Source organism: Sardina pilchardus, chromosome 2 (genome assembly GCF_963854185.1).
Source record: "Sardina pilchardus chromosome 2, fSarPil1.1, whole genome shotgun sequence".
NCBI lineage: Eukaryota > Metazoa > Chordata > Actinopteri > Clupeiformes > Clupeidae > Sardina > Sardina pilchardus.
The window spans coordinates 27939888-28009509 of record NC_084995.1 but is presented as its reverse complement, the minus strand read 5'-3'; the positions used below and the strand labels follow the sequence as shown (position 1 = coordinate 28009509).

Here is a 69622-nt window from a genome sequence, read left to right as displayed (position 1 = left end):
CGACAGCCTCCTGCTCTGACACACTATCATGCTCCAGTACTGTATGTTCATGCCGTGCCCCGTAGGGCACCAAATCATTGATCGTCGTTGCCACTTCCTCTTCTCCATATTAAACTGAAAGAGGTATTTTCTCTGCCACACAGTGAAAGCAATACAGAAGGAGCCGAGACTGGAGGATGTGTTTTTGAACATGCAACTTACAGGATGTCCTCAGCCTAGAAACGTAATGATGAAAGGAGTCCTGAGATGTTCATGTTTGGATGCAATTTATGTGTTCAATTTGCCCAGTCTTACATTGTTAAGGGTTTGCAGACTCCGTGGATAGCAGATCACTCGCTGTCAGAGGCTTTATTGATGACAAATGTGTTTTGTGTGAACCTTAACAGAGAAATTCAGCCCTACCATGGTCACTCTAAAGAGAGCTGGTCTGTCTGTGGGCACTGATTATTCAGACTGCTGCGCTGAGTGAGAGGGAGCGGAGTGTCCACTCTCAAGGTCAGGGGCACGTTGCCCTCGCACAGCACTGTTGGACAGATGGGGTTGGAAATGTACTGAAGCGAAGCCTTCTCTGGTCAGTGCTCAGGCTCACTCTAAAAAGCCTTGGGCATGCACTCACCTCTACCTCCAACACACACACACACACACACACAGACAATAGGCAGACCGCTCCCCCTCCCCAAGCTGTGACATCTGATCTAACCATAGACCATGTTATGTGCGTGTATGCATATAGGTGATGAAAACTGAGCTGCTGATGCAAGATAAAACAGCCATCTTGTCACTGCTTACTGTTGTTGTTAAGGGAGTTGCTGTTAATTGGTGTTTGTGTGTGTGTGAGTGTGTGTGTGTGTGTGTGTGTGTGTGTGTGTGTGTGTGTCCACCTTAGTGGAATACAATTTCAGTGTTTGTTTATTTAAATGCTCATGTTTGGAATATTGAAGACATTGTTCTGCATTTTGTAGAAACAGATGGTCGCAATCAACACAGTCGGCTGAGTTAGTGAGTGGAGTGACTACAAACAAAAGCACCTTTAATGGCAGCACACTTTAAGCTGATGATGACATCAATGCCTGGGTAGACCAGCAGAAAACACTCCAGATCCAGCCAACATGTTTGGGTTCATCAGCAGTTTGATGATAATCCTCCGTTCACGCGCACACACACACACACACACACACACACACACACACACACACACACACACACACACACACAGAGACAGACACACGCACACACGCACACACAGACACACAGACACACAGACACACACACACACACACACACACACACACACACACACACACACACACACACACACACACACAGAGACAGACACACGCACACACGCACACACAGACACACACACACACACACACACACACACACACACACACACACACACACACACACACACACACGCACACACAGACAATAGGCAGGCAGCAGGATTAGGGTCAGAGGAGAACAGTCTGGGGCTCTCAGGTAAAAGAGTGCTACCGCTGTTGTGCAGGTAAAGGACACCATCCCACTACTATTATGGATCATTATGGATCCTCAGCACAAATGGAGATCTGTTGACATTAATGTCATGCAACAAGTCTCTCAATTCATTCAGTTCAAATTAGGACTGTGTGATCTTACAGTAAAGCTACAACAGGAACCACAGTCTTTGGCGGCAGTTACTTAAAAGTGTTCTGAAGGAATGAGTTTTGAGTCCTCCACTGTTCTAGAATGTTCTCTTCTTCTGCATTCTGTGCTGGCAGAACTGGCACCGGATGCCAAGGGCCTGTACTGTATGTGTGTCTAATGAGCTTGTGCCGCTCACGGCCGTCTCTCCTTCAGTGCCCTTGCCCTTCAGAGCTGGCACTCTGCTCCTCTTTACCCCTGGAGGCTTCCGGGGCGGGCACCGGCCTTAATCTGAGCTCTCCGATTGGCCGGCGGGAGCTTCAGGTCACCATGACACACCTGTTGTCTTGCACAGAGGCTGTGGAGCCAGATTAGAGCCCCTGTCAATCCGATTGAAGGTTTCTCCTTCTCATCCCTGATCTGTCCACAAATAGAAGAGAACCACGCAAACCCTCGGCGACAGGCGACAGGCGACAGGCAACAGGCGCAGTGGTGGGATCCTGGTGACATTTGAGGTTTGTTGTATTTCCTCTGCTTTTTTACGCGGTGGCGACGAGGGGTTGACTGAGTCTGAGAGGGACACAAACAGCCCCCCTGGGTGGATCGCGGGAGGATAGCGAGTGTGCGTGGGTGAGAACTCCAGGCTTCTGCGATTATTGCTGCCTCTGTGGTTCTAGATTGTTCTGCAGTTTAATCTTTTGTAGCTTCTGCAGCTTTCATCTTTATACACACTGGTGCTTTAACACTGGAGATGTGTTGCTAAAACGTCTTATGTAATCCTCATCCCCCCCTCTCCACAGTTTAAGGGTCTTTCATGTCGGCCTTATCTTTTGCGAGAGCCTGCTGGCTGACTGGCACGCTACTGGTGCATTCAGAGGAGTCTGCATCATTTAGATATTTATGAATGCAGTTTAATATCTGATCTGACTGTTGAGTATGAAGGCAAGCTGGGCCGAACGGCTCATTAAAGGGTCTGTCCAAGTGATGGCTGGAGGCACTGATATTGAGTCCATACCTGCCTGGCTGGCCGTGGTAACGGGCAGGGCCTGTTCTTCTGCACCTTCTCAAAGAATGCGTGCAGAGTTGGGGTTCAAGCAGAGTCACAGTGCGTCATATGGCGCTCTCGCAAGACTAGAACACAGTCAAGTGAACTGTAAGATTTCAGTATTGTATGAAGTATGTGAACGGAAGTGTGTTGGCCTTAGATGTGTGTGTTGTTTTGCCTTGTGGTCAACCAATTTCCTCTTAAGCATGCCTGATGCCTGAGCTGGAACATCACGCTCCCAATCATAAACACCGTCATTTTAAAGACACGCTGGTCCTCTTTAGCCCGACGTGAAGCTTTGAGTGGCAGCGGCCCCGGAGAACATGGCCCTGATGGCAGCAGGTCTCTCTGCCAGGCAACAGCCTCTTCCCTAGCATGCATCTGGCTCAGGCTGGTCCACGAGCCCTGCGTGGAGCTGCGATGATCATTGGCCAGAAGCCTGTGTGGTGGAGGTGGAGGTGGAGGTGGAGGTGGTGTTGGAGGTGGTGTTGGTGGTGGAGGTGGTGTTGGTGGTGTTGGGGTGAGCCGAGAGCAGATGGAGGTGAATATTTACAGCTCCTGGGAGGGTGGTGGAGACGGGAACTGAACTGCCGGCTCTGTTTACTGTTTCTCTGGTGGGCGCGGGCACGTTTCCATAGCATGGGGCTGTGCGGGGGAAGACTGCACAAGTCACGGTTCTGAGCGTGTTTGTGTGTTTGTGTGTGCTCGTGACGGGCTGTGTTTGTGTCGGGTGTGAGGCCCATAGGCCAACATGCTCTGTGCTCACGTGTGTGTGTGTGTGTGTGTGTGTGTGTGTGTGTGTGTGTGTGCGCATGAATCCTGGATAATGTGACAGCCCAGTGAGTGGGAGTTGGTGTTTACGCCGTACATGGCCTCCGTCAGCAAGAGCTGGTGCTATGCAGCTTTCATGAGGCTGTTCTGTGTGACTGAGACACTCTCCAGTGTCTGGTCCAGCACTCACAGCAGAGTCATATGTCACCAACGCTAACGCACTCGGACATGGCACTCAGAGACGCCTGCTGCACGTGTCATCTGTGCTGCATTTGTCTTGCCACTGGACATTTAAAACTGGACCATTGGCAGAAATGACTTCTTTAGCTCTGGAGTGTTTATTTTCTTTTTCTGAATGTATCTGAGAGAGGCCCTGTTTACACTTATTTATATGTCTTGAGCAATCTGATCACAAGTGGACAGCAGAGACGGATTGCCGTTTACACTTGTGTGTGTTTCATGTGTCTCCATCCAAGGGGTTCAGCTGACACCCATGTCCAGATTTGGTTACCGCTTACATCACTTCCACTAGAATAGTCAAGAGACTGGGAGTACTATAGGAGATGTTGGTGTTGGGGGGAAAAGTACAACTTCAGAACCAGAGTTTATTCCAGGGCAGTATTTTACTAGTTTCAGAGGGATAGCAGCTATTCTACAGAGAACTGACCCACATAGTTTTGAGGTTAGGCTGGCAGATGACACACATGAGAGGTTTGTGGTTTGTGAAAAAAAAAGTGATCAGAGAATTTACATTTGTAAGTGGCTGTTGAAATATGGAGAGGTGGGAGCTAAGGCATTTAGCTGTGCACCACTAATGCTGCATTTATGCTACAAATATGCCTCGGTGACTGATTATTACTTTGCAAACTGAATGAGCATTATATGATATATTATATTTGCTGTTTACTTATGCTGAGACGGAAAAGAACAGTGTGAAATGCAACAGCTCTGGCTAACCTTGTTAGCACCAGAAGGACTGACTCCTTTGTCATAGTACCTGTCACATTCTGCCTCTCTTCAGCTTTATTTCTTCGTAATTAATGTATATTATGCTCACTCTCTGTAGATATAGTTTGCATGCTGAAATCTATTCATCACCGACTGCAGTCTGAAGCTGGTTCCACGATATGAATTAGCGTTCACCAAAAATTAATCATTTTTACAAAGAAACGAACTGAACTGATGCAATTAGTAAACCCCCCAGGCTCAAGGCTGCTACTCATTGTTCGGCTCGCAGCCCTGACCAGTGGTCAGTCACGTCGCATCTATGGCTGAATTCATGTCGTTCGTCCGCAGTGTGAAAGACACTCACGCTCCCCACTCAGAAGTGCAGGGCCATGGCTGCTGCTCAAGCAGAAAGGGCAGACGATTTAAGGCAGATGAAGAGTGTAGCCTTGTGGATTATTTGAGAGTGTTTCAGATTTACCAGAAGCAACGCACAAACAAACAAAAACATCTCTCTCAAGACAACACAATGAAATCAAAAAAGCACCTTAGGTAGCAATACAATGAATGTAAAAAGGCTGGCAGACATTGGGCTGATCTTACCCAGTAAGACGAGTCATTTGATTTGGCCTTCATTTTGGAAGCCATTAGAACATTTTAATTCTTACACTTGGATTGATAGATAGAGCAATTAATATTTTGATGTTCTCTTGTAGTTGTAGTGTTGCACACAATGTTTTAAATATACTGTATCATGTAGTGAATTTAGAATTGAAGCTTGACTTTCACTACCGGTATCTCAATTGCGATATCTGTCAAAAACATAGCAAATAGATATGCATTCCCAAATTGTTCAGCCCTAGTGTTCATTGCTTATTAGACTGCAGTATTTGTTTGACTAGTCTGTCAGGATTTCTATCTCTCTCTTTCACACACACACTCTTGTTATTGTTTTGTGTTTTGATACTGTATCGGGTCATGTCCAAGCCCCATTTGCTGAGAAATAATTTCTCTACTCTCTCTACTCACACACAAACACATACACACACACACACACACACACACACACACACACACACACACACACACACTTTCTCACCCTCACATAATGAAACACTAAGTGCATGTCACTTACTCTCACAGACAAGCGAGTCCTCAATGCAAATCAATGGCACTGCTCGTGCTTACAGTAGCATTGTTGGCGAGCCACAGCTCCAGTAGTCTGAGCGTCTCATTAGACCAGACTGGGCTGCTGCTGCTGCTGCTGCTGCTGCAGAGCTTTTTTTCTTAGTTTTAATTTGCCGTGGAGTTTCCACCACATACTAAGTGCTGTTCTCAGCATTCATAGCATTCATCCACTGCAAAGTGTGTGTGTGTATGTATGTGTGTGTGTGTGTGTGTGTGTGTGTGTGTGTGTGTGTGTGCATGTGCGTGCGTTTGTGTGTGTGTGCGTGTGTGATGGACCGTTGCACAAAGTGCACAACACAGCATCCTCTGCTCTGCATTGAAATCGCAAGAAAAAAAAATCCGATGCAAACCTCCATTCTTTGTGATAATATGCACACATAACAGTGCTCAGAGACGCAGTATCCGTAATTTGTCATGGAAAGGAGCTGAAGGGCTGTCTCATGCTTTCTCCTTGTGTCTTTCTCTTTCAGAGGCAGCTAAAAAGGCCTATATAACAGAGGTAAGCCCAGCCTGTTCTGTCCTCTCTGGTGTAAAAAACTGTATGGTGGATAGTTACGCAATGTAATGTGCATTGGCCATTTACTTTGCCTTGGCGGTGGTAGTTCCTGAACACAGCACCGAAAACCAAAATGTCCTCTCCTCAACTGACCTGTAAAAAGATCATTTAATCCTGATTTGATGGATGGCCCTCTTAAAAACCTCCCCCTGTTTAAAACCACTTACATTTCTCTCCCCTCTCTCTCTCTCTCTCTCTCTCTCTCTCTCTCTCTCTCTCTCTAGATGCCTTCATCATCCTGCCATCCTGGCTCCGGGCCGGGGGAGAAGAAGATTGGCCACAGAAGAGTGGATGCCTCGGGAGAGACCACCTACAAGAAGGTGCGTTCGCCAGCGTCTGGCATGCCCCCCCCCCCCCCCCCAAAAAAAGAAATAAAAAACAGTTCCGCCTGCTGAACAGCAGGACAGAGAGGGACCCTCCTTCCCATTCTGACCTGATTTCATGTGCATTTATTTAGAGCTCTCACTGGGTGACTGTGTGTGCCACAGCTACACACCCATCAGAGTCACACTCTTGCTGTAAGCAGCCCTGGAGAGTGAGACATAAACGACATGTAAACGTTACCATGTGAACCGTGTAGCCTTTCATCAGTCTTGTTGCATATGCATTTATTGTCACCTCTGTAGATAGTTTGGAGATTGGAAGAGATTGGAACCCCTGAAAATGCATTTGACCCACTGTTTTTATCAGTACATTCCCAAGGGTCAGTCAGTCCTTGTGCTAATGTTTGTTCTCTCTGCAGACCACATCCTCTGCCCTGAAAGGTGCCATCCAGCTTGTGTGCTAATGTTTGTTCTCTCTGCAGACCACGTCCTCTGCCCTGAAAGGTGCCATCCAGCTGGGCATCGGCTACACGGTGGGCCAGCTGAGCTCCAAGCCAGAGAGAGATGTCCTCATGCAGGACTTTTATGTGGTGGAAAGCATCTTCTTCCCAAGGTGTGTGTGTGTGTGTGTGTGTGTGTGTGTGTGTGTGTGTGTGTGTGTGTGTGTGTGTGTGTGTGTGTGTGTGTGTGTGAGTGGATCTATTATTAATAAAACACAAAATAAAATATTCTTAATTATAACATTCCTGTCACACTCTCTCTCTCTCTCTCTCTCTCTCTCTCTCTCTCTCTCTCTCTCTCTCTCTCTCTCCTCTCTCCCTAGTGAGGGCAGCAATCTGACCCCAGCCCATCACTTCCCAGACTTCCGCTTCAAGACCTACGCCCCCTTGGCATTCCGCTACTTCCGTGAACTCTTTGGCATTCGGCCTGACGACTACCTGGTGAGGCAAATCTAAACGTAACCCCCCAACCTGCTCAATAATACCCTCCAGCTCCGCTGCTGCCCCTTCCCCAGACAGGACTGACCGACCGCAAAAACACCACTTTAATCAGAGATGGACTCAGACATGCCCCCGTGTGTTATCACGTGGTGGCAGACAGGAAGGGCAGAGATGCGGTGTTGGCACGCAGGTGATGTTCCTGCGCCACGCTCTAAAGGTTGGCACATTGTGGATGTAGACAGAAAGGTTGGCAAGTAGTGCGGAAATGGAGAGCGGGGCTGATTTTGGAAAAGGTTGACCTTGCGGAGGAGGACACAGAGTGGTTTGGTCTTGTGTCTTGTGGGACAAAGAGGGGAAGGTTGTTTGTCCGCCATGTGCCAGGGCTTGGCTCAGTGGAGGATGGGGAGAGGGTGAGAGTGAGTTGGCATCTGGCGTGGCAGAGAGTGCTAGCATGTCGCCTCTCTGTTGGGTGTTGTGTGGGCGTGTGTGCCTGCGTGTGGGTGTGACTCACTGTATACTGGTGCGATGTCTGCCGTCTGGGAATGACTCAGTGTGTGTGTGTGTGTGTGCTTTGTCTGTGCATCTATAAATGTATGTATGTATATGGGTGTGTGTGTGGCCAGTAAAGATAGGCCGCCTCACTTCTGCTTTCATGTGATCGTGCACGTGACATTTCAGTGTCTGTAGTTTTGGATATGACAAGTTAATCAGGTGAGCAGTGAATGAGGCACATGGTGACATTTAAGGCTTTGAAATGTGATTAAAATTGTGAGGATATTCTTGATACGTCTTGCTCACGCTGATATGGACAGACTATGACTGTTCATAACTGGATAATATAACTGTAATCCTCAAGTTGGGTGTGTGAGTACCTTTCTGGAGTGCCATTGTTTGTGTGGATGTTTGGCTGGCTCACCTCAGACAGTGTGAGCAGCACATGGCCCTCTTATAAGCCCACACACATTCTACCTGCGCCAGATGGAGATTAAGGCACTAATACTTTCCTGTTTAAGCCGTCGGCTGAAAACAGCAGACTCTACTGTTCAATTTAGACATCGTTGTGGCGTGTGTGTGTGTGTATGTGTTGGTGTGTGTGTGTGTGTGTGTGTGTGGGGGGGGGGTTATATGTGTGTAAATGCCATCTGTAGTGATAGTAAAACCTGTTGTAGGAAATCCTAGAACTAGATTAATTTGTGGAAATCGTATCATTAGCTTTATAACTGCAAATTTACAAGATTGATAGAGGTATTAAATTGTGTACACCGAAATGACGTCTCATGAATGGTAATCATTCTCTCTGTATCTGCCTGTCTGTGTGTGTGTTTGTGGTGTCCAACTGGCAGTACTCTCTGTGCAATGAGCCTCTGATCGAGCTGTCCAACCCTGGTGCTAGCGGCTCCATCTTCTACGTAACCAGGGACGACGAGTTCATCATCAAAACAGTCATGCACAAAGAGGCTGAGTTTCTGCAGAAGCTGCTGCCTGGATACTACATGGTGAGTTGCCCCACCCCCACCTCTCTAAGTCCATTTCCTCTCTGATGCCTTTTGCAGCAAGGTCTTCATCATCAGTCACATACTACCATGGGCATTAGTGGTCAAATTATAATTCCTCCCACCACTGTGTGTGTGTGTGTGTGTGTGTGTGTGTGTGTGTGTGTGTGTGTGTGTGTGTGTGTGTGTGTGTGTGTGTGTGTGTGTGTGTGTGTCTGTGTGTCTGTGTGTCTGTCTGTCTGTCTGTCTGTCTGTCTGTCTGCGTGTGTGTGTGTGTGTGTATGTCTGTCTGTGTGTGTGCGTGTGTGCGTGTCTGTGTGTGTGTGTGTGTGTGTGTGTGTGTGTGTGTCTGTCTGTCTGTGTGTGTGTGTGTGTGTGTGTGCGTGTGCGTGCGTGTGCGTGCGCGCGCGTAAGATGGCGCTAGTGTGAGACTCTAAATGTGTCCTGAGTGGTGCCCTGACCCCAGCTCTCCCTAATGTGAGCGAGGCTTAGTGCACAGAGAGAGAATGCAGCACAGAGAGCATTGGCACTGACATGCACAACAGCACACCTGACTGGGAGGCTTAACACACCTGAGGTGACCCCCCCTCCTACCGGGGGCCGGAAGGACACTGATGGCTCAGTCAGTTCGCCAAACAGTTGATGTGAAGACATGAAGCTGTAAAGATATGTCTCCTCACCAATGGTTACAGGGAAGCTACACCTGGCTCGTAACTGAAGTGTGGCGTTCACAACGCGTAACATAACATTGCATTTCAGAAGACTAGTCTTTATTTTCCTGGTGTAGCTTCCCTGTTAGAGGAGTGTTTGGAACTGTGCTTAAAGGCAGACAGCTGTTTGGGTGGTGCTGGTGTGGGAGTCTCTAATGCTGTGAGAGATCTTGCATAAATATGCTCACGTTTACATGAATGGTTTCACTTAATATACTCAGTTTAACATGTTTGTTTTTTCTGGATTTAATTGAAGTGTAATTTTCGGTTTCAATTTCATTCACACCACTGGTTTTAATTAGTCAATGTGTGTGTTTGCTTTGGAAACTCACACTTTGGTGCTCTTTCAAGGCCAAAATAGCAGAAGTGCAGCTAGACCAGCAGAGGTTTATTTCTGCTGTTTAAATGTGTGTGGTTTCAACACCTGCTCACCTGCACCTCAAAGCCTGCTTCTGTCTTCTGTACTCTCTCTTTCTCTCTCTTTCTTCTCTTCCCTCTTTCTCAGGTCTTCTTCTTGTACTCCTCCTTCTATTTTCTTCCTTCTTTCCTCACCTCATCTCTGCTGTTCTTCTCTTGTATTACCGGTGCTGTTTGTTTTCTGTTTCTTATTCCTCTTTGTCATTTTGGGGATCCCGCAGAACCTGAACCAGAACCCTCGTACGCTGCTGCCCAAGTTCTTTGGCTTGTACTGCGTGCAGTCTGGCGGGAAGAACATCCGGATCGTGGTGATGAACAACGTTCTGCCTCGCGTGTTCCGCATGCACCTCAAGTTTGACCTCAAGGGTTCCACGTACAAACGGCGGGCCTCCAAAAAGGAACGTGAGAAAAACAGGCCCACCTTCAAAGATCTGGACTTCATGCAGGACGTCACGGAAGGCCTCATGCTGGACACAGACACGTACAGCGCCCTGACCAAGACTCTGCAGAGAGACTGCTTGGTAAGCAGTGTGTTGGCTTTTAAGAAGCATTAATTCAAACAATTTCACTTGATTTTACATTAAAATTTTCTTAACATGATAAAATAAAGATCTCTCCTGGGCTTTCATGATGATATCTAAAGATAGTTAGACTTTGATAATCAAAACGAGGCCATCCATCCCTATCTGTATAGTTTCCTATAATTGTTTCATGTTTACTATTTTGAGGTGGTGAGGGGGGGCTGGATTCCTACTATGGTTAAGTCTGGTGGGAATGAAAAGCAAATGTAATGTAAATATTTCCTCCAGTGGTCTCGTGTTGGATCTCCCCTGGTGTTGGGAACCCTTCTGGGCTCAACGTACTTTCATCATCAAAAGATTTGCTTGCTGTACTTCTTTATTTCTGTACGCTCAACACCAGTTCACTACTGTAGTTCCTCTCATGGTCTCAAGGGGTGTAATGGACTGTCCTACTTAATGAACGGATGGACGATATTGTCTTGGTGCCTTGTTTGGTATGAAGGACTCCAGTAATAGAGGAGTCAATGCTCTACTACTCCTTCATGTATTGCACTTTCACAGACAACAGTTCACAGACCATGTGTGTGGTTATATTTTGAAATATACTCGTCCCTCTATGTTGACGTTATGTTGCTAATGCTAAGCCTCTCCCCTTAACTGTACAGTACTGTACTGTACTGTCTTCATTAAGCCATAACTGGTTAACAGCCATGTTTAAGTTAGAGTTCTTAACATTAATAATGAAGTGTGGTGATTTAGAGACCACTGAGTCTCCTGAGGCTTGCATCCACCTTAATTGGCAGGGCTGTTATTAGAAGCTCATTAATAGGAAGTCAGAATGTGAGTGCTACATGGACCTCATGCGAGCTTTCGGTACAGACAAGAATACAGGATCTATATGATTTTTTTTAACATTAGATATTTTAATTTGTTCATTAACTGGACAACATTTTGTTCCTCAACTAGGACCTGACAATTTCACTGCGTTCTTTACATTGGTAATCATATGCATGTGACAAATACAAATCCTTGTATCCTTGAAAACTCCATTGCCATGCTTCCATACTAATCAATGAAGTTACCTCTCTACATTCTCTTTGCAATTTGAAATGAGATCATGGAGACAGCATTGGGAACGTATTCTTGACCCAGTCCCTGTGGCAGTGCTCTGATGTCCAGTGTGCTTGCTGTCCGGTCCGCTGTGCGCCAGGTGCTGGAGAGCTTCAAGATCATGGACTACAGCTTGCTGCTGGGCGTGCACAACCTGGACCAGGCGGAGCGGGAGCAGCAGATGGAGGGCTCGCAGGGCAGCGGCGACGAGAAGAGGCCGGCCCCCCAGCGCGCGCTCTACTCCACCGCCATGGAGTCCATCCAGGGGGGCGCGTCCTGCGGAGCAGCCATCGACACAGAGGACACGTGAGTCCGGCAGGGAGGGCTCCTGCGGGGGGGGGGGGGACGCTAGGACCGCTCTATCAGGACGCTGACCGATGCAACAGGACAACATCACATGACTCATCCTATGGCTATACTTTTGCTGTTTTAAGAACATGATGATTAATCCATTTGATTTGGTTATGGTTATGGTAATGGTTATTTAGCAGATGCCTTTGTCCAAAGCGAACATTAAATCATTCAGTGATTTAATGATGAATTCATGATAAAGTCACACCATTGGTATGGTCCTTGTAGATTATCTGTACAAATAATAGACATATACAATCCATATTGACTCTCTCTCTCTCTTTGTCGGTACAAATAACAGACATACTGTATACAATCCATACTGACTCTCTCTGTGTCTTTGCCTGTCTGTAGGATGGGTGGAATCCCTGCAGTGAATGGGAAAGGAGAGAGAATCCTCCTCTTCATTGGCATCATTGATATCCTCCAGTCATATAGGTACAGTACTCTACAAGCACAGATGGAGCACTCCACTTCTCCTCCACTTGTCCATAAAGGAACACTTATGTCTTTACAGAGCTGATGTCCACCAGCCTTGATAGTAGAAGTAGAGTGTAGAAGTAGAGTGTATTGGTAGATACAGTAGTAGAAGTAGAGTGTATTGGTGGTCTGCTGCCATCAAAGAAGCTGTCAATTTAAAGCAGTGTACCACTTTATGTTTTAGATAGAAAAATATGGCAATTAAACTGTCCTGAGGAGCTTTGCTGAACCCTTATATTTAATTTCCTTGACCCCTAAAATCTGCAAGAATGATCCAGTACATGATGGTCCAGTCCGTCTCCTGTAGAGTGGCTATAGATAGGCTTGCTTTGTGCTGGAGGGTGAGATGTGAGATGACTGACTCTGCGCTTGTCTGTCTCGCAGGCTCGTTAAGAAGCTGGAGCACACATGGAAAGCGCTGGTTCATGACGGGGTGAGTGAGTCGACACCGTCCTCCTGCCTCCAGCTCTTCTGAACGCAACCTATCGGCCTGCGCTAATGCATCACCTTACATAAGGAGTGGCAGCAGTCTGATTACTAATGCACAGGCATTCCTGAAGTATGGAAAACACCAAGGAGGGAAATCTGGCACAAATAGCACAGCAAAACTGGAACAGCACAGCAGGCTAAAACCTCCAGCATGTCAGAGCATGTTATAGTGTCAGTGTGATGAAATGAGGGGTTCTATCTCTTATGAGCTAAGTTCTTCTTTTGTGCCGTTTGCAACACCATACTGGCCGTACCGTATTTCCCAACTACAGTATTAGACGCGGCTGATACATTGATTTTGCAAAATGTCTTCAGCTATGAAGTTAATACACAAGGGCAGTTAATATGCTATTAATATGGTCTAGTTTCTTTTAACTTGCATAAAACACTGTCCTGCGGCTTATAAACAATGCGGCTAATACACAGTAAATTACTGTAATGTTAATGTAATGGAGTCAGAGAATCCCATATGGACATCTCTGGCTTCGACAGGAGTAAGCCGCTGTATCTGGCCTGAGCTAATGATTGCTCACCGGTGCCTTGTTGACTGTTAGAGGACACTGAGGCGCAGGTAAGTGGATGCTGGGCGTGTCTGAGGTGAATACTGGGTGTCGTCCTCAGGGAGTGCCTGAGAGAGAGAGAGAACAAGGGGAGTAAATAATTTACAGCTGCAGGCCACCATCTGTCTGGCCCAGCGTATTGCTCTACCGCTCTACTGCGCTGCAGTGCACCCTGTTGGCTAATCCCACTCTCTTGACCTTAAGTCTGCGCTCACGAGGGAGCCTAGCAGCTGCCAGCCGCCGCACCTGCAACTGCACCTGCACCTGCACACGCCACAGAGTCCATGCTCCCCCGGGACTGACCCTGGACAGTGGCCTGAGTGTTGCTTTGTTCAGCCTTTTGACTTCTCTTGCCCTCTCCTTTTTGTCAACACTTGCTCTCTCTCTGTCTCTGTCTCACTGTCTCTCTCCCTCTCTTCACATGTGCTCCTCTCGTTTATCTGTTTTAGGACACCGTGTCGGTTCACAGGCCTGGCTTCTATGCCGAGCGGTTTTTGAAGTTCATGAACAGTAACGTGTTCAAAAAGAGCTCTTGTGAGTATCACCTGCCGTCACATCAGTCTACATAATCTACAAACACGACAGGAGACTTGTATCGTTCAGCTCTCTAACACACTCTGCCCCTGACCCTCCAGCTCTGAAGTCCTCACCCTCCAAAAGGGGCCACCGTGGGTCACTGGGGGTGCCCAAGTACACGGGCCCTGGGGCAGCCTGGTCAGCCAGCCAGCTCCCCTCCGAGCGAGACGAGAACATCTATGACCTGAGAGGGGCTCGTAGTTTCCCCGCCCTGGAAGATGAAGGTGAGTAGTCAAGAGATACAGTAATACAATTGTCTCACTGGTAAACAATTACAAAATTTGAGTACGGGTAGTAAAAAAAGGACGACATGTCGTTATGTTAAGTTATGCTGTTTGTGGTGATGATAGCTGATGAGCTCCTGAGGCAAATGACACTTCTGTCATCTGTGAGCCCCAAGCTTAAAGCAACCATCCTAGCAACGACAGCAGGACTCTGTGATGAACATTACAAAACTGAGATCGAAACGTTATTATTGTATCATCCGGAACGTTTTTGCAGGCTGGAACAAATTGTTCATGACCGGTCCTTATCTTCTTTTTGGCTGTCCGCAATGTGTTTACGAAAACTCTGATATTGACCAGCTCCACTTTAAAAGTCCTGCATCACAGGGAAAAGGTGATTGAAATGTGATTGTCTTTTTTGCTGGTGTTTTCCTCGCAGGGAAAGACTTCCACCCTTGCACCCCTCCTATGTTTGAAGAGGCCACCACAGCCTCCATCGCCACCACCCTCTCCTCCAACAACTCCATCTCCATCCCCGAGCGATCGCCCTCTGACACCACAGAGCACCCGCGTTACAGGTACCACTACCGCACGCACAGCAGCCACCTCCGCAGCCTCCACAGCCTCCACCCTTACTACCCTTTACGCTCCCGCACAGCAGCCTCCACCCTTACTACCCTTTATGCTACCGCACAGCAGCCTCCACCCTCACACCCCTTTATGCTCCCGCACAGCAGCCTCCACCCTCACACCCCTTTACGCCTCCACCCTCACAACCCTTTACCCCTTTATGCTCCTGCACAGCAGCCTCCACCCTCACACCCCTTTACCCCTTTATGCTCCTGCACAGCAGCCTCCACCCTCACAATCCTTTACGCTCCCGCACAGCAGCCTCCACCCTCATAATCCTTTATGCTACCGCACAGCAGCCTCCACCCTCACACCCCTTTATGCTACCGCACAGCAGCCTCCACCCTCACACCCCTTTACGCTCCTGCACAGCAGCTACCACCAGTGCAACCCCACCCTCACACCCCTCCCAGCTGTTGTGTAGGAAGCCTGTAGGGCCTGTACCAAAGCCCTGCGTTCCCCCAGTAGTGCTGAGTCACCAGAGCCCCACTGGAGCCCAGTGCACTGAGCATGCGTGAGTGGCTGAGCTGTGTGAGAGCCCCTGCATGCAGACTGCCAGAGCTCTGCCTACTCCCTACCCCCTACCCCCTGCTTCAGCTCATCACTACACCCTGCTCCCTACCCCCTGCTCCTGCCCACCACTACACCCTGCTCCCAGTCCCTACCCCCTGCTCCTGCTCAGCGCTCTGCCCTGCTCCCTGCTCCCTACACCACTCTGCCCTGCTCCCTGCTCCCTACACCACTCTGCCCTGCTCCCTACACCACTCTGCCCTGCTCCCTGCTCCCTACACCACTCTGCCCTGCTCCCTACACTGCTCCACCCCCCTCCCCTTGTCCACGGCCCCTTTCAGGGCTCCCCTCACTCACCTGCACGCCTCTTGTGTTCTATCTCACAGGAGGCAGGCCCAGTCACTGAGAGACTCAGAGGCCAGGTGAGCAGCAGCGTGCAGCCCCAGAGCCCTCTGTGTGAGAGCGCTTCTCTCCGCATGTCTGGAGGTGTAGCACAGCCATGTGGCGGACTGATACATGTCTTTACGGCACAGCCAATAAGCAGCCGTAAAGTACTTTAGAGTAGTGTCAATCAAATACATTAGACTGTGATCCAATGGGCATGGATCTAATGGTCATAAATGAGAATTCATAGAACGTGTAACATAAATGGTGTGTGTGTGTGTGTGTGTGTGTGTGTGTGTGTGTGTGTGTGTGTGTGTGTGTGTGTGTGTGTGTGTGCGCGTGGCGTGCAGTGTAGATTATGGGTATACAGGGTGTGTACAGACAGGCCTGAGCCGGCTGGCAGAGTTTGCATACTCTGTAATTTCCCCAAGGGCTTACCAGACGAGCAAAGGATCAGCATAAATATAAGCACTCTGTCAAGGAAACATAGTAAACTAGTATGGTCATAGCAAGCACAATTTGCTTACTGTTTCTGTCTATCCAAATACAGACTTTAGAGTAGTGTCAATCAAATACATTAGACTGTGATCCAATGGGCATGGATCTAATGGTCATAATGGTCATAAATGAGAATTCATAGAACGTGTAACATAAATGGTGTGTGTGTGTGTGTGTGTGTGTGTGTGTGTGTGTGTGTGTGTGTGTGTGTGTGTGTGTGTGTGTGTGTGTGTGTTTGTTTGTGCGCATCCTCAGATCGAAAGAGGTGGTGGACGTTCACGAAGAAGATAATCAGACCATCACTGTGCATGTGGAGGTGAAGCCGGACATGGAGGAGGTGCAGGAGAAAGAGAAATGTGCAGAAGAAAAGACAGAAGAAGGAGTGAAAGAAGAAGAGAGAGAGAAGAAAGAAGAGACGGTGAAAGTGGAGAAAAGTGAAGTGGTGGAAAGTGTAGTGGAGGCCGCTGTTGAGCCCACGCAACCCTCCTCAGAGAGCAGGTACACACACACACATCACACACACACACACACACACACGCTCACACAACCCTCCTCAGAGAGCAGGTGCACACACACGCTCACACAACCCTGCTCAGAGAGCAGGTACACACACACACACACACACACACACAACCCTCCTCAGAGAGCAGGTACACACACACACACACACACACACACACACACAACCCTCCTCAGAGAGCAGGTACACACACACACACACACATCACACACACACACACACACGCTCACACAACCCTGCTCAGAGAGCAGGTACACACACACACACACACACACACACAACCCTCCTCAGAGAGCAGGTACACACACACACACACACACACACACACACACACACACACACACACACACAACCCTCCTCAGAGAGCAGGTACACACACACACACACATCACACACACACACACACGCTCACACAACCCTCCTCAGAGAGCAGGTACACACACACACACACACACACACACATCTCTCATCAGGGTGTTCACTAAAGTGGAACTTGCTGACTTTTACACATACTGCTGTGGCTTGTTTGTTATTTCACACCACTAAGGTACAAGACCTGAACTGAAGCAAACTGAGCTAAAATAGTAAAAAACACACACATTTGCACCACCTGAAGAGCCTTTCACACAGTCCTGATGAGTCACCCTTCATTTTAATAACGCTGCTCCATTTCACAGAGCCCCTGAGCAGGTCCAAACTCTCACTGGCCTGCTTTCATTTCTGGGTTATTTGCACACTAGTGTTTCAGTGGCCGGCTAGTGCGGTTGGATCTGGAGCACTCGAGCGCCGCAGTGAAAGCTGTGCTCTCTCTGTGAGGACACCGTGTCCCAGAACGAGCGCGCCGAAAGTGGGACTGCACTGCGAGGCCCATCCCTGTGAGAGGCGCCAGCCGGGGCTCTCCACGCACGCACGCAGGGGTGCTGCTGTTAGAGCCTCATCTCCAAAATGGCCCCCGCAGGGAGCGCCAGTAGCCTCCAGCCGCCTTCCCCACTCGGTTGGGAGCGGTGCGGCAGGCAGAGCCACTAATCCTGATTACTGGGTTTGATCAGCGTAAGCCCTGTCAGAGACACCCCACCCCTAGCCCACCCACTGCTGTTTGCGCTCTCAGAAATAGTGCTGAGATTTTTTGCTTTCGAGTCAATAAGACTCTAATTATCTAATTAGGCACTAATCGCTGTAGTAGGGCAGTACAACAATAGAAATGTTATGTTATGTGGGACTTGTGAGCTTGATCAAATTCAATCAAGCACATGTACTCATGCAAGTGAATCTGTATATACCACAGACTCTGGCCCTTTCGAATGTGAATGTATTGTGTAAAGATCAAAAACATAGAAAAGCAGTTGTTGCTGTTGTCTTGAGCTGAGCTCATGTTCTCTCTTGGTGCATGAAAGATGACCAGCCATTTGCTTCTTAACCTTGTTAGTCAGGCTCTGGGAAAGCCTGCAGGAAATCTGCCTGTCTTGTGTGTAGAGGGCTGGAGGCTGCACAGAATCTGTCAGTGAAAGTCAAAAGCAGTCGAGAGCCGTGGGAGGACTGCAGGCCGTCTCAGAGCCTCAGACATATGGCTCTGTGGGGTTTAGAAGCGGTGGGCCGACCGCACGAGGAATTAGCCATCTGGCTGCAGCATTTCTCCAAAGTCACCTCTCCCGCTGGGGAGGACGGTCCAGCTACCTGGCATAGCTGCACACAGTGAGCTTAACGCTACAAAGGACCCTTTCACACGGTCAAGATCAGACTGTCCCCGACACTCTTGAGTTGAGTAGAGGTTTATGTTGACTGTTGATTTCACCCTCATTCTTTCCTCTGTTTCCCTTATCCTCCTCTCCCATCACCCCTACACACAGTGAGCTGGTCGAGTCTGAGGTTCGAGAAACAGCCATTTTGGAGGATGAGCCCCCACAGCCTGCCGAATGCACTGCATCCTCTGTTGTCCACGAGGCACCATGGATCGCCCGCGAGAAGACGACCGCACAGGCTTCAGCTGCAGCCCCCGTGCAGGAGGAGGCGGTCACTCTGGTCCAGTCACCGCCGGCAGCCCCAGTGCACGAGGAGATGATGGCCACAATGGTTCAGTCACCGCCACCAATCCCAGTGCAGGAGGAGGAGATGGCCACACTGGTCCATCCGGTGGCCGCAGTCCCAGTGCACGCGGTGGCTCCCACCCCCCGGCCCGTGGCTGAGTCGGACGCAGTGAGCCACCTGTCAGAGTCGGCCAGCCGCAACTCGCTGGAGGAAGAAGGCATCACAGATATCTACTTTGTAAGTGTTCATTTAACCCTGACATGAACCTTAACACCCATGGTGATGTACAGTACGCAGGCCCTACCTCTGCTGTGTGCATTCAGTAATTTTAGTTAGTAGTAGACCCCCCCTCCCCAACCCATACATACACATGCACACACACACACACTCACACATGCACACACAGACGCACACGTTTATTGACTATTCCTAATTGCGTTGCCTCTTTATGAATTCACAAATACCTATAACCGTTCGTTCAGTCTGTAGGGGCAGCTCACACCAGGAATGATGACACACTGACCAACGATAAGGAAAGCCTCTCATGTTGATGAATCTGATGGCTAAAATTTGGTAGATATTGATTAGCTGTCAGCTTGTTCATCGTTCTGAAAAAATCGCTCTGAACGTGATCCCTAACAATACCGTTCTTCATGTTATTATCGTTTATGCATGGACATTGTTATTCGGTGGAAATCGTTTTTCATATTAACCAGAACGATGCTTTTGTTCTGTTGTCATTATAGTTATCATCCTTGGTGTGAATGGCCATTAACTGACTTTCTGTTACAGTAAATAGTAAGTGTATAAACTGTATTTGATCAGAATATAAAGTGGATGTAGAGTGCATTGAATGATCCAGATTAATAATGAACATGGGCATTCTGCAGAGATACTATCAAGATGACTTGGTGGAACTTTGAGGGTGCTGAAACAGGTCTGTGTGTGTGTGTGTGTGTGAGAGAGGGTGGGTGGGGGTTGGTACTTTATGTGTGTGTGTGTGTGTGCTGTGCATTTTGCATTAGAGTGGTACTCTGGCATGCTTTCCCTAGCTTCACATCTGCAGAAGAGTGACTCATCACTCTCCCTGTCTTCTCTCGCTCTCTCTCTCTCTCTTTCTCTCTCTCTCTCTCTCTCCCTCTCTCCCTCTCTCTGTCTATCTATCTCTAAATTGTTCTCTCTTTTGCATGCCCACTGAGGAATATTTAGCCATAGAGATGAGTCTCACTAAGCTTCTCCATAAACTTGCATGGGATTGTCATGCATCAAAAGCTACAGTAGGCATCATATGCAGTGTTTTGGTTAGACTAAACTGTCTTTGCTCTTCGGCTGATTAGCAAAAAAGAAAATCTTGTGCTCTGAGCACTTCTTGTGCTCTGAAGGTCAGACACACACACACACACATACACACATTGCTGAAAGACATGGCTGATATATCAGCAGGGTCACTAAGAATGGTGAGAAGACAGTGAGAGTGGAGCGTCCAGATTGAGTGTCCGAGATGCGTAGATGCACTGTTGGCAGCCCAGCCCGAGATACACGTTTGGTCCATTTACACGATAATCCCACCCTATCTCCCCTCTGTCCTACCAGACTAATCCACAAATACATGTACAGTATGTATTTATGCCTAGTTTCAAGCTGAACTTTACATGTGATGTTTTTTATTCACCCATCCACAAGAGTGGCTTTTTCAGCCACTGCTGTATTGTCTTTGATTTATGTCTGTGTCCTATTTTATGTTTTCACTCATATGTTATTTTATAATCTGCATTCCATCTCCTTAACACTTTGTTACATACTGTATGTACTGTACCCATCCCTTTCATTCATCTTTGTGTCCCTCCTCTCTGTTTTCTCTGCTTGCTGTATGTGTGTGTTTGTGTGTGCGTGCATGCTTCCTTGCATGTGTGTGTGTGTGTGTGTGTGTGTTCTGTCAGTTTGCGGATGGGAGGTATTGGGTGTACTCTCCTGTTTTGCGTCGGCGCAAACTCAACTCCAGCTCTAGCAGTTTTGTAAGTACAGCAGGCACTGAGTCCGAGTCCCGCTAGGCCTGTCTCTCCTCTAGCTCCCGTGTCATCACCGTTAGAGACATTAGAAACCCTTTGTAGGTCACTTTGTTTTTGATGTGATTAGGGTCACCGTATCCTGTTTGAGTGTTAAACGCAGTCCTCTAAAAAAGGCAGCAGCAGCTGGCTTGATGCTTTAACTGACAGTAGCATGTCAGAAGTCACCAAATAATCATACATGATGCTAATGTACTCAGATCAACATGGCCAGAGTTTTGGTTCTTGATGAGTATTTATTGATAGCATATGAATTTCTTATGGGTTTGTCTCTTATCTGGTTGGTTGGAAGGTCTGGCCATGTATGAGTGTCTTATGCTGAACTATAATAAGGCTTATAGATCGTAGATCAGTGATGTGTCTCGTGTAACATTAGCAGTTGACCTTGGCCATCGCCCCTGCCTATATTGATATTACAAGGAACTCCATTTGTCTTTGCAGCATCATCTTATACTAAGATCTTTTCAAGTAATATCAAGAGCTTAATGAATTTGGGTGACCTTAGATCCGCAAAACTATCGTTTCATTTGTTTCCTCTTTAACCTATTTTTGTTACCTCTTTCTCTTTTCTCTCTCTCTCTCTCTCTCTCTCTCTCTCTCTGCTTCTCCCCCTCTCCCTTTCTCTCCTCTCTCGGCTGCGACGTGCCCTATGCCTGTGCGTCTGTCTGTGCGCCTGTGCCTGTGTGTCTGTCTCTGTGGCGCCCCCTGGTGGCTCAGCAGCAGCCTCCAGAGGAGAGGAACTGGCAGTACTCCCCTCTGCACTACGGCTCAGAGTCTCAGCCTGTCTCAGACGGCGAGATTGAGACAGTAAGTGCCTGAGTACTGCCTAGAATGCCCACCCACACACACACACCTCCGATATATGAGACCCCCTTAAAACACACACTAGAGGCACCCTTCTAGGAGAGCATCTAGCCGCAGATCCAGCCATTTCTCTTTTTCGTTTCCCTGTTTTTATGTCTTGTTTTGTCTTTTATTTGTTAGTGTTTACAGTATTCACTCTTCCTATAATGGGACAGCGTTTCCCACAAACCCATTTCTCCATTTTTCAGTTGCTTTTTAGTTCCCCTGTTTTTATTTCCCGATGCTGTTCCTGTTTGTGTGTGTTTACATATGCAGTCACAACACCAGTTTCCACATACCCTCCATGCTATTGGCTGAACAAAATTTCCTCTGAAAAAACATGATACCTCAAAAAAGGTGTGTGTGTGTGTGTGTGTGTGTGTGTGTGTGTGTGCTTACGAGAGGTAATTGGACAATCACAAACTCTTATGGCCACTCTTATTGCCTGGCTTTTACATGAAATGGGTAAGAAAATACTCCAGTTACCGGCCCATCTACATACTGTACAAGTAGCCACTGTGATTCAACCCTAGTCACAGTCCGCTGTGGAAAACATCACACTCTTCGCCCAGTGTAATGTCAGAGCAATCTGAGTGTTTACAGGACCGTTTATTTGAGGAATAGCCAGACCAGTCCTCTTGCTTGGATAAGTTCTCTTGGTCGGATGATTGCCAGGCTATTGGTGTGCATGTAATTGCAGTCAGTGCAACTCATCTGTGTGGAAGCCTGGCGTACCGTGTGGGCCAACACCACCTCATTATCTCTCCCAGAGTGCTCTCAGCAGGTGATGGGTTGTCACGGCGAGGGGGGACCGAGAGGAGTGGGAAGCACAGGCTCCGCAATTCAGTCATTCCATCATTGCACAGCTTTTGCACGGCAACGCCACCGTTTTTTTGGGGACCACATGGGACGCTGCCATGTGTGTTCTGATTCTGAAGAGGTCTGTGCGGATTGGAGACTTAACGGCAAGAATCAGCATGAGAACAGAGGGTTTCTTTGGGTTTGAAGTGCGCTTCTGCTTGGTCTTGCGAACGTTTGCTCTCTTGATCTCATCTCTTATCTGATGTCTCCTCTTAAATGTATTTAGTGGCTCACATTAGCTGTGCTTCTCTCTCTCTCTCTCTCCACAGTAAATCTCTATGCAGTCCTGGATGGTGAGATGGGAAACAGAAGAGCTGGGTTTGTGGCTTGTAGACTCTGCAGGCAGAAATGGTCAGACAGCTCCCTGCTCTCCAGCAGGGCGGCGACGTGCTGTAAAGACTCTGATGGCTGGGGACACACATATCAACAAGAACAACAGAACAAAAACAAAGTAAACGTCTAATTACAGGAGAAACGACCAGAGACACTGGGCCCCTTCCCCCTGTCAGGTGATTGCCTGAACGCCCCGCCCCCCTTTACAGCGCCTCCCCTCCAGTCCTTGAGGTACTCCGTAGAAACTCTTGTAGCCAAGAATCTGTGTGATGTGCATGTTTGATCCCCTACCCCTTGACATTGTCAGTGAAGAGGATGTGGCGCTATACGCACCGCAACGCAACCGTCATTAGCCGTTCCTCGGACCGAGACTGAGGCCGTGTTGACTGGACGTGAGCTGGCATGCAGTCTGTGAACATGCTGTTTTATTAGTGCTACTTATTCATTTGGTTTGTCTTTGTGTGGGAGTGTGATTTTAAAGGCACCTGTGACACATCAGACAACATCAGTGTTGTTGTTTTTTTGTTTGTTTGTTTGTTTCATGGAAAAAACTAAATCATCATGGCAAGCTGGTAGTGTTTAAACCGTGAAACAGGTCTATATGCCATGACAGGTTATTTTTCCCTTTTAAGAAACAAGCTATCAGGACTGCTGTTGGTTGCCTGATTTTTGGGATGTTAACTTCTGTATGCGGTATCCATTCATAGCCATAGTGTTTCATGAGCAGAAAAGGGAACAGCCCAGTACCCAGGCCGAACAGGTGATGCTGTCTCATTTTTAACTATCACTATCTGAACCATTATTTAAGCATCATTAGGCAAGGAAGATTACCATTCTTACTGTACTATTTTTGACAAGCTGTACTATTTTTACTGTTCATTTTATTTTAACACTGGTACATTGCCCCATAATCAACACACTTGTTGAACTAAGTTGTCCAAATCTTTTTGACTTGATTACAAGTGTTTCAGGTGATGGCATTTTTGTATTTCTTTTTTCTTTTTTCTATTTATTGTGTTTCTCAAAAATACTTTTTTGTTTGTAAAGTCAACACTGATTGAGGTAAACAGTCAAGGTTGTACAGTCCAGTCAGTTGAACATAACAGACAGAGCCACACAAGTTATGTAAGAGTGTCTTAATTCTGTTAATTAAGTGTGTGTGTGTGTGTGTGTGTGTGTGTGTGTCCATGTATGTGTGTGTGAGAGAGAGGTTTAAAAACTATTAAAGACATTTGTCACATCCCAATCATGTAGGACATCTTGAGTGAGTGATTGCATTCACTCTCTTTCCTTCTTTATGGATCCTCAGTGGAGTTATTTTCTGAAGGTCAGTGCAAATCCTGTAGCACTTTATTTACTTCCTGTGTGACATTTATAATGATTTATATTCATCTATCTCAGCGAGCTTTGTATAGATTGTTTATGATCTTTTCTATATCCATGGGAAGGGACAGAATGCATAATGTTTAACAGACTGTCCATGACTGACTAATTGAAATCTGTTACTGTCAATGGCTTCAGACCATGTGTAGCGGTTAAGTGTTGTCAGTTTGTCAATTCTGTATTTTTTCCGTTGCCTTATGGAGAGGGGGAAAAAAGTTCAATGTGTAGTTACCATTGTGGTTGTTGACTTTCTCATGCTCACATTAGTCACTGACAGTTGACTTGGTTATGTGTATAAATATTGTGTATGACGTTTTCATTACTGTATTGTATAAACATTTTTTCTGTCTTTGTTCTTTGGCTGCAAACAAAAAAGTCGACATCCATTAAGTCATTTTCTACATGTAGTTTGTCACGTACTGTTAATGTAATCAGTGCTACTGGACAATAGTGTATATGTATAAAAAAAGTCAGCTCTCTGGGGGTGAAAGAGTGTGTGTGTGTGTGTGTGTGTGTGTGTGTGTGTGTGTGTGTGTGTGTGTGTGTGTGTGTGTGTGTGTGTGTGTGTGTGTGTGTGTGTGTGTGTGTGTGTGTGTGTCAGGAGCGGGGGAATCTGATTGGACATATGGGTGAATGTTGTCACGGATGAACTGCATGTATTTTATTACAGTATCAGTCACTGGAAAATGTCATTTGACCTCCCCTGTCCATCTAAGAAATGGTGGCCAAATCTATGTGTGTACGGGGATCAGCTGGCTATTGTGTAAAGGAAAATAAATAAAAACATATCTGTGATATCACATTAGTTTCATTTGTGTAGTCTCTGGCATGTTTCCTAAACATTCTAGTAACTGTAGCTACGACATTCTGAAGGTTACGTCAAGAAAAGAATCTTTCAGTTTTTCAATTATTACGTCAGGTTCTTTTGAGGAATGTATCGTTACCTTAGCAACTATTGTGTCCGTGGGTCAGACCGGGTCAGACGCATCTGAGAAAAGACCACTGATAAAAAGTGGCGCTCTCCTTCAGTCGCTGGGCATGAGAGACAACTCGATGAGATGGAAACAGGGGATTTTACCGCTCCTAGCACGGAGACGCCTGTTAAGGTTGTTGTCAGTTTCTTGTTTCTTCACTGAATCTTTGCGACAGATAGTTTGACATCTGATATCAAGCAAAAACATTACACTTACAAATAAATAAATGTGAGATTTTGGTGTCTTAGGTTGAGGTAGCCCAAAACAATCATGTCAGTGGCAGAAGCAGTCCAGAACCCGAGTCTGTCAGCGACAGCGACTCGGCAGAAAGCGTCAGCGGTAAGGGCGCTTGATTGTGAGACCGGAATCTACCTTTGTGTTGAGCATGGTTTTAGTCTATTAACATTTTCCCACTGAAAGATCACGTTTGCGCTTCAAATTTCACGCATTCGCTCACTGTCAACTTCTATTTATTGGTTGCATGTTCTCTAACGTCATCATAAGTAGATGCATAATATGTGTGTGCTGGATGCCCAGTCTCAGCTGATGAAGGTTTTGTGACGTAGCCTAGTGTTTGCCTCATCCAGTAGTTTTGTTGTCTCCCAGAAACCTACAGTATTTTGATGGAAGAACTACACAAAGAAATAGATGAATGTGGTGTTTTGCACAAAGGGGAGCTCCAGGACTTTCTGTGTTCTAAACTGAAGGTAGGAGGATATCACATCAACTATAGGAGGATTGAACTTAAACGCATATAAACTACACTCAATATAGACCCTTGAGGAAATACATCTGTAATGTTTTTTATATGACAGCCTCTGTTAGACAAATTTGCCAGTGGAATGTCCAGGGTTCAGCGCTTGTCTGAGCAGCTTCAGCAAGCTCTGGAGCTCACAGGGACACCCTCTCTAGAGGACAAAGACTTTCTGGACAGGCAGGCCAAACTCTTTGTGCCCTCCCTCAAGGATACACTCTCCAAGATTGGACTGGAAAAAAACATGGTGAGGCTGTCCTTGACAGATGCAGTGTTTTATGTACCATGAAAGGATAGATGGGTCCATAATGCTTTTAGCATCTGATAAATATTATGTGGTATGCCAATGTAGACAGATCATTTGTGCATTCTTGTGAATTATGTTGTGATTGTGTGCAGGATAACCTGCAGATAATATGAGGTATGCCAATGTAGATGCAGGGCATTGTTGCATTGTTGTGAGTTATGTTGTGATGATTGTGTGCAGGATGACCTGCAGAGCTACCTGATCTCGTCTGACCGCGCGTGCCTACTCTCAGACCTGGAGGCCCTGCGGATGGAGCTGAGGGACGGCCAGCAGCGCCACCAGGTCACCACCCTGAGCCTGCAGCAGTCGCTGCGCGCCACCGAAGAGCACTACCAGGCCCTGGTGGGCTGCCTGCAGGAGGGGCTCCGCTCCACCGAGACCCAGGTGCGCTGCCTGCAACAGCTCCTCCAGGCGTCCGAGGAGAAGACCGAGGCGCTCCGCCACGGCCTGGACACCGTCCAGCAGGAGAACCTGGGCCTGCGGCGGGACCTGGGCCTCTCCGAGGACGGCCTGCGGGAGCTGAGGCAAGAGCTGGGCGGCTACGAGGGCCGCGTGCAGGCCCTGAGGCTGGACCTCGGCACCTCGGAGGAGAGCGCGCAGCTGCTGCGGATGAACCTGGGCGCCTCCGAGGAGCTGTGCCGGGCACTGCAGCAGCAGCTGCTGGTGTCCGAGCAGAAGGGCCAGGCGCTGCAGGAGGCCGCCGCCTTCTGGGAGAGCCGGGCGCACGACGCCGAGGCCCAGGGGCAGCGGCGCCAGGAGGAGCAGCGGGCCGAGCACAAGCGGGAGGTGCGGGAGCTCACGCGCGCCCTGGGCAGCAGCAGGGAGAGGCTGGACAGCCAGCAGCAGGAGACGCAGAGGAGTCTGGACGAGGCGGCGCAGAGGGAGAGAGCCCTGCAGGACGCAGTGACCACAGAACAGGCGCAGCGCCAGAGGCAGGTGGAGAAGCTCCAGCAGGACGCCGACAGGGCCGAGGAGGAGAAGGTGGTGGCGGTGCAGACCCTGCGTGGACAGAGTGAGCCGCCCTGTCCTTTAGAGAGACGACTCTAGGCCACATATGCACTGTGTGCTTTCTGTTGATCATTGAATCTGTTAGAGGATTCAGTTTGATAATGTGTTAAGTGTTATCCATTTCCATAGATAAAGTATTATCCATTTTAAGTTCACCACATTATTACACAGAGTAAAGAATTGGCTAGACAACTAATGCACCCTTTTATCTTTTTGCCAGTAATTGGTCTGAAAAATCAACTGCTGGAGGAACTCTGCAGGGCAAACAAAAAGTTGGAGGGACTAGCTAATTCTGAGAAGGAGCTCCAAGACACTATTAAGAATCTAAGGTAAAAGAAGAAATGGTAGATAATTGCAACTTGATTCCTCACTGAATAATAGTTGAATAGCTGCTATTATTTAGAACAAAAACAAGCTAAATTGTTTGTGAAGTGTTCAGAACAACGCCCCCGTAATCCTCACAGACATAAAAGGAAGCATCTCTATATAATTTGACAGCACAGTGGCACAGATGTAATAATGTAGCAATACAATGCCTCCATGAGTCATCATCTTGCCTTGTTGTCATGCGAACCTCGCCCTCTACTGGAGTCAGCTCTTTCATTAATCTAATTAATTAAGCGCCCAGAGACTCTCAGCATAGATTTGACAGTCCTTGGTTCTCGTGTGTGTACAGAACAGCCCTGAAACAGCAGATGAAGGGCCGTGATCTAGCCCTGGACTGCCTGAGGAGGCGGCATCATGACGTGGCTAAAACCCAACGCCTCCTGGAGGCCAACATCCAGTACTGCAGCCAGGCCCCAGTGCGTCCAGAGGCAGGGGCCCCACACGAGGCCCCTCTGACGGCCCAGAGTGCTCTGCTCCAGCCCCAGGACATGCGACAGGACCTGCAGGAGGTGAAGGCTCACCTGCAGTCGGCCTTGGACAAGGAGGAGGAGGAGGAGGAGGCGGAGACATCAGGGCGGCGTGAGGCCGGGGAGGTGAAAGAGGAGTGGCAGGAGGTGCTGAGACGAGCGGAGGAGTGGCAGAGAGAGGCTGAGAGGCTGGTGAGACTCACGGAGGAGCTGGTGCCTCCTTCTCCCCAGGGTGCACTGCCCGTAAGCAACTTCCTGTTTTCAGTAATGTTCTTATTCCCATGTTCTTATAGAAAAGGAAAATATATGAGAAACATTTGGACCAACCAGGATTTGTCAGCACGAGCACGAGTGTGTGTGTGTGTGTGTGTGTGTGTGTGTGTGTGTGTGTGTGTGTGTGTGTTTGTACTGTATGTGTGTGTTTGTGTGTGTGTGAGAGAGAGAGAGAGAGAGAGAGAGAGAATGTATGTGTGTGTTCGCTCCTGAGTGTGTGCGTGTGTTCACTACTGAGTATATTCATGAGAGCTGCTGTGGTAATCCTCTGGTCTCTGTGTGAGCTGCTGCTCCTCTCTGCTGCCTCCTGGGTGTGCTGCTGTGGGCCAGCCAGAGCCTCACCTGACGGTGCACACACCACACACACACACACACACACACACACACACACACACATCACACCTCTTAATTAATCTGTGAGGCTGGATGCTCCTGAAGCAGCAGCAGTGTGAGGAGAGTCGGCTCTTATCAGCAGGCGACACATTCCCCAGTCTCACCTGCACACTGTGTCTCTTAGACAGGGCTGCTGCTAGATATACTGTAGACAGTCAGCTAAATGCCACTTGTCAAGGTGTCCTCAAAATAATCATTATTTGCATTGTTACTATTCATGGTACATTTGAACTTAAAATTAATGGAAGTCATCCATCAGAGTCAGTAACGTCCCTGTCTCTGTGTGTGTGTGTTGTTGTGGCAGGTGAGCAGTCTTGAGTATGTGAAGGTGGACAGCACACAGAAAGGAGACGAGAGAGAGGCTACTGACGGAGCATGCGCTCAGTCCACTCTGCCCAATATGAGCCCTCTGCCCCGCCCACACTCTGCAGGCATGGTCTTACAAAGGTATGGAGCCCTCCGGGCTTGTGTGTGTGTGTGTGTGTGTGTGTGTGTGTGTGCGTGTGTGTGCGCATGCATATGAGTAGACCTGTATATTGGTGGCACTCGCTGCAGGCCTTCATAAACAAATCATACTGTCATAGGACTATGGACAGGACTGGCTCAAAAACCGTAGAATGGTAGACACACCAGCTCTCTATCCATAGTACATCTGTTTGAGTGTATGAAAATACAATATTTAGTGTAGCCCACCCACCTCTCTAGGGAGCCTGCATGCACCGACTCATCTGTACTTTGCAGCTTTAAAATCAGGAAATCAGGCCAGGATGTCCTGGGTGGGCTGGGCTGGGGGTTATTTGCATATTAGTCAACACTGCACATGCAAATCGGGTAGAATGCTTATTCTAGGTCATTCGCTTTACATGGTCTCTAGAGCGGCTGCTGTGGAGGGCTCCAGCCCTGCTGAGAAAGACTGTGAGTCTTTAGCAGCGGTCCAGAGGAGGCTTAGGAACTTGCAGTCAGGTTAGTGTAGCCTACAGACGGAACAGACCAGTGGCTCTGTCTCTTGTTATTGCATTACAGTTACTGTATATGAGTGTCTTTTGAATGTTGTGGAAATGTTAACTTATGTTGTTGTTGTGTTGTTTTCTCAGTTCATTTTCAGAAGAGTCTGCTGGAGTTTCTTCGAACGTCATAGTCTACACATTACGGGATACAATGCTGTCTATTAAGTTTATAAATGCATAATTAATAATTCATTAAATTTTTTGCAATTTGACCTTGTTTCACTTCATTTTTTGTACCTTTACTACAGGGGCTACAATGTAGCTATAGACTTAGTTAATTTACATCCATGTTCTTAATTTATTATTGCAACTGCTAAATATCCCTATCTAATAGCATCCTCTCAGAGAGTCACGGCTGAATTTGTTGGTAACCTTACAGACTATTAAAAGAATGCTTAATTTCTTCCTTAAAACTATACACCACTGGCTGGGGCACCTGCACCGCACGCCGGCGACCCGGGTTCGATTCCCGCCCCGTGGTCCTTTCCGGATCCCACCCCGACTCTCTCACCCATTCGCTTCCTGTCTCTCTCTACTTTCCTGTCAAAATTAAAGGCACAAAAGCCCAAAAAATATACTTAAAAAAAAAAAAAAAAACTATACACCAAAATAAACATAGACCAGCAAAATCAAAGGAAAGAGCTACCAGAGGAGATCAGAAATAAGATTACATTAGAACGTCTCCAAGCAGCATGATGTCTCAGTGACAACAGTCGCACATGCTATTAAAGCAACTCTAAAGAGTTTTTCGTACCTTAAAATAATGTTTCCAAAATCATTTCAGCGGTTCATCAACTCGTAACAGGATGAACGGCACTTGTTCTTTCACTTCGTGACTCTCTATCGGCTATAACCGCACTATGTAACTTTATGAGGTGGGGTAGTGTATCTGTAGTTCGATGAAATGAGACATCAGAAACTACAAATTTGACTTGCAATACATCATACTTTCATAAAATCATGCAACATATTCTACCTTGTCTGTTATTTGCTGGATAAACAAATAGCGTGTGTGCGACAGAGGAAAAGTGCTTTAGTGTTGCTTTAACACGTTTAAGGTGCATGGGACTTCCTCACCGGATGAGGCTGCAAGGGGAAAATGGTTCCCAGACTAAACAGAAGCATACAGAGTGCAATTTTGGAAGTGCGACAGCTTCAAAGGTAGACTCCAAAGTGCCGGTACATCAGTGTCTGATCACACTGTACGTCATTTTTTGGACACCAATGTGCTCCTTGAGGGACTGTTGAAGGAAAAACATGAAAAGGCCAGACTGGTCTGGAACTGGCTAAAATGCCTAGTGTCCTCCAACAGGATAATGACCCGAAACAAACTGCTAAAAGCACCCATGAATGACTAAGGAACGAAGAGTGACAGTTCCTGCGTCCAGACCCGGATTCCATTGAGCATGTCTGGCTAGAGCTGACACATGCACTCTGTGGAAAGCCCTCTTCAACTGAGACAGTTGGAGCAGTTTGCTCAAGGAAAGTGTGCAAAAATACCTGTCGACAGATGCAGAAGTTTTATTCCGAGCTACAGAAAGCTTTGAAAGTCTGAACACAGAAAGTGTGTTGGCAGTGACTACCACTAAAGCTATCGGTAAAGGGCGTTATCCTTTTTGTCCATGCCATTTTCATTTGTTTTATGATAGGCTATCAGAAGTGAAGTCTGATTTGCATCCACTTCAGACTTCACAATGGAAGGGTACCAACAACTTTAGCCACAACTGTGATACTATCTATAGTAGGAGTCGTCCCAGTTGTCACACAGTTCTCAAGTGTTCACTGTAGGCTCTGAGGTCATCCTGTAATTACACAGGAATATAGCCGTATGGAACCCATTTGCAATAACACTAAATCAGAACAATGTCGATTAATTCTGTAAAATTTTATTATGGCAGTAGTATGTGTAATTTAACAAGCTATCAAAAGAAAATATTTATTGTACACAAAAATAGGCAGGGGAAGAAGTCACATCTGCGACAAAACACTCAGAAAGACAGAGAAAGGAAGATAGAAACAGAGACAGAGAGGGAGAAAGAGAGAGGGAGGGGGCTAGAAAGAGAGAGAGAGAGAGAGAGAGAGATGGATGAGAGAGCCGATGGTCATCACAGTTACAGGTTCTGGCAACACTGCAGTTTGGTCCCCCTCTGTCCGTCTGTGGTGGGCGGGACGCTGATGTCCACCACGTTGTTCCCTGGTGACTCGTCATGTGCTGATCGGTCTGCAATCTGCTTCTGTGATACAATTCTGTAGATCTCTACAAAGGCAAGACGTATTCACAATTAAAACAGCGTGAAATAAGAAGTAAACAGACTTGAGGCTCCATATTTTGCTCATTTGGGAAGATTAATACAAAGGTTTCATGCAGCGCTTAATGTGATCTGAAATACTGTCACATCTGCACGCTACAATTTTTGTTTTATTGCAGACAATTTATGAATAATATACCAATATGCTGTCATTAAAAAACAGTATGGGGAAAAGTCAGATTAGATCTATTAATGATCATAAAAACATTGAAATTGTATTAATATTGTTATTATTCATGCAATGAAAGTCTCAGTGCACATGATACTAAATAAATATTTCCTATGTGCCTCTTTGTGTCCATAGTGTTTGGAAAGTGAGGTGCACGAGTTTTGATAGCACACTTGTACTCCATACACCAGAGGGCACTAATTTGCCTTTCTGTCTGTTGGTTTAGGCCCATTAGGCCACAGGTGATGATACAAATATCTGCAATCCCAACCTGTCAGGATGTTTTTGAAAGCTTCCTCCACGTTTGTTGAATCCAGTGCCGAGGTCTCGATGAATGAAAGGGTGTTTTTCTCTGAAAATAGGGATAGTAATTGGTTAACTCAACAAGCATTGCTGTATAGATTACTAGCATCATTATTCACCCACCCCTTAAAGGTCATACTATCTATCTGACTCTGCTTTAGCAAGTGAAGCATGATGAAAACAGCACAGTGTAGGAAATCTTGCTTTTCATAGACTGGTAGAACCTTTAGGTGACTCTGATGGCCAAACATGTTAAAACATCAGTGCTCATGGCAGACAGCAGACCTGTGGGCCACTTGCATTAGAAGTGGAACAACAGCGGCCTGTTCTCTCCGACTCTGACAACACACTATGGCTGCATATAGGTGGAGCTTATTGATTGCACTTGTGCCTACATGTAGGCCTAGTGTTTGTTCTCTGTCCGCCATACCTGCGAAGGCTCGGGCCTCGTCTGTGGGGACAGCCCTGAGGTGCCGCAGGTCACTCTTGTTGCCCACAAGCATGATGACGATGTTGTTGTCTGCATGGTCTCTCAACTCCTTCAACCACCGTTCCACATTCTCATAGGTCAAGTGTTTGGCGATGTCATAAACTAGAAGGGCCCCGACTGCTCCCCTGTAGTAACTGATGGAAATGGAACATGGTGAAAGACAAAGGATTGTGTTACTTGACTGCACAGACAAGAATACATGTACAAATCTATCATCCTAGAGGGTTTAAGACAGGCAGGGTCTTTTTCACCCACTGACAGGTTGCCCTGCTCCATCTAGAGTCAGTTTGCTTGGGAGGGCCTGGGCCAATAAAAACTGGTGCATGTAATGGGAACAATTTGGTGGGCTACTGCAATTATCAAGAGTGAATTTTGAAACTTCTGTTTTAGACTAGGCAGAAATCTCAGGAAACCCTTCAGAAAAAGGGTCTAGCGGCAAATTTGAGGAAAAGTCGGTAAACATGCTATTTCCCATAATTTGAGGGTGCTGAATCCAAATATTTTGTTTACCAAGCTGAATTTTGAGTTTTAAGCCTGCTAATTAGCATAATAGCATAGCAGTCATACTAGGCGAATGGAGATTCTTTGTCTCTGCTATATCTTTTGAAAGGGTTGATAAATTGTCACCAAATCTTGTATGCTGATGCTCCAGCATGTGTACATGTATTGTCTATATTTTGACAGCCACTGGTTTCAAGATGACTGACTTTCAAGATGGCCGACTCGTAAAATGTTAACAAAAAGTCCCATACTAATGCAAATTACAAGGATGGCACAAAACATCCAGCTTGGTAAACATAATATTTCTAATCAGCACCCCCAAAATATGTGAAAATAGACTATTTATCGACTTTTATTCAAATACGCCACTAGCATTCTTTTTTTCTTACAATTGTACTAGTACACAACTGTGCAAAAGTCGCCGAAATACATTCAGAAAAAGGGATCTAACAGCTAATTCAATTGATATTGCCTATAAGTTGAGGGTGGTGATTCTAAATATTATGTTTGCCAAGACAGATTTTGAGGTTTAAGTGTGTTAATTAGCATAATAGCATAGTAGTCATATAAGCAAATGAAGTTCTCTTTAATTAAACATATTTCATAAAAAGTCCAAATAAATACAGACAAATATCAACATAATGTATCAATATGACAAATATTATAATAAAATATATAAATCACTATGATGCTTGATTAGCATTAGCGCCCACTGTACTGTAACCACTATACTGCAACTACTATATTGTAACTTTTTAAAACTTGTGTTTTTCATTTCATTCATTTGATGAACAGAACAAATTCCTGACACAGATATAAAGTAGAGTTGGATTCTAGATGACAGACCATTCTTGTTTTTATTTTAACAAGTCTTTGGTCCCTGTTTGCTATCATCAGCTTTTACCCTTTATTCAGAATAGTTTACTGCTTCACTGAAATATTGGGATATATAACATGACGTGGAGATGCTCTCTAGTCATTCTCTCCATGGTGTCATGTTATAGTCATTCTCTCTAGTCTTTCTCTCTACGGAGTCATGCTCTGTACGGTGGGGGACAAAAATGGAAGAGCAAGCTTGTTTGAGTCCTTTCATGTCTGGCTCTTCAGGAGATTGTATAATTTGCCAAAAATCGAAAAAGGATACGATTTACAAAGGAACAGCTCAAGGCCTACAATCGCTTAAGGCATCAGCTGAAGAAAGACAAAAATTTCAAGATGCAGCTAATATTGATAAGATCCACAGGATTTTGACCATCGGGCCTGGGAATGGAGATGAAGTACAATGGCATAAGAGCTGTTTCGCAACTTTCGGAACTGGTCCAATTTCCTTGCTTTGGAGAAGAACAAAGAAGATTTGGCAACATTTCTATCAGACGAGCTATTGGCTCAAGCTCCAGACGACAAAATTATCATTGTGGCTGGAGGCTTTAAAGAAGAGAACACGGCAAAGTGTAATTCAGAAATGGACATCACTGCTCTCCAGGCCTACCATGAGGAAGCAGACACAAGGATTGTGCTCCACTGTGTACATTCAAATGCAGAATTTCTTGTTGTTTCAAGTCCAGATACAGATGTACTCATTTTGTTAATTGCGCATTTTGGCAAGATGAAGTGCAAACAGTTGTGGCTGAGAATGGGGACCTCCAAAAAACCCAGGCATATCCCCATACACAAAGTGCATGAGAGTCTGAGGGTGCAGGTTCCCGATATTGAGAATATTCTGGCCTTCCATGCAATAACAGGCTGTGACACTGTGTCCTACTTTGCAGGACATAGCAAGAAAACATCCTGGAAAACATTCTTGGAGCAGCCTGCACTTTTAGATGGACTTGGCCTGGGTGAACTGACTGAAACCACCATACATTCTGCAGAGAAGTTCATTTGTCGTGTTTATGACACCAACGATGTCAGCTGCAATGATGCAAGAGCCACACTGTTCTCCAGATGTCGGGGACCTGAGGCTCTACCACCTACGAGTGATGCTGCTCAGTGGCATATTAGAAGAGCACATTATCAAGCTCTAGTATGGAGACAAGCAAACAAAACAAATCCAATACTACCACCTATAGAGGAAATGGGATGGGATGTCATCAATGGACACCTGGAACCCAAACTGATGTCTGTTGCAGCAATCCCCAAAAGCTGTAGCTTGATGGTTACCTGCAGGTGCAAGTGTGGTTGCAATACAAGCAAATGCAGTTGTCGCAGCGCCGGCTTGCTTTGTACAGGTGGCTGCAAATGTAGAAGAACTCCAGATCATCCATGCCAGAATGCAAGCAGTTTGGACTAAGGAGGAACATCTCACTTCAGGTAAGTTAGAAGTAATTTCTCTTAACTTTCTATTTCAAATTTAACACAGAACTAACACCAAACACAACATAAAATCCTAATGTGTGACTTTTTCTTTCCACAGTGACTGTTGCAGTGGCCATGGAGATTGAGAGGCACTCTCTGCTGTAAATAAATTTGATTTGTATTTATTTTGGCCTGTTCTTAGTTTTATTTCAGGTTTAAGAGCAATTAAAATGGTTCGTTTTATGAATACTGTTTGCTTTATTACCTTTATCCCATCTGTTATTAATAAACGTTGTTATTAATAAACTACCTTGTTTTATTGCCTTAATTCAATCTAACATGTTTAAAAAATACTTGGTTATGACTCCTGCACTATTTTAGCATTTAAATATGACATTTAACCTTAATGCTATGATGTTTAACTGATTGGTTTAGAAATAAAAAGAAAAAAACGTTTTGCTCATTTTAATATGCAAATTAGAAGGTTTAAAACTCAGAATTCAGCTTGGTAAACACAATATTCAGAATCAGCACCCTCAAATTATGTAAAAAACATGGTTTACCGGCTTTTCCTCAAATTTGCCGCTAGAACTCCTCTTTTGTGAAAATTGTACTAGACTATTTCTGCCATGTTGGTGTTTGGGATCCATATGCAAAGTTTCTAAAATATTTGCCTGCGCCTCCCGAACACATTGCCTACATAATGAGGAAGGCAGAAATGAGGTAGGCTGTTCCTCAAACAGATTAGCCCATATGATGATACAATAATTGTATTTCAATGACCCTTAGGCCTACTACACACTCACGCTGAAGTGATGGCTCGGTAACGCTCTTGACCGGCCGTGTCCCATATCTGCGCCTTTATCGTCTTCCCATCGACTTGGATGCTGCGGGTGGCGAACTCCACGCCTATTGTGCTCTTGCTCTCGAGGTTGAATTCGTTCCGCGTAAAGCGCGAGAGCAAGTTACTTTTTCCAACACCAGAATCTCCGATCAGTACCACTGTAAGAAGACAGCAGACATCCACAAACAACTGAGCTACAGGTGTAGATTGAATCTTTTTTTTTTTTTTTTTTTTAATCGTTGTTCACCCACTTCTTTTCTGCAATTAGATAAATTCGTCGACCGCCAATCCCTGCATTAATTTTACGTTAAACAAAATATAGCCTAAATTATAGTCTACAAAGGCTGAAGCTGTTTATTGCGCGAGTCAGCTGACATGGACAGTTGCCTATTATTCCTCAGCGGAGGAAATGCTGCCGAACTTTGTCCCCATGGCATCACTGCAGGAAGCTGATAACAGTCGAGCTCATCAAATCTCCTGCCTATCTGTACACAGCACTTTTGGGTCGCCTCTCTTTCCTGTTTAAATGCCACTATAGGCCTATAGACCTACTCATGTGAGCAACATATCGATGAAAGCTACACTACAATATTGTGTAAGGGCAAAGGCTATGTTGGCCCAACCCATCAGGTTAACGTTTTTTCCCCTTGCAGACACCCATTGACATCAAACCGCCACCTTGGCCCATAGCAAATTCGTATGGCAAGTTTGGTATGCCGTTCACGTTCTGATTCACCCACTTCGACTAGCTGTCATTCCTCCTGATGCGAGAGTGATCTAGATAGTAAGGTTGAGTAACAACTTGAATTCCACAACAACAAAAAAATGAATATATTAATGGAATAGCTACGTTTAGAGCGGGCGATCTCATACAATCAGACAATGCATTAAGTAGGCTAAACTATAAAACATACAAACGATCTGAAAACTAATCCCAGATGTTTATGAATTCATCACAGATAGCAAGCCTGCTGATGCAGCTGCGGGCGTTGCTTTGCAATGACAGCTTTTGTGGCCATGACTGTATGATCTCACCATTCCGAAACGTTAGTTACTCAACATCCTGTTTTCACTGTATTTTATGAACGCATTTCCTTGGTTTGACATGTAGACTACAACTGGCATTGCTATAAATACAAACAAGCGAGTAATGTAACGGTAGCCTATCCAACAATGAAGGGGGACGCAGTGATCACAGCCTACCTTTGAACAAGAAATCATACTCATCATCTCTGTTGCCCATTGTGGAAAGAAACGTGCCGACACGTAATCCGAGCGGACTCACCCGGATTGGTTATTTTTAAAGTTGAAATGTTTATTGAAAATAAAAGGGTAAAAACTTAACTAGAAAGACAATGCGCCAGTGCAGCCTGTCATATGTTGCTAACCGCAGGAAAAGAGATCCTTAACTCTGCAGAAGGGGCGGAGCCCTTCTATATATTTTCATTCCTTACACGGGATGGCGCTGTACTCGTTTTGTTTTTCTGTGCCAATTTAGAAAGAGGACATTAAAATGACGAAGGCCACTTTCCCACGGGCGTATGTTAATACTACTACAGAAAATGTGGGTCATTGACTCATCCCATATCACAGCTTTAATTTACAGTAGCTATATTGTAATGCGTAATCACGTGCCGGACATTTGATAATTGAAAATGCATTGCCAAGTAGACCATAACACTGACTCAAAACGGGAGACATGGTCTATTTTTTGCCCACTAGCACAATATTCCTACAAATATTTTTAAACATATTTTGATTAAACTTGAGCTGAGGAGGCTGCGCATTGACTGTTACTGAAGTTGACGTCAGCAGGTCAGCTGACGAAATGGTACTTGGAGCTTTCCAAGATGGCGGCGTCCTTGTGTCGGTGTTATGGGGTGAGTGCTACATGTATTTGCTTGAATAACCAACAATTATGTTGAGATTACAGCGTTAATACGACCGTCTGTTCCCTTTATATATACTACAGCCTTGGCCACGGATTCAGTAGTTGACAAACGCGTTTTTTTACCGGTTGACACTAACCATTACGCATTGCGGACACAAGGATCATCCATTCATTCATTCTGTCCCACATGTCAGTATTGGCTATGTTGCCGCCCACTAAGCTCAGATATGATTAGATTTGTCACATTAGCCTGTTGGTAGATTCGAGGTCCAGTTTCCCATTTTTCTGTACTGAAGTGTCCATTGCCTCAAACGCTTCGACCACGGCAATAAGGTGACGAGGCCAAAATACGTGCATCAAGCGAATTTGTTGTAGCCAATTCTTAAAGGCCTAATGCATTTACTTCTCAGGTGGGGAAGGGCAATGGACTATAACAGTTTTATATAAATTATGGTTCGAGACTAACAGTTTGCTACAGAATTATTACAGTGATTTAAGAAAAGGTACAATGGACCCAACAGTCCTAGAAGATGTTATTTCAAAAAAAAAAAAAAAAAAAAAAAGGCCCAGATTTAAAGAAACCGTTAGCTGTTTTCTTTGACATTGAGAAGTTGTATAACATGATGTGGAGGAACGACTTCTTATTGAATTATAGTATATGGGAGTAAAGAGAAAAAAACAATGGGTAAAAGCATCTTTATCTGAAAGGAAAATGATAAATAAAATGAATGGGGTTTCAAGTGATAAGTAAAAAGTAGACAATGGCATCCCTCAAGGGAGTATAATCATAATCAGTCACTGTTATTTTCAATTAGGCCTGTGATAAATGATGTGTTTTAAGAATGCTGAAAGATGGAGCCATGTATAGAGGGGAAGAATGTGAATCGTGCAATAGATTTGTTGAGCAATTATGAAGATATGAAGTTGAGTTGGGAGAGATTCCTCTGTATCTTTGAAGAGATCAGTTGACTGTAGTGTAGGCTACTGTAACTGGGCAAACCTTAAAGTTCATAGAGAAGATTAGTTAGACATCATTGATACATTGTCAAGAGAGCGGGAAAGGACAAATCAGACGTTTTGGCTGGACTATTAAACAAAATATATGCAGCAGAATTAGTTGCCATATTATGGCGCTTCCCTGGATTGGGGGCAAGATGTCAAAATGTCTAGTCACAGCTTCAGATTCATCCTCAGCTTTGATAAGCATTCAACACATTCAGTCAGAGTAATACAGGAAGTACAGGAAGTAATGTGGAGTCATCTGGATTCAGTGATGCTTTTGTGTGGGTTCCAGCTGACCTCACATACAGTAGGAGGATAAGGATAGATGCTAAACAAGTAACAGAGTAGACTTGCACTGGTATGAATATCAAGTTATCAACGAGTGAAGCTGAAATTAAGACCATTATTAGGGAAGGGAAAGGAGAAGTGGCAAGTCCTGTGGCACAATGGGCCAGACCAGCAGGAGGTTTTAGAACATGGTGTAGAAGCAGAAGTACACAGGAGTTAATATCCAGAATGTGATCTTGAATGACAACATGACATTATACTGTAGGAAAATAGGGAAATGAATAATTCAGACAAATGCTATGATGCCTTCTGTTGGGTTGTGCACAGCCCACATGATATGTATCTGTCCCTAAACCATAAGTAAGTAATTACATTTCAGAGATTATGCCAATGGCCATGACCAAGAAGAATACGAATATGCATGTTGGCCTATTTAAATCAGGAATATTGTGTACAGTATGTAAACTAAATGGCATGTTTGATTTTGTTTCCTACCACAGATGTTTCTCAGAAACAGTCTGATCCTGCCTCCTAGCGCATACATTTCAGCACTCCATAGAGGAGATGGCATCAGGATATATAGAGCCAGTGCTGCTGCCTTACAGGTAGAACACCTGACGCTTGTTTTTTTTCCCCCTCACTAAGACATCTAAGCCCCAGACCACGTTTGATATCCTAAGTGTGTGTGTTCTGTCTCGTGTCCGGACCATTTTAGCTTCGTTCTGCATCCAGTCGTGGGAATCCGCGAAAAGGTTTCCTAGGGGAGTTTGTGGACTCCATAAAGCAAGAACTTAACAAGAACAACGAGATGAAGGAGAATATAAAGAAATTTCGCGAGGAGGCCAAAAGGTTGGAAGAGTCGGATGCTCTACAACAAGCTCGAAAGAAATTTGTAAGTGAAGCCTCTCTGCATACATCCAGACATGAGACTGCAATGCATGATGTCTCCCGTGGTGTCTCATGAAGCTTTGTCTCTTATTGTCAGAAAACTATTGAGTCTGAAACCGTGAAGACATCTGAAGTGTTGAAAAAGACTCTGGGGACATTCTCTGAAACTGTAAAAGGGGTAAGTGCCCATAATTCATCTGCTCAAGCTCAAACAGTGTACATTTGTTTTATACTGTGGTTGATGATAACACCATGGTGGAATGGAACCCTTATTTAGGATTTTCTGTGATAGAATAGAATAGATACTTTTTTGATCCCATGAGGGAAATTTGTTTTTCTGCATTTAACCCAATTTAATAGAATTAGTGAACACACACACAGCACACACACAGTGAGGTGAATCACACACTAACCCAGAGCAGTGAGCTGCCTGCCCAACCAGCAGCGCTCGGGGAGCAGTACGGGGTTAGGTGCCTTGCTCAAGGGCACTTCAGCCATGGTGGACTGGTCGGGGATCGAACCGGCAACCTTCCGGTTACAAGCCCGAAGTCCTAACCAGTACACCACGGCTGCCCGCCTGACGATGGACCTAAAGTTGAGTGCATTCTGTGCTGGTTCCCAGGGCTTGGAGGAGGTCAGCCGCACTGACCTGGGCAAGAAGATCAAGGAGGGCGTGGAAGAGGCAGCCAAATCTGTGAAGACCTCTGCTGAGTCTGTGTCTAAGAGTGGAGAGATTCTGGGGAAGACCAGCGCCTTCAGAGCTATCTCACAGGTCGGACTTGTTTCACCATTATGAGAATTTAAAGTCTTGAACATTGCTTCTTCTCAAATCTTCTCAAAGTGTGTCTTCTTAGGATGGAAAATATTTGTCGAAAGTTTTGTATGGGAAAACATGTGTGGGAAATTTCACTGACTTTTAGGGTATGGAAACCGTGAGGAAGGAGATCGATGATCCGTACAGCGGTCCTTACCGGGCCCCCTCAACCTTGCGGAAGAGGAGCGAGTTCTCCTTCAAAGGGGCAGAAAATGAGAATAGGGTGTTTGACGCTAATGAGTAAGTCTCCAGTGCTCTGACATGGATATAAGCTTGTTTACTTTAAGGCAGTCGTCTGAATTTAATATTTTATGTTCTAGAGAGGCAATGGGCGTTGTCCTGCATAAGGACTCTAAATGGTTCCAGCAGTGGAAGGAGTTCAAAGACAACAACATGGTCTTTAACAGTAAGAGCCCATTTCTGTGTACATTTTAGGTGGAGGCTATATGTGACTTCAATAGTCTTTGCAGGAAAAAGAACACATTGTCATTTGCACTATCCAGTTAAACTATTCACCCCGTAATTCTGTCAAAGCCAGTATAAATGAAGTAATAAAAAAAGTGTAATAAAGTTATTTTCACAGCACATCACCAAAAGCACACCAAACAGTCCCATGTCTTGCTTACAGTAGATGTAGTTGGGAAACCCACTCAATTTCAACAACAGCTTTTACAACAATAGGCTCCACAATTGTTGGCTTTTAGCAGTTTGCTCCAGGGTGCCTGAATTTCTGCAGAGATTTATGTGAATTAAAATGTTCGTTTTGTTGTCACGATGGAAAAATGTTGATGTCTTAATGCTTGTCATTTTCTAAATGCCTATCTGACATGCTGCTATCTTCACAGGGTTCTTTGAGATGAAGATGAAGTATGATGAAAGTGATAACGCCTTAATCCGAGCAACTCGCATTGTTACGGACAAAGTCACTGATCTGATTGGTACTTGACACATTCTATCTCTGAGCCTTCGCTAATTTGAATATAAAGCCCATCGTGTAGTGCCAGTATCTAACTCGGTTGTTTGTTTGCTTGGGTAGGTGGCCTTTTCTCTAAGACGGAGATGTCTGAGGTGCTGACTGAGATCCTGAAGGCTGATCCCAGCTTTGAAAAGGAATTGTTTCTCCGTCAGTGTGAACGTGACATCATCCCCAATATCCTGGAGGTGAGTTAGGCAACATTTTTCTTACACTATGAGAGAGATCTCAGATTAGGGCTTTACAGTGTGTGGATTTGGACTACTTTACAGTATTTATTTACAGACTTGGATGGTAATAGTAGACATTATTGCTAATGGCAAGCATCTGATAAGCTTTTGTATATCGAGATACACAACCGATGGCATCATAACATTCATGGCTATTTGTAATTCTTCGTTTACTTTGTTTCATCTTTTCCCATCCACAGGCCATAATACGTGGTGACCTGGCGGTTTTGAAAGACTGGTGTTATGAAGCTGTAAGTACATTCTGCTTACACACTTTAACACAGTTTTATCACTCTGTGTAAAGGCAAGTTTGACTGCAACTGCTGTTTTTGTACATGTCCTCCTCTGTTTCCATTGAAGACGTATAGCCAGCTAGCGCATCCCATCAAGCAGGCCATCACCATGGGATTGCAATTCCAATCTAAAATCCTGGACATTGACAACATTGACGTGAGTACCAAAGCCTCACATGGAAGACTGCTTACAAATATATAGGGCTACATGACCTGTTTGTTTCCCTTTTAATGGTTGTTTTCTTGTTTTCTTGTGACCCTGCCCCCCACCCTCTCTCTCTCTCTTTCTCTCTCTCTGTCCCCTTTAGCTGGCTATGGGTAAAATCATGGACCAGGGTCCTGTGCTTATCATCACCTTCCAGGCACAGGTTGTCATGGTGATCCGCAGCTCTAAAGGGGAGGTTGTGGAGGGAGACCCGGTGAGTTCAGTCAACAGCTCCGCAGCAGACGATCCAGAACTCATTCAAAAGGCTGAATGGCCACTGCTTTTGTGTTAACTGTGTCTACTTCTTTCTATGGAAATTATTTGCTATTATTTGGGTTGCTCGTATAATTGTGTGTGTGTGCGTGTGCGTGTGTGCGTGTGTGTGTGTGTGTGTGTGCGTGTGCGTGTGCGTGTGCGTGTGCGTGTGCGTGTGCGTGTGCGTGTGCGTGCGTGTGTGTGTGTGTGTGTGTGTGTGGTACATTTTGGTCTTAAACCTTGTACAGGTGTGGGAATACTGTTTTATCACTGCTTTTTTTCCTCTCAGTAGAAATGTTTCATTCTCTGTAGCTGGAAGCTTCCAGGGTCTCATGGTGTGTTCTCATGGTGTGTTCTCATGGTGTGTTCTCATGGTGTGTTCTCTGTGTGGCTCTGTGCAGGAGAAGGTCCTGAGGATGATGTATGTGTGGGCGCTGTGCCGCGACCAGGAGGAGCTGAACCCTCAGGCCGCCTGGAGGCTGCTGGACATGTCCGCCTCCAGCACCGAGCAGGTGCTCTGAGGAGCGAAGCTTGAGAGGGAGGACAGGCCTGAGATCACACACACACACACAGACACACAAACACACAAAGACAACACACTCTGAATACACATTATCCCATCCATTTAGTAATACACCTGTATGCTCGTTCTACAGTAGGCAGTGATTGAGTGTGTTTGTGTTGTCCAGGCAACAAGTGGAGAGTGTCTGATATCCAAAAAGTTAAGTGTGCTAAACGGAATTCCATATTTTAAAGATATCGGCTCCCCTGCGTTACAGCCCTTAGCAGCTGTTGTTACCCTGATCGTGGCTCTCAAATTCAATTCAGCTGAGAGGAGACCAAACGCCACATTGGACTTTTTCTCTTCAAGATCTTCAGGGCTCAGTATCTCTCATGACTGTAGTGCTTCCTTCTCCTGATGTCATCGCTCTATTTGTTGTTGCAACCAGTATGCTAAAAAAAAAAGATAACGGCTGCCCTATGTTCCACCACTTAGCAGCTGATGGTGTTTCCCAACATTTTCTTTGAAGTTGTATTGGATGAGGTTTCATCAATGTGTTGTGTTTTCAAAGCTGGTTTTGAAAGTCTAGAGAAGGGAACGTTACTAAAACAAATCTAACCGTCCACCTTGCTGTTGGATTATTTGAAATGCGAAATGAAATGCACTGGGTGTTGTTGATGATTTGTGACGCTCTGTGCAAATGTGTTATTGCTCTGGGAAGGGGGACTTGGACACCACAACCTCTCAAAGCCCAACCGCATCTGTGTGGTGAAAAGGACCAAAGGAGGTGTGCAAACGTAGTTGAAACATAACAAAGCTGTTTTGTGACTTATTTAACTGTTTACATTGGACTGTGAAATAGGAACCATTGCAAGCTGTCAACATTCAGCATCTTGGCTATAATTATTATGGAGTTCATAGGATGTTTCCTATGATGAGGAAGGTTCTGTCGAAAGTCAATATCATACTTGCCTTTTTTTTTCCAACGTCAGACCTCGATATGGTGTCAAGAAATTGTATTCCATTTTTTTATTTTCATATTTATTTTTATTTGCGCTGCAGCTGATGTTGGTATGCAACGGTTTTCGTTTGTCTGATGACTGATGCTGTATGATACAGTGGTCATGCCATAAGGACCATGGTTTTATTCTGTTACGGTCTGGACAGAGTTTCGTGGCAGAACAACTCTAAGTTTATTCCAAGCCACTGTTCAGTAGTCAAGTGGTTTTCCTCCCATGCAGGATATGACCTGTTAACTATTCTAGACGAATTTATCCTGAAAAGAGTCATTATGTGATTTACTGAGGGTCCACAGCAATTCATTTTCAGTTCAATAAGGATCTCCCACATGTAATGAATTATAGACACTAGACTATGTACAGTATGAGAGAGAGAAAGGTTTGGAGTGGTATATGGAAGATATTATGTATGACTGTCTAAATATTTAATGCTGAATTTTCTAATAAAAATGTCAGTGTCAAAATGTAAAAATGTATCACATTTTGTCTTAATTATTGTCTTTATTATAAGGATATATGTTTTTTTGATATGATATACAGCCGTGGTGTACTGGTTAGGGCTTCGGGCTTGTAACCGGAGGGTTGCCGGTTCGATCCCCGACCAGTCCACCACGGCTGAAGTGCCCTTGAGCAAGGCACCTAACCCCTCACTGCTCCCCGAGCGCCGCTGGTTGGGCAGGCAGCTCACTGCTCTGGGTTAGTGTGTGATTCACCTCACTGTGTGTGTGCTGTGTGTGTTCACTAATTCGGTTAAATTGGGTTAAATGCAGAGAAACAAATTTCCCTCACGGGATCAAAAAAGTATATATTCTATTCTATTCTTTTCAGAATTGTTCATATCTAATATGTTTGTCTGGATAGACAGTATATCAGAAAGACAGCAATAGGTTCAGTCCAGCATTTCCAACAACATATTTCAGCCGCAATTACACATTTCTGCAAGGTGATTTATTCCTATGCATTACTAAAATACATAATTTTCACAAATATATATATTTAAAAAAAAAAAAAAATGAAAATAACTAACCTGTGCCACTGTATTCAACATCAACATAACAAATCAGATCTCACTTTTAACTGTTGGATGTGAGTAACATAAAATTAAATGGATAAAAAAGGTTTTCCGTTAAACTGAACTATAATGAACATGTTAGGCTATAGGTTGTGTAATTGAAAATAGGGTCAGAGTTGAGACTGCAGGGAATGTTGTTGTCCTATGTTGTGTAAAGTTTTGCTTTTAGCCTACACATTTTATGCTTTCAGTAGAATTGTTTTGCTGCATGCTTGTTTGTGGTCAACAATGAAATATTCTAAAGAGATTTCAAAATAGGAGGTACTGTTGGATGTATAATTGTGTTGAAAGTGGATAATTGTGATTATCCCCGAGTCCCTGACGCTGACGAGGACACTGAAGTAGCGGTCACCTATGGGGGTGGTGCTGACCAACGAGTGGAGGGAGAGGCTGGAAAACAAGCGGCAGCAGCTGCAGCGGGTATACTGTAGGTGATCTTCAGCAAATCGAAGATGAGCTTTTGTCAACACTTGAGTAAGTTTTTAAAGTACTTTTTTTTATAATACAACTGCTTGTATGCTGTAAATGAAAGTGATATGGATGATGGATAGCCATCATGCATGTTCTGTACTGTATGTCAAAATATCCTGTTAATATGGCACCTTGTCTTTTGGTAAGCCTCTGTCAAGATTGTTATAGCTTTTTGAAATACTTTAATGTTTCCTTTTCACAAACATTTTCAGAAATTCAGATTTGAAAGATGTGACATATCAAGCACAGAAAGAGTCAGCCATCAGCGATATTCAATGGATTAATATTTCACATCATGGTCATGTGAATCTGTCAAAAACTTTCCCAAATATTTGAGGAATAAATTGGTGCTAATTCCGACTATAATTCAAACACCTGTATCTGTCAGTAATAGGGCTACTGCTTCACTGCTGGATGCTTAACCTGTCCTTTATCAGCTCCAATGCTCTGTTCAGTCATCGCAATACTGGCTCCTGAATTCTCAGAAATCTGTATTTGTAGGTTGTTCTTTTTCTTCTCATCACAAAGACTTTCGGGAATACTTTCATAGACTACTTTACTCTGCTTGTGTTCTTTTGCCTCTTTTGTCTGGACGCAGTGCACGGCCATAATACGTTATTTTATTTATTTGAGCAGCCAATCTGCTTCTTGGAACAAAACCTGCTGGGAGTTTACAAAGCACATAAATTTGTTCAGGCACTAAAGGGAGACGATGCTGTGAAGGGTGCAGAGCTCGAGGAGTCCAGACAAAATGAAGGCTCTCTCAGTGTTACACTGGATGAATTCCTGCATTTGACTCAAAGGTTTAAGTTTACATTTCTTTTCACTCACCTGACACTTGTTATTTGGTGTACTCTATATTTGTAATAGGCCTAATATTCATTAGTTGTGAGTATATTTAGGTTATTGTAAGCCTAATGTTCTTTTTACAGGCATTTGAAGACAGAGAAGTGTGCCGCCTGGACCTGAACGTGGATGTTTTAAAGTCTCAGCTATGAAGAGACCCCCTGAAGCAGCTCTTGTATTTGTGCACAGGTGGTCTCAGTGCTTTCTGCCTTGCAAAAGCCAAAGAAGAACGTCACCAAAGAAGATTTGTGTTTGTTGAGACCAGGGCAAAATGAGCGATGCGCTATCGTCAGAGGATGAGCTGTCGTCTCAGGGGCTCCTGGTGTCCCCCCTGCCCACTCTGGGGCTGCTGGCGGAGGGAGACTTGGGGGAGAGCGTTGCCCTCTGTCTGGTTGGTGTCCTGCTGATGTTCCTGCTTTTTCTGCTCGTGCGATGCTTCCGAATCCTGTTGGACCCTTACAGCAGAATGCCAGCCGCTTCCTGGAGCGACCATAAGGATGGGCAGGAGAGAGGGCAGTTTGATTACGTCATGGTGTAGGCATGGACAGGCGTCCAGAGACAGAAGCACGGTCACAACTATAGGGCAAGTCGAAGGGAATACTTCACATTTCTTGCCACTAAAATACAGTTCAAGGAGAGTCCATGGCTCTTAGTCCCCAAAGGGAAACGTGCTTTTCTTTTGACCTGGAGTCCTGGACTGAGCTGTCCATTTGTGCTGACTGTATGCCACTGTGAGACACAGTGGTTGGTCCAATGGCCAGCTGGAGGGACAGCAAGGCGTTGGATATTCTGCTTGCCTATACTGTACTGTATGTCCCCAGACATCCACTGTCAAGATGAAAACTCAAGGTGGGAAACACCTTCACAATATATCTGACTTTCAGATCACACCAAACAAAAACCAATAGTCAGCTGTTTATGGTATATTTTAACTATTATTCATTATTGAATTGTAAATGCTGTCCCTGTGTTTTCACATTTTACACGATGCAAGGCTGTTATTTCCATTAGAAGTAAAGCATAGAGCATCATGACTGCATTGGAGTGAACTTTTATATACAGTACATCATATGGTTTACATGTGTATATTGATTGAATAAAGTGGATATTGATTTTTTTTTGTCAGTCACCTTGCTAACAGAATACAATTACCAATAGATTCACTCACTTGCATAACTGTGGCAAGTGTAATAACATCTGTTTATCTTCAGAAAAGCTGCTGAGACTATGAACATGAGATTTTCTGCTTTTTAACTGAATAGGTGTTGCCAGTGCAAACAAACTCACTCTTCAGTATTTTCCATCAAAAGTTTTTCCATCCTCTATTCTTCAGGTGAAATATAAATCATATTTTCTTTACAGAAATCCATCATTTTGATAGGCAGCAAAAGGAGAATAGACAGAGATTAAGTGTCCTGGTGAACGTAGAAGCCTCTCTTAATTGTTCAGTATTTGCTATTACCTTTGAAGCTAATTCCCTTAAAAAGCTCATAAAAGTAAGCGCAACTCTTGTGTATTACTTAAGTTGATTGTCCTCAGCTCCTTGGGATAGATATTTATGGCCTCCCCCATAACTCAGTCAGGACTGACACCGCTGCTGAGATAGTGTACAGACTCACTCCTGTTTATCCACCCACTCACACATACAGTCGTCCCAAGACAAAGATGCCCATGAATCTGATTCCTTGCAGACTGCCTCAACCTGATTCAGTGAAATCAAATATATCATGCAGCAGATATTGGAGTTGTCAAAGTGGTGCGAAAACTTTTCTGATATTTTGATCTGTCCCAGACCACAAACCTACATGTGTTTAGCTCTCCTAACATATCATATGTGGTATTGTATTGTTTAATAGCCTGCTCTGCTCATACACATAATAGTAACAACAAGTTCTAGCCATTGTTCTGAAATATAGATAAATAAATACATATTTTTCTTATAGCACATTTAATGCAGCAGTGCTGACCCAAAATGCTTTACCAACAATAGAATTACAATAGTTACAACAATTATAAAAAAAACAAGAATACAATGCCTATAAAACAATAATACTCATAACAATGTGTTATTATGACTAATTTGCTTAATGCTGGCATTTAAAAACTGTTTAATGTTCATTTCAACTATGCTATGTGCATATTCTTTAGCAATTTGGACAAAAGCGTGTTATAAATTCCATAACCTTGAATCATTTGTTATGAAATATTGGTTATTGTGTTGGTAGAAAGCCTGTCTAGATAGAGATAATAATGTATTGATATCCTCAAACTATAGAGCAAGTTATTCTTACTTTACCTGCTTTAAACTGATCATTCACAGAGTTATTACATTCACAGGTTAAGTTGATCATATTGGGAGCAGATATATTTTGCCCTCTTGTGGTAATTTAGGGTATAACAACTTTGTCAAGCATAAAAAAAACCCTCAAAAACTCTTTAGTCTGACGGGCAAGGCAAGACAGTTGTGGGAACAAAATTGCTCAACAAGATTGTGACATCTTCTTACAGAGAAGTGGCAAGAACATTGAGTAAGTAATCAATGTAAAGTCATGTGTCCAAACTCATACTGTAACCCATGGTTCTCATGAGTAGGCTACTCATATTTCATTCTACATTGATCTAGAGCTTCACAAGACCTGGAGCTAGGGCTCAGTTGTGTTTCTAAAGTCAATATCAAGTGACCTATAGAGGCTGAAATGTGGTCAGTCAGAGATGCTTGTTATCCAGCAGAGAGGAAAACAATATTATAGCCTCTATAGCGCTGTGCCAGTACATCACACACTTATTCTGATTGTTTCTTCAGAAACGACAGGGTCTCAGGCCAAAATAGATGGGAACGGTGCCCTCTCAAGAACAGTGCAATGTCATGGGGGAAAAGCCTAGAAATGGCCCTATCCTGGACAGGTTAAACCACCAGAAAAGAAGCTGGAAATCTTTTAACTTTGGTGACTCCTGAGTTTTCATTTCTGAGAAGAACCACATGCAGAGGGTGATACGTGTTATGACTGATGCATACAAAATATATGTAGTATATGTAGTTTTTTTTTCTTGTTTTTTTTTACCATACATCTTCTATATCGGTTCCTTGTTCTGGTTTGTTCCAACGAGAAGAGGTTGCCAGTTTTATAGCTCTCATCAAATATAATAGACAAAGATTTTATATAAAAAAAAAAGAGACACATACGATTAGATAGAGTAGGCCTTCATCTTGTGACTGACTGCTGTGACTACTGTGATCTGTCAAAAATAAACCGAATACTGACATTGGAATCCATTTTGTTGTTGTAAACATGAGTTTGAACAAAGCATGGGACCTTGGCGACATCAAAGACAGAAAACAGATGAGACATGCATATCCAATTAGAACGCCCGTGTGCAGGCCACTTCATTAAGCCCAATGGACTGGCTGATATGTGCCAACCACTCCCCTCTCATTAGCGAGCCTCAGACAGGAGCTGTTTTCCGCCCGAGTGGAGGGGTATAATGCAGTGGGGCCACTACAGGACCAGCGACGTGATGTAGGCTACCAGGATACAGCTCAGTGGGCCTGGAGAGGAAGGAGGAAGCACTATACTCAAAAGAGGGGGAATGGCTGATGGCTGGCATGTGTAACAGTTAACTGCCTAGTCAAAGGAAGGAGGAAGAGATCTTCCATGGCCACCCTGTGTGTGACCCATACTGGGGCTGGCTCACCTCCATCTTCCTGTGCCAACCCTGAGAGAGGCCTGCCCTGAGGGGTGGCTGAGCCTACCCTCCACATCATTGGCTATGAACAGTTGACAACAAGGCAGAAGTAATTTAAACATGAGCGATTGTCAGACAAGGATTAAATACAGATGAAATTGTAGAAGGGCAATACGACTAGGTCAGGCTGAGATGTCACGGGGGAAACAATCATATTATTTGGCTTATATTTGTCATGCTTGTGGTCCATAATATGATCCTTTCATCATGCCACATACAGAAACTCTCAAAGATCACGTTGGTGCGTGTGTCCTTTTGACATTCATCAGTAGCACTGCGACATCTACGCAGAGGAATCTGAGCAATGACATCTGAGATGGTATCTTGACACAGTCTGCTTCCTTATCTCTTTGTCATTTGAACTTGCACCCCATTACTGCACTTCAGTGATGATCTCACATTTACAATGGTTTTACGCACGTGCCTTTATCTGCCGATGTGACGCCAGCCTGGGGGTTGTTTTTTATCGAGTTGGTTGGGCATGGGGAATTCAGCTTACTGACCATTAACTAATGTGTTATTAAATTAATCGAATTACTAATCGAGCAAATGTATCACAATAATGTAATAGCCTAATAAATATTCAGTTGTCTTGAAAAAACAGACGCTTTAACACTCTTTTCAGGAACGGTTCATCATGCCACACCTCCATTTGTCGCGTGGCGCTGCTGAAGGGGAGCTTCATGCATCAGTGCTACACTCCCACAGGTGCGATGAGGCCACTACTGTTCCATGAAACAGCCAACGCATGTTTACTAGGCTACCAGTTCGTATTCATAGCCTACCTTGAAAGTTAACTTTACCCATTTTTATTAACACTTGGGATTCGTTTTTCTAATGTGATTTTTCTTTCTTTCTTTCTTTTTTTAGTTGTGCGTTAAACATGCGCTTCTGTTTCCATCCGATGTAAGGTGCGCATTGTAGGCAGGTCACTGTAGACTTACGTTGTCATACCTACAGGATAACTGTCAGCAATTCAGTAAAATCCGAGTGCTCAACGCAACCATTGGAACGTTCAGCAAACTCAAGTCGGTGAACTTGAGGAAGACACACCAGGTGAGTAGGCTACACTAGACATTTGATGGATGCTACTACGAATGATATATCAAAAGAGACTGAGCAGTAGCCTACTGACGAGAATCACCTTTTTTTTATCGCCAAATTGTATTTGAATAAAATAGTTATGCTCTGTCAGTTACAATGGAGCTAGGCCTACACGCTACACTTTACACATAGGCTATCTTGATAATTGCTTGAGAATTCGCGCCCGACACTACCCACAAACTGAAGAAACAAATCGTTACAGCAAGTACATTTGGACATGTTTGATGTGCGATCAAATCTTCTACTCGTGATAAAAAGATATAACATGTATGGAGAAATCACGTGTCACAGGTAAGCAGACACAGGCTGTTGTTGGCAAATATTAGATAAACTATGCAGAAACTAGATTGTTGAACTGATCTGTTTTTTTTGTGTATTCAATGACTGAGTCATATGCCCTCAGTGGACATCAAACAACTCACAAATGTGTGTAATGTCTTCCAGAATGGACATACTAGACCAGTGGTTATGGAAGCAAGAATACTGGCTGCCACCAGGCATCAGCTGGGAGGACATGGGGAAGATGCCGAGGACTGACCGCCCTCTTCCCAGAGACCTGGTCCTCTCTCTACCCATTGCCTTTGCATTCATCGCCGTTCGCTACATTTTTGAGAGGTAACTCAATTGAATCGTCCTGATTGAACTGTTTTAATGTATACTTTTTATACTGTTGGGATAGAATACTAGATAACATCCACTGTGCTTGTACAGAAATCATGTTATCATAAAAAAAATGCTTTTTAAGATGGAGGAAAAACAAAGCCACTTGTGGAATAAAAGCCTCGACACCTGATATCTTGGCTTGCTCGTGGCATATAGTGTTAACCAGAGGGTATTTGAATGTGTGGTGTCACTGGAGGGCCAAGCCCACAACAGGTGCACTGGTGTGTGTAGACTAGAGAGGGGCTGCCCAAGGGAGCTGGGACTCAGGGTTGGTGGTGTTGGCCAGAGTGGCCCAGAAATGGCCATTGTTATACTCTACGTGTATGTGGGGTAGTGTTAATGAATGACTGAAGACCAGCAGGCTAACAGGCTGTGAGGACAGGGCACCATTATCAGTGCTTACCTTTGTGCGCAGATGTTTTTTTCAGTTGTTTACGTTGCCGAGAAAGGGGGGGTTGTTAGGGGGGGATGGAAAGATGATGCTGTTGCCTCAGCAGCTGTTCCCCATGGTAACAAGAGACAACAGTAGTGTCAGATGACAGGCAGGTGAGCCAAACGCTGTTTGATCCCCTCTCCTCTTTCCTCAGTGTCATTAAAGCCCATAGAAAGACTTGTTTTACGGCTCACTGAATCACGGCAGAATACACTCAGACACAATAACACTCCACACCGCAAGATCCCATTCAGAATCTTTCCCCAATTCCTCACCAAAAATGAGAACAAAACCTTCATTAATAAGCCTTTGTTCACAAGATAATAGCTTAGGCAGGCTGGTAGGTTAAGGTGTCCTGAAATCTTGAAATGATGGACTCGGCAATGCAAAGTGCTGTTTTCTCTACAAAGTCCATTGTTGATTTTTTTATATAACAGGACACCTTGTGGGCCATTAAATGGCTTGTTGCATTCATAATAGTAAGACATTTTATTTTAATCATCTTAAAATGTATGACCCAAAGTGTATGTTTATTTAGCCTATGTAAAAGGGACAATATACACATTACAACACATTAATTAATTAATTAAGAAGTGACTTTCTAAGAATTTAATAAAGGTTTACGAGTAGGCCACTACTGCTACTACATGTTCATTTAAATCAGCCATGTACAGCTGCATGTGCCAGATTTGACAGTACAAACTAGTTTTCATCTAGTCCCTGGCAGATCAGTTAAAAAAGAAGAGGAAACAAAAATAGCACACAGTATGTGTGAGAAATGTCTGTGTAACACTACCATTTAAGTACAAACAATTTGCACATAATACTATAAGTACATGACAACTGGAAACATGGGTAAAAGCACACTGCACATAGAGGGCACTAAAGTACAAATGAAGACAAACGAGTCCAAAACCTTACGCCAAAATCAAAGCGTTAACATATATCAGAAAAAGACAAATGGATGCTAGACAAAACACTCTCACACAAAAAAATAGCAAAATTAGATTAAAAAAACAAACATCACCAGATGATAACATGTTAGAGTGCCCAATGACATTGTATTATAGAATCTGAGAAGGAGTTTATAGTTAAATTCCTAAGTCATGTTCCTAAGTTCCTCTGGTGTTGTCGTCCAGGTACAGTATGTGCTGCTCACTTTTGCTGACTGTGCAAAGGTAGTTTTTCTGTGTGGTATTTTCCAGTCCCCTCTGGCAATAGCTCTTGTGGATGAATTTTTGGTTGTTGCACTCTTGTCATCTTAGACCTGAGACCTTGTCACATGTAAAGTAACGCATATGTGATTTGCCCATTGAAACCACAACATTTGTTTGTCATTGTCGTTTGACAGAATTTCCATGTGTCCAGTGTTCTACAGGCATTATTCTCTTCTGCATTGACCCAGACACAAATTAACTCATTCATGCAAAACCCCTACCCCCTTTGGCTGTTGACACCATGTTACCTCTGGTTCTGTATGGCTGTTACGGTCATTATGACTGCTGTTTATCTTGATTTACTTTAATTACAACATGAGGTGATCATCATGAAGGACTTGCTGTTTTCATCCATATTATTCTCATTGTGTGACAGTTTTCATTCTCTGCAGCTTCATGGTGCAGTTTTTAATATTAAAATGTGTTGGAGGATTTTCGCTGTCTTCTGTTGCCTTGGCTAAGTTGGCTACTGTACTTGACCAACCAAGTACGTCAGTTATGATTCTTTTGTGCAGGGGGCAGACTCTACCCTAAAGTAACAGCATAAATTGTTGTAGCAACTGTAGTCAGAGGAACCCTCTAGACCCCCTCAAAAGGGTCTAGGAACTGCAAAAAGTAAATACACTTAACACTGGTGTCAGGTAGCCTGATTGCCATCGACTTGAAAGGTTCTGCGAGACTTTAGTCTGACCAAGAGCCTGTGGCTACACGGTTTCTCCAAGCGCTTGGTTGACCCGCCTCCTTTAAGTGCCTCGATTTGCTGGTCGATGTCAGAAAGCGGTTTGCCGAGTTTAAACCAATAACAACACTCTTTCCTCTGCCTTGAACACGCCTCTACCCAGAGCTGTTGGAGCTGCTCAAAGTTGATTGGTTCTCGACCAAAGGGGGCAGTTCCGCAGATTTGGGGAATTCAGAAATCCTTCCCGATTAGCAGTTGACCAGACCAGCGACAGCAACGCCGAAGGTGTTACGTCACTGGGAGGGCGTGCCAGGCTAGGTGTCAGGGGTCATTAAAATGATGCTTTGAATTATGTCTGTGTAATATAAATCTGTTAATACAGGAAAATGTGCTATGTTTATGATATTTTCAGGTGTGTAGCAGTGCCCTTTAGTAGGTCCCTTGGAGTTCGGGATCGGATAAGAGTACCCGTCCTACCTTCTCCAAAATTGGAGGCTTTCTACATACAGCATAGACCTCAGGAACCATCCCAGGTTTGTTTCACACAAAGCCTTCACCTCAGACTAGAGGATATAGGCCACTCTCTCTGAAATTCAGACCAGTAACATAGAAAGTTAACAAAGCTAGCAGGAGGAAAGAGGAAGAGAAAGCTTCACACACATCTTTGTCTCTTGTAACCCAAAGATTGTAAAGAGAATCCACACTTCCTCATCCTCATTCCATTTTCACTTTGGATTTGTTTCTCTTAGATGAAATGAGTTGTCATACAATGATTCCTATGTTTACAAATATATATATAAAGATGTAAAAGTGAAATAAAGTTGTAAACGTCTCCAGAGGTAACATAAAGCATTCAAATGGTAATTGGCTTAGGGGTCCCAGTACCCTGCAGTGATTGATTGTGTGTTTTGTTTAGAGTGAGATGTTTGCACTGGTGAAGCAGACTGGTTTTACAAAGAGACAAGTTGAAGTCTGGTTCCGTCACCGCCGACATTTAGACCGACCAAGCACTACCACAAAATTCTGTGAGGCTTGGTACGTTCTTCTACTTCTTGAATTTCCCCTTGGGGATCAATAAAGTATCTACAGTATCTATCTATCTATCTATCTATCTATCTATCTATCTATCTATCTATCTTCTACTTACTCTCTTTTCCAAACGGTATGGCCTCTGAATGGTCTACTGAAATATTTCAGCTCTATATATCTCTACATTTCTAGCTGGAGGTTTGTCTTCTACATGGCGTCGTTCTCTTTTGGACTTCTGTCTTTAGTTAATGTAAGTATTTCTTACTGTTTCACCCAAAGCTGTTAATATATAGTAATATAATATTGCTAAAACTCTCACAACACTCTCACAATTAAAGACTAAATAATTAAACAAGTAAAGAATTTCTCTGATTTCTGTCAAAAAGAAAGTCAGCCCTTCTCCTGAATGTCCCATCCTGCTTTGCAGGCACCCTGGTTCTGGGATCAGAGGGAGTGCTGGAGGGGATACCCATTACAGGTACCTGAACCCGCCCCTCTTCATATCACACACCTGTGGCTTGTGTCCTTGCCACATGGCCATGATTTGATGGTGTCTATTTTGCATAAAGTGTATTTTCATCAAGGGAAAGTGGAGGTTTTGCCCGTCAGTGAAGCACTGAGATTTCTGTTGTCAGTGTTCCCATGGGTCCTTGAAATCTATGAAAGTTTGTGAATTTTAAAAATATATATACATGGGTCATTGAAAGTGCTTGAATTAATGTATTTTATTCAAGAAAGATGTCCTTCGGGTCAGGGTGAAAGTTCTTCTTAAAAGCACCAGAAAAACATTGGAAAATGTCAGACCAGTAAGAAGACAACTTTGTACAAGACCAAAAAGTATGAGCAAGGGTTCCCTCTGAAACTTTACATCTGTTACAAAGTGGGGATGTAGATGGGTCAAACTTATGCACCCTGGTCTTACAATAGTACAGACGGTGTAGTGTCTTGAACTGTATCAAGTTATGACGGACATTCACTGAACAACCATTAATATTTTCCAGACATTGTTCCCAAAACCCCTCTCCTATTTCTTCATTTAACTCACTGGCCCATGCCTGTCTATGTGAAGAGGAATCCTTAGGCGTAAGCTTTAGCAAAATCTGATAGAAATATGAGACCGCCCCTTGACTGACAGGATCAAATGAATTGATGGAATTGAGAGTGTCATGGCTAGGTTTGTTTGGGTAATTAGATGTATGCTTTTTGGCGAATTCATGTATTTGAAAGTATCTGAATAGATTGGACCCTGGGATGCCATACACGCTCTGAAGCTGAGCAAAAGAAGCAAAAGTACCATTTATGTACAGTGAATCTAAGTCACTGATCCCCCTCTGTTGCCACAATAAAAAAACAGAGTCACTCATGCCAGGAGTAAAGGCATGATTATTGCACATTGGGCTATCCAAATAAGCATGAGGAGCTTTAATGTATCGCTTGATATGACCCCATATTTTCAGGGTGTTACCTATGATAGTACTGCCTCTGTAAGCTGTTTTGTTTACTTTGGTGGGACTATTTAAAAGGGCTGGAAGTGATGTGCTCCTGCATAAGGACCGTTCCAATGTTAACCAGGCTGGACAATCATCTGAGTCGGCTGTAGGGCCATTCTTCCACCAAGCAATGGTGGACAATTGAGTGGCCCAATGATAAAGTTTAAAAAGAGGTAGACCAAAGCCTCCCTCCATCTTTGGCTTACACAGATGTTTTTTTGCTATACGCACTGTTTTATAGCTCCATAGAAAGGGCGTGATTATTGAATCTAGTTGCTTAAAGTATGATTGTGGTATGTAAAATGGGACTCCTTGAAAGAGAAAACGAAATTGGGGCAACACAACCATCTTGACAGCATTGACCCTTCCCACCAAAGAGATAGGGAGGGACTTCCAGAAGTCAATATTTTGTTTAAGTTTGTCAATCCACTTTTGCCAGTTTGTCTTTAACAGGTTGTTTGGATTTTTTGTAACAATCATGCCAAGATAAGTGAAGCTGTTGTATGCTTTTTTGAAGGGTATACCTTCAATTAACTCTTTGTCATAGGTATCTGTGATGGGCATAATTTCACAGCTGTACAGTTTTTGAAAAAGGCTATGTTTGTGTTCAATCGGATGGCCCCCTTGATGTAACAACAAAAAAAGCTATCATTTGGTTTACAGTCTATGCCACCATTAGCTTAGCCCTTCCTACAGTATATGTGTCTTGGTCACAATCAGTGACCAGACAGTTGAGATCAAAAGTGGCAGTTACTAGAAGCAATAAAACAATAGTAAACATCAAATAATTGATGCTGGTAAAATCTGAATGTACAGTATACAGCAACGTGAAACACATTGTTTCCTTACCACCAATATATAGTTTATTATCAGTCAGAAATAACCTGAGGAATCTGTGATTAATGAGATTGGATAGGCTGGACCAATGATACCATTCGGGTATTCGGGAACGGGCTATTTCACAAAAGTGAAATGAAGAAATCCCAGTTAAGAGGGCCTATGTATATCTTGAACTAGTGTTGTCTGGTGACAAAGCGCTACAATATACAGTAAATATCACCATGGACTTTCACCACAATACCTCACAGATCTCCTCCACCCCTACACAGTCACGCTCCCTGTGGTCCTTTGACAAGTACCTGCTGGCCACCCCCCGCATCAGGTTGCAGACTTTTGGTGACAGGGCTTTCTCTGTCAATGCTGCACGCTCTGGAATAGTTTACCACTCCATATCTCTGCCCCATCCCAAAATGTTGAGGTGCTTGTTTTGAGACAAAACAGTCCTTTGACCCCTAACCCAGAATAAATCCCCAAGGTAACGTAGGCTATGTGCCATTCCTTTTGTGAAATCAAGTCAAGGCTAAATGCAGACAGGATACCCCTAAAAATCCCATTTTAATCTGCTATTTAGGTTTTGTGACTGTTTGCAGCATAAAGTACCATGATAATCTGGCCAGTTTAAGAATGAGCAACCTTTGTGCCGTTGCAAACCATGGCTTTCAGTGCAACATGGCGTGCACACCTGCTAATATCTTTTTGTTGTACAGCCCTCAGGTGTCAATATAAATATTATCTGTATTGTGACCGAGAATTACCTTGAGCTCCCATATGAAATTGTGTTGCATTCGGGTCTTTGAATTTGACCTGGGAAGTCCTTGAAAAGTCCTTGAATTTGATGTTAAATAAGGTGTGGGAACCCAGTGGAGAGTGCAGCCAAGGTCAACTCACATAGTTAAACCGTTATGAGGAAGTGTGACTTGATTGATGCAGGTCAGCACACGGTTCTTAGGAAGTGGTTCATATGTCGAGGACTTCTCCTTCCACTGGAAGATTCTTCAAAGCATTTACATTTGCACAGTACACACAATAACGTCCTTATATAGTCATGTTTTATTTGTCATATTTTCTTTTCACTTCTTTTTACTGAAGATTTAAGAATAATCTTACATTGACCCACTACACTACTGAATGCTCCATGACCGCTTTAAAATAATGTTAACTCCTTAAAACCGTGAAATGGACTCTTGCAAATGCAAATGGTCTAAGTGTTGTGCACATTTCCATTAATCTGTACTTATATGTGTTTAATTCTGAATCAATCAGATCTTCATGAGAGTCCTGTTTTGTCTTACCCTTTCCACAGCCTGTGGAGCAAGCTCACTTCTGGTACTACCTCATTGAGTTGGGCTTCTACGAGTCTCTTCTACTCTGTGTGTCTGTGGATGTCAAACGCAAAGTAAGTTGTCGTCTGAGTGACTGTTGCATTGCTATGTTTGAAGCATACACAGGTCATGTGTAGGGTAATGATATACATGTAGTTCAAGCCAGGAAAAGGGTGGGGGGTGGATGGGAGACAAAGAACAAAACGTGTTCTCTCAGATTCTCATGTAACACAACACCTTGTTTCCTCAGGACTTTAAAGAGCAGATTGTTCATCACATTGCCACCATTTTCCTGCTCGGATTTTCCTACTGCTCCAACTACATCCGTGTTGGCACGCTGGTCATGCTTGTCCACGACTCGTCTGATATCCTGCTGGAGGTAAACTCACGACTTTGAAGCTCTTGACACGTGAGGTGTGGGGTTTCATGTTCAGTTAAGAGTTATCTAAGAAGAGGTCTTAACTGACAGCAGAGTCCATTTCCATGTCATTTGAATGACGGGAAATGTGCTTTTGTGAGATACTTATCTGTCTTTTGCGTTGCAGATATGTGCCATAGGCTCTAACATGCATGCATATTTCTGTTTAGTCTGCCAAGATGTTCAACTATGCAGGATGGAAGAGGACGTGTGATTCCCTGTTTGTCATTTTCGCAGTTGTGTTCCTGGTCACACGGCTTGTGGTATTTCCCAGCAAGTGAGGCCATATCTGACTTTTAAGATACTGTACAGTAATGATCACTGTTTAATGTTTTATAAGATACATGTATATAATGATACTTTTTAATGTTTTATAAGATATATAATGATACTTTTTTAATGTTTTATAAGATATATAATGATACTTTTCATAATAATGTTAATGTTTCAGTACATACTGTAGTGTGATTTTCATCATTAGTTCTTTTTTTCTAAATCTTTTCCAGAATAATTCATACAACCCTAATTTTGTCCATGGAAGTCTTTCAGCCTTTTATGGGTTATTACTTTTTTAATGCCCTGCTGTTAGTTCTCCAAGCACTACACATCTTCTGGGCTTGGCTGATTTTACGGATGGTCTATAAATTTCTCTTTTTGGGGAAGGTGAGTGCAGAGAAATATTTGCTCAAGTATTAAAAAAACAAACATGTACGTTTTCTACCATGTACATTTTTTTGTGTGGATGAGATATGATATTCTCATCTCATTGTATGAAGTGTTCACATACTGTGGCTCAAATGTGTAGGCTTAAGGCGCTCCAACCTCCTGCTCAAGTAATGATTTTTAACTTGCTTTAAAAAGGTAATTAACTTCTTATTCAATCATTAGCTGGACAAAGATGAACGCAGCGATGATGACAGTCTAGAAGATGAAGAGGACGGTGAGGAAGAGCAGTCGTCTTGGAAAAAAAGAGAAGAGGTCCTGAACTCCAAACTGGCAAGTTTAACCAGCAGCTGTGTGCTGAACAACCTCACCCATCAGAGAGCCAACTCATCTTCCAGACAGCCCAAGTCCAGATGAACCTCTCTGGGCTCTAACTGACATAATGGATAGCGTCTCTGGACGTGACTCTGAACATTGCAGACTGAGGATTTGACACTAATCCCCCGACTAATGACACTCCATTAATGAGGTGTATAGCATGTCTTTTAGCCGTCCATGAAGGCATAATAGACCATCTGTGCCAAGCATTTGATTTTTAAAGGACACATTCATGTTTAAGCAAAGAGGGAACCACAGGATATTATGTTTTGTGATGTAGATGTTTTGCACATTAAATGATCTTTATACCTAAGGCATAGTTTCATGCAGTTACGTGTGAATGGTCATTCCATAAAAAAATGGTCTGGCTGTGTGGGTTTTTGGTTAAATACTTAGTTGTTTGATCATTATCAATATAAGATAGGGTTTTGTGTAAATTAACTATGTACACCACATTTTAATGTTTTCTTAAGTGGATCAAATGTAATGTAATGTAATGTATCTAATGTATTGTTTACATGTCTCAACTTTGTGCTGGTTATACAAGTTAACTTTGCGTGTGTGTTAAGTTAGTTACCAAAGCTAATTACCAGTAATGATAGTTTTGAACTAGGTGTTTGGACCGGGGTAGTTGCATTTGGACATGGCCAGCAACAGCAATCTGTCAGCATCGTCTGCCACATGGAAGTGCTGACAGAGCATGCTTATTATTATGGGGGTTCTGAGTTAATGTTTCAATTTTATTTGCCAGATGGGAACTGAAACTTGGAAGCTTGAAAGTGTTGTGGCCTGATACAAAACACACACTTCATCTTAATTCCTCCCCTTTTTGGTTGTTAATGTTAAGGATATTACAAAGCATCACTGCTAAGCACTTATTGCAAATATTGAACCCATGATGTTTATAGAAATGTGTATAGTAGACTGCTAGTTGGTTATGAGGTGGATGTGGAGTGTTGAGTAGACACGTAACTGAACGTTCATGCTGAAGTACATGTGAACTCACCTGACCTCTGGTGCAGGTGCCCACCACATCTCTCATCAGTCACAGAAGCACACAAATGAGCACTGATGTCACAGGGAATGGTTACACCCATGCAACATTCAAGGTACAACAGTACACTACACTTTTCGACCAGCAGAGAACTGGTTCTTTAACCTGTTCTGTTCTGAATTCTTTGAGCCTTGGTGCTATCTAGTGAATCCCATATTTCACCAGCTTTGAATGGAACCTAATATGCATCATCAAGGGTTGCATGCATAACTGAACTGTACAATGACACGCTGACTGGTTCACAACAACTACAGCTCAGAACCAAACCGATTTATTTTTGGTGGAGCATGCAAAGATAGTGCGAAGACAGTTGCTACCAGTGTGTGCCAAAAAATCTATCTGATACGAATAACAAATTATAGATTGGTATAATGCACTCCTAGATTTTAAGAGAAGGGCAAGATAAAAATATGTGACCAAAAAAAGAAAAGAAATTATGTTGGCTCTGCTATCTAACAACGGTGCATCTTGAGGAATTTGTCTTAACATGGAAAGTGCCTTTCTTGTACATCATCTTCACCTGTTTGTCATTACCTGATGAGAGATACTCTTTTAGACAATGACTGTGTTTTTGGCTTAATACTTTGAGATTTTAAGGTATTTGTCTTAAATAAACGGTTAAAATCACATAATCTCTAACATTCTCTTTGAATGATAATGACATGCACAAGTGTGCTGTGGTGACATTGTGAATATAGTCTCTCCCACCATGAATCATTAAAACAAAGGAGATACAACAAGGAGAACAATGTACTGCCTACAAGTTGGTTTCTCTTTCGAGAAATACATGTATTCATGTGATGTCCAGTTCCACTATCTTCCCAGACCCAGAGTGTTGTGTGTTTGATGACTGCCCCTACAAAAGATACATCTGACACGGTAAGAATGAATTTAATGAGAATAAAATCCTAATCAGCAGTGAACTTTATGATACAGTATGCTGTGAACATGTGTGACACTAATGACACTAAGAGTCATGATAAGGTAGAATCTGTGATCCTAACTCAATACTCAAATGCAGCTATTTGCTCTTTACAGTCCTTGTTTGCGCTCTCAAGAAAAATGTTGTATTAACACCCAGTCAGGCTCTGTACATGAGATCACAGACTTAATTTTAATCAGTTTTATCATATGAAAATCTGCCACCAAATATTGTCAAAAAGTCATTATTATTATTATTATTATTATTATTATTTAAATGTAATGTTTTCCATAACATGGAATTGTTTCACAAACATGTCTAATTTATGTTGTTCAGAATGATGAGACCTTTATATTTTCTGTGGAGCGCTCGGACCCTGGTGGCGATAATGACCATGATGATGGAGGCGAAGTGCATCACAGACATAGAGCTTGTAGTGAACTGCTCATCAACCACATACCCTGATGTGAGCTGTTCCACTCCTCCTAATACTGCGTCTCTGGACCTATCCCATAACAATGTAAAGACTATATCAGAGAGCATGTTCTCTACTTTACAGAAACTACAGAAGCTCTATCTTCAGTTCAATCAAATTAGTTTTGTGAACCCACTGGCATTTCAAAACAACCCAGTTTTAGAGTACCTGGACATCTCTCACAATGACCTACCTGAGATCTCTGCTTTACCTTTGACACATCTACCTGCTCTCACATACCTGGACATCTCAAACAACGCCTATGAGGTCATACAGTTGGCGCCCTCTTTTGGCTCTCTTAAACATTTGCAGAGGCTGAAGCTGGGTAATTCACATGCTGTTTCTATCCAGAAGAACCCGGTTAAAGTAACTGAAGAACTTGACATTAAAGAAGTCCATCTGGTCGCAGGGAAAATAAAAGAGTATGAGCCAGGATCTCTGGAAGCCCTTAAAAACATGGACTTGGTGACCCTGGAGGCAGAAAACTGTCAGGAATTTGACAAAATGTATTTGATGCTTAGCGATATTTGCAATTCAACAAAGGCTTTGAAACTAATGAAATTGGATTTGCGGCAAACTAGCGTGGCATTGTTTATAAATGATACTATATTGAAGTCAAATATTAAACAACTGATATTGCAGGATCTGTCGGTTAGTGGGGCATACTGTTCGGTAATACAGTATGCCCTGAAATCAAACCTAGAGGAGGTGATAATAGAGGGACTACATGCAGAGGGAATATGCAATATTGCTCTAGGAACATTTGAACGATGTCATCTAAAAAAATTGTCAGTTAAAGACATTGACAATGAAGCATTCTTGATTTTTGAACCACAACCAACCTTAAATAAATTCATGGAATGTTTGACAGGTTTATCTGCCATACATATCGGTGAAAGTTTTTTTCCTTGTCCAATGTCAGAGAATTTAAAACACCTGACAACTCTGAATGTCTCTCATAATTATCTAGATGACAAAAATATGTTCCCACACTGTAAAATGCCATTCCCAGCACTGCAGTCTCTTGCAATCGATTATAACCATTTTGAGCATCTAGTGATCTTTGGGAATAAAATAAGCCACATGAAGGATCTAGCTAACCTCACTGCAAGTCACAACAAAATTCATTTGGAGCCACAACCTGGTACTGTAGCCTGGCCCAAAAGCCTCAAGAGAATGGACCTTGGGTGGAATCAGCTATCAGATGAAGTATTCTTGTATCTTCCTGAGACTCTGGAGATGTTGGACCTGAGCCACAATTACATTGACACTGTCACTAACATCCAGGGAATGAAGAACCTGGCAGACCTTCGTCTCTCAGGCAACAGAATCAAGTCTTTGAATGGCCTACGCCTACCTCCCTCAGTGCTACGGCTGTACGTGGACCTAAACAACATAACCACTCTCAGCACTGCCACTGTCAGTTCATTCAGTGTAACTGCACTTGACTTCAGCGGTAACCCACTCCATTGTGACTGTGACACTGAGCCTTTGATCAGGTACTGCAGGGCCATGTCAGAAACCAAGGTCCTTGGTTGGCCCTCAGGTTATAGATGCCAGACACCTGAAAGTCTGAGAGGAGAGACGCTCCAGCAGATAAGTCTACCCTGGCCATCATGCAATAGGGCGGCATTTGCTTGCATAATTATTTGTTGCTGCCTTTCTTTATCAGCACTCTGCTACATACTGTATTTAAAGCTACGGAAACGAAGCGCTTACAGCACTCTTAGCGCACTCAGGAACAGGAACAGGAACCAAGGCCACACATAATATTTACATGTCACAGACAGCGCACTTCAAAGTGCACATTGACATGTTTGGCTCCTTCATATGAATAAAATCTCTATAATCCTTGCTATTTTACTATTCATTCTGAAATAACACGTGCAATTTTTTAAGTAAAGAATCTTCACTAATAAATATGACATGGCCTCTGCATGCTTTTTATATGTAGCCTAAGCCTAAGCCTATTCATTTAAATCTCTTTGACACATCAGAATGATGAAGAATGTAAAAAAATTGCTCATCTTACCCTCTTCAAGGATATAATGTGCATTGTGGAATGGTGAAGTGAACATCTTTTTGCCGACATCTTTGGACTGGAGATACCTGTGTCCTTCAAATTTTCCATGATCAATATACACTAATATGCATGTGCAAAAATCACAACTCGGAATTGCTGCACACACAAGATATTTAATTTCTACGAACATCAACATTTAACTGAGAATTTGCCAATTAGATTCAACTGAAAATTTGCCAAGACAGATTTAGGCCTATAACATTTTTGTTGCCTGTTTACTTTTGAATTCACCCATTTAAGTAACTTAAATAAGTCAGATTAATTTGCTGCCTAGTCTCTTTAGTTCTACACTATGGAACCATATAGAATGAGGTCACAAAATCAAGGCAAACTTTAAAATCTTACAGATGCAATACAACTTACCTCAGCCCTGGTGGCTTGCCCTACATCCACCATCCACCATGCTTCTCACATCAGGCTAAGGTGTACATTCATGATTTTGTTTAGCCCTCATATATCTTAAAAGGTCACCAACTGAAGGGTAATACATCTGAATGTTGTTCTATTCACATTTTCTCTAAATCACCCTAATGCCTGCATGAATGGAATCCACTTGGAGAGCATAACAATATTGTTTTACCATTTGCCATAGCTGTAGGCCTACCTTTATACAGATTGTGAAGGAATGATTCCCTCTTCCTAAAAATGCTGTCACATGATACAGCTTCAGTAGACATGTTTTAGACTTTGATTCAATAATAATAATAGGCTAATAATAGCCTATTATTGACTAAATATAATAATAGGCTAATAATAATAATAATAATACGTATTATTATTATTAATAATAATAATAATAATAAAATCATTATGTTTTTATGATACATTTATTTTGAAACATTTCTTTTTCAATTGTCTTGGCTGGAATACAGTACACTGTGTTTTGGGAGAATGTTTTTGCGTATGGCGTTTTCTAATGATGAAGTCTTTTTTGAACTTCTGTAGTTGCCGTACAGTGTTGGCATTAGGAGAATGTTGTCAAAGTTGAAGGAAGGCCTCGGTGAGGGAATACATTGACAATTGTTTGAAGTTACAGGTAAGTCTAGCTTTCCATCTAATACAATTACTGAAATGTATGCTAATGTTGCGTTAGTTAATAGGAATTCAAAAAGTAAAGAGCCATTTTGAGCTTGCTTACCACACTGCTAAAAATACTCATAGCTAGCTAGCTTTAGCTAACGCTAACGTTAACATTATCCTTTCTGCTGCTGCCCAGTCTGGCTTCTACCACACGACGAAAGTAATGTTGCTTTTAACTTTTATGTGCGTTTTACCCACATGCGTTTAACATATTGTATGTTTCCACTCCAGCTTTGCGTTTATCATAGAGTATATTGTTAATACTTCGGCAACTTGTACCACAGTGAAGCAACACTACTGTACATTCAACGTCGTAGATAACGGAGTAACGTTTGAAGGTGTTGACAGGTGGCTTGCTAGCTCTGGCTGTTATAATGCTCAAGCTGTCAGATTTCCATATCTGGTAGCATTAACCGCCTTAGTGTCGGACTTGCCAAACAAGTCATCTTTTCAGTTGGTTGATTGTTTCTAAGGATTGTTATGGTATGTCATCATCTGCCATTTGACTTTCTCTAGTCCCCAAGTCTTAACATTACAGTCGTAAGGCTAGTCGGCGTTTGTTGTTAATTAATCAGTTTGGTGTTTGGGCAATGAGCATTAACCCCATGTAGCAAAGGACATGAGCCACTCATAGACCTAAAAGAAAGGAGCCACTGCCCATCATAGTGGAATACATTACTAGTTTAGTTGTTTTAGGTCCCTAAACTATCCAGCAAATGCACAGTTGTGCTCATAAGTTTACATACCTTGCACATACACATGCTGAAGTTGAATAAAAATAGGAATAAAAAACAACAATACAAACCAATTTTCTTTTTTAATTGAATAGTGTACCGTAAATGAATAAATAAATAAATGTTCTGTCTTAAAATACAGGGGCCATAAATATACCCTTAAAATTCCCAAAGAGGGAGGCAGATTTATTTCTTGGATCCAGGATACTATGCATCCTGATAAAGTTCCCTTGGCTTTTGGAATTGAAATAGCCACATATCATATACCCACCATATCTCTCGATTGGCATAGGGTACTTTCCATACGAGCATCTCTCAATGCAAATCAAACCATGCCAATCTCTAGGAATTTAGCAACTTTTGCCATTTCCAAAATATGTTTTTTATTCCTTTTTAGTCAACTTTAGCACATCTATGTACAGTGTATTTACACTGCACAACTGTAAATATCTTGGTATTGCATGGATGCATGGACAGTTAAAGTTAAACGTGAAAGACAGCAAAATGTCACAATTATCTTTTTAGAAGTTACTCTTGGCCTGTTTAATAAGGCTTCTGTTACATTCAAACTTGATGTTGAGTTACCATTCAAAGCTGATACCTTTTTGCTACTGTTTTCCTCAAATGCGTCAGTTTGGATGTTGGCTGGCCATTCTTAACTTACGTATAAATATTCTTAAGGTTGGCACTTCAGCATGGGGAATACCAGTGATCGTATGTCTGGTGATCGCCATGGAGCAAAAGCCCATCGCTCCGACAGCTCTGGCGACCATAAAGATCTGGAGCCCTGTAAGATGGTGGACAGCACTGATGACCCTAACATCTTCAATACGTCGAAGGTAACGCAGTGACTTGTAGAATATGTTCAGTTGTCAGCTGTCATGTCAAGACAGTGGGGTAGTTTTCGTAATTCAAGTTTGTTAGTAAGCCTACCCCACCCAACACTTAAAGGAGACAGAAGTGGGGTTTAAAAAAAAAAAAAAAACAGAAAATAAAAAATGCATGGGAGTTCAGCATAACCCCTCTTATCTTTGTGCCTCGTTATTTATGAGTCACATCTTGAATACCACACCAATCATGTCCAAGTCATGTTTTGGGATTTGCTTTTACTTATGGAGCCTTTCCATAGGCACCGCCTTGGAATGTTCTTGAGCTTCACTTTAGCGCTTAGCGGTTGTTTGACAGTGGGATATGTGTTTATACCTTGGCTGGCAGTACTACATATTATATTAAATATATTATTTTTCTTTGAAATAGAAAAATCTGTGTTGGAGTGATATTTTACCGTGTCCTCTACGTCGCATACTTGGGGACTATTTATATATGATTGTGTCTCTTAGGGGCCTGGAGATAAAGACTTCACCCCAGACTTAGAAGACATGGTGAAGACTAGTCCTCAGGCCAGGCCTACAGTGATCCGCTGGGGAGGAGGAGGAAAGGAGGTCTACATTACAGGCTCCTTCAATAACTGGAGCGCCAAAATTCCTCTCATTAAGAGGTAGCCTATATCAATTATAGATCTCCGCCTCTGTGATTTTAAACTCCCTTCTGTTTGTGTTAGCCTGTAGTTTGAGAGAAACTCCCTTTTTCAAGTTGTCATAGACGTATAATGTCTGTATTTTGTGTGCTTCAATGAAAGCCACAATGACTTTGTGGCCATCCTGGATTTGCCTGAGGGGGAGCAC

The 69622-nt window shown here is 43.6% G+C and overlaps 7 protein-coding genes across 9 annotated transcripts in view; 6 read left to right on the top strand and 1 right to left on the bottom strand.

Moving 5' to 3' along the window:
- LOC134068584 (phosphatidylinositol 4-phosphate 5-kinase type-1 gamma-like) overlaps positions 1–25179 on the top strand; it is a 33347-nt gene extending 8168 nt beyond the window's left edge. Inside the window, exons 2-18 of one of the 3 annotated variants that reach the window (XM_062524270.1) lie at positions 6046–6074; positions 6356–6451; positions 6937–7067; positions 7278–7395; positions 8739–8891; positions 10237–10536; positions 11747–11952; positions 12352–12435; positions 12862–12910; positions 13976–14060; positions 14162–14326; positions 14766–14904; positions 15853–15888; positions 16604–16846; positions 18716–19130; positions 21680–21766; positions 22933–25179. In XM_062524270.1, coding sequence (XP_062380254.1) covers positions 6046–6074; positions 6356–6451; positions 6937–7067; positions 7278–7395; positions 8739–8891; positions 10237–10536; positions 11747–11952; positions 12352–12435; positions 12862–12910; positions 13976–14060; positions 14162–14326; positions 14766–14904; positions 15853–15888; positions 16604–16846; positions 18716–19130; positions 21680–21766; positions 22933–22935 — 2339 coding nt within the window. In that variant the 3' untranslated portion in view covers positions 22936–25179. The remainder of the gene's footprint in view (positions 1–6045; positions 6075–6355; positions 6452–6936; positions 7068–7277; positions 7396–8738; positions 8892–10236; positions 10537–11746; positions 11953–12351; positions 12436–12861; positions 12911–13975; positions 14061–14161; positions 14327–14765; positions 14905–15852; positions 15889–16603; positions 16847–18715; positions 19131–21679; positions 21767–22932) is intronic. The other 2 variants (XM_062524277.1, XM_062524286.1) reach the window with 2 other exon arrangements.
- A 211-nt stretch (positions 25180–25390) lies between these two features.
- On the top strand, positions 25391–30161 carry LOC134098954 (cingulin-like). The gene is made up of 9 exons (XM_062551679.1): positions 25391–25485; positions 25602–25692; positions 25960–26060; positions 26169–26354; positions 26595–27426; positions 27643–27751; positions 28099–28519; positions 29247–29389; positions 30037–30161. Exons 1-9 carry the CDS (start codon positions 25438–25440, stop codon positions 30128–30130), a joined length of 2025 nt encoding a protein of 674 aa, XP_062407663.1. The 5' UTR covers positions 25391–25437; the 3' UTR covers positions 30131–30161.
- A 1654-nt stretch (positions 30162–31815) lies between these two features.
- LOC134068577 (ras-related protein Rab-11B-like) lies at positions 31816–38258 on the bottom strand. The gene is made up of 5 exons (XM_062524262.1): positions 38064–38258; positions 36823–37018; positions 33161–33354; positions 32699–32779; positions 31816–32206 (listed from the first exon to the last, which is right to left on the bottom strand). Exons 1-5 carry the CDS (start codon positions 38101–38103, stop codon positions 32061–32063), a joined length of 657 nt encoding a protein of 218 aa, XP_062380246.1. The 5' UTR covers positions 38104–38258; the 3' UTR covers positions 31816–32060.
- Positions 38259–38690: 432 nt separating this feature from the next.
- LOC134068567 (mitochondrial import inner membrane translocase subunit TIM44-like) lies at positions 38691–45692 on the top strand. The gene is made up of 13 exons (XM_062524253.1): positions 38691–38740; positions 40542–40646; positions 40757–40933; positions 41027–41107; positions 41552–41701; positions 41850–41983; positions 42064–42149; positions 42589–42681; positions 42780–42904; positions 43147–43197; positions 43307–43396; positions 43548–43658; positions 44101–45692. Exons 1-13 carry the CDS (start codon positions 38711–38713, stop codon positions 44218–44220), a joined length of 1353 nt encoding a protein of 450 aa, XP_062380237.1. The 5' UTR covers positions 38691–38710; the 3' UTR covers positions 44221–45692.
- Positions 45693–52054: 6362 nt separating this feature from the next.
- cers4b (ceramide synthase 4b) lies at positions 52055–61902 on the top strand. The gene is made up of 12 exons (XM_062555641.1): positions 52055–52119; positions 52224–52409; positions 52902–53072; positions 55862–55982; positions 56366–56484; positions 56671–56728; positions 56906–56956; positions 60112–60204; positions 60381–60509; positions 60719–60825; positions 61055–61211; positions 61437–61902. Exons 3-12 carry the CDS (start codon positions 52903–52905, stop codon positions 61626–61628), a joined length of 1197 nt encoding a protein of 398 aa, XP_062411625.1. The 5' UTR covers positions 52055–52119; positions 52224–52409; position 52902; the 3' UTR covers positions 61629–61902.
- Positions 61903–63472: 1570 nt separating this feature from the next.
- LOC134101811 (toll-like receptor 2) lies at positions 63473–65894 on the top strand. Its single transcript, XM_062555628.1, has 2 exons — positions 63473–63522; positions 63902–65894. Exon 2 carries the CDS (start codon positions 63903–63905, stop codon positions 65808–65810), a length of 1908 nt encoding a protein of 635 aa, XP_062411612.1. The 5' UTR covers positions 63473–63522; position 63902; the 3' UTR covers positions 65811–65894.
- Positions 65895–67033: 1139 nt separating this feature from the next.
- Positions 67034–69622, top strand: part of prkab2 (protein kinase, AMP-activated, beta 2 non-catalytic subunit) — a 6579-nt gene continuing 3990 nt past the window's right edge. The window contains exons 1-4 of the mRNA XM_062524242.1: positions 67034–67159; positions 68619–68776; positions 69278–69435; positions 69577–69622. The exon at positions 69577–69622 is cut by the window's right edge and continues 48 nt beyond it. Of these exons, the coding sequence (XP_062380226.1) occupies positions 68633–68776; positions 69278–69435; positions 69577–69622 (348 nt within the window). The 5' untranslated portion in view covers positions 67034–67159; positions 68619–68632. The remainder of the gene's footprint in view (positions 67160–68618; positions 68777–69277; positions 69436–69576) is intronic.

Bases quoted from the DNA above. Each gene is read 5' to 3' on its own strand.
- LOC134098954 (XM_062551679.1), top strand. From the start codon at position 25,438: ATGGAAACAGGGGATTTTACCGCTCCTAGCACGGAGACGCCTGTTAAG. The intron at 26,061-26,168 runs GTAGGAGGATAT...TTTATATGACAG, and splicing joins TTCTGTGTTCTAAACTGAAG to CCTCTGTTAGACAAATTTGC. The intron at 27,752-28,098 runs GTAAAAGAAGAA...GTGTGTGTACAG, and splicing joins GACACTATTAAGAATCTAAG to AACAGCCCTGAAACAGCAGA.
- LOC134068577 (XM_062524262.1), bottom strand. From the start codon at position 38,103: ATGGGCAACAGAGATGATGAGTATGATTTCTTGTTCAAAG. The intron at 37,019-38,063 runs GTAGGCTGTGAT...GTCTTCTTACAG, and splicing joins GTATGATTTCTTGTTCAAAG to TGGTACTGATCGGAGATTCT. The intron at 33,355-36,822 runs GTGAGTGTGTAG...CATTTCCATCAG, and splicing joins TACCGAGCCATCACTTCAGC to TTACTACAGGGGAGCAGTCG.
- LOC134068567 (XM_062524253.1), top strand. From the start codon at position 38,711: ATGGCGGCGTCCTTGTGTCGGTGTTATGGG. The intron at 42,905-43,146 runs GTGAGTTAGGCA...TCCCATCCACAG, and splicing joins TCATCCCCAATATCCTGGAG to GCCATAATACGTGGTGACCT. The intron at 43,659-44,100 runs GTGAGTTCAGTC...GGCTCTGTGCAG, and splicing joins AGGTTGTGGAGGGAGACCCG to GAGAAGGTCCTGAGGATGAT.
- cers4b (XM_062555641.1), top strand. From the start codon at position 52,903: ATGGACATACTAGACCAGTGGTTATGGAAGCAAGAATACTGGCTGCCA. The intron at 56,729-56,905 runs GTAAGTATTTCT...CCTGCTTTGCAG, and splicing joins GACTTCTGTCTTTAGTTAAT to GCACCCTGGTTCTGGGATCA. The intron at 61,212-61,436 runs GTGAGTGCAGAG...TTCAATCATTAG, and splicing joins AATTTCTCTTTTTGGGGAAG to CTGGACAAAGATGAACGCAG.
- LOC134101811 (XM_062555628.1), top strand. From the start codon at position 63,903: ATGATGAGACCTTTATATTTTCTGTGGAGCGCTCGGACCCTGGTGGCG.